Consider the following 72,089-nt stretch of genomic DNA (forward strand, 5'->3'; position numbering starts at 1 on the left):
CAAAGGATTTAAAAAATAACTCTATGAGGAAATTAACCAGCCATCCTGTAACTCTGTACTTGCATTCCATTGCTTTAAACATCTTAATTGCCAGGAAAGCTTAACCATACAAAGTGGGGAAAAAAAGAGGTTAGGAACTCAGGGAGGGTGGTTCATCATTTTCTACAGCTTACTTTTTTCATTATAATACATTTTCCATTTTTAATTAAATGAATAAAATAGCTGTATTGCCTTTGAGATTATATACAATTGCCAAATAAAGCTGCAGACATCGCTCTCCTTAATGTTTTTAGAGAAGACTGCTCTGCTGTGTTTTAGATAGGCACATTTTCTTCACTTAGCTTGTTTTGAATTTGTACAGGCTTATAAAATCACAACAGATGTTTCCTGCAGGTATCGGGTACTGAATAAATTATACATCAGTTTCCCATAGGTTTTCTTTCTTTGCAGTCATCAGATTCTTTTGAACTCAAAATTGGGTAAGGCAGAAATCAACTCTATTTTCAATCGTCTCTACTCCTGCATGGAGAATGAAGGCCAAGACAATGACAGTAACCTGGGCATTCAGAATTAAAAAAAAAAAAAAAAACCAACACCTGTTTAAAGGGAAAACTTGACTACCTGTCCATTTCCCATTGCATCAAAGCTTAAATATTAATACAATAATACCAAAAGGTATTTATTGTGTCCTGAGCACTATGAAGGATCGTAATGATGAGACATAGTCCCTAAATTCACGGGGCTATCATCAAAAGCAACCAAGTAAAGCATAAGAGTTATACATTGATGGGAATAGTAGAGTTGTTCTCACTGGAGTTTGGAAAGCATTTTCTGTAGGTAGGTGTCAGGGGACATTAAACTTTAAGGAATCCAGTATGCTGCACTTTTCTTCCTTTGTGTGCCATTTCTCAAGGATTCTCTGTTCCTTATCAGTTCCTATTCTGGGAACGAGTAGAGCTGCATGCAGTTCTCAAGACTGAGATCATGGGAAAGGGTACCTGCTTGGATTCCTTTCAGTAACTCCCTTCAGTGACTCTTTTCAGCATCAGCGACCTTGTATGTATTAGACTATCCATTTTGTTGGAATTGATGGAATTTCATCCTGTGTAATAGATGAGTAATCATTTTACTAAAGATATATAAGCCTGCATTTCCCCTAATAAAATACTCTTGTTCCACTAGAGACTTGGGTCCCCCGCATCCTTCTTTCTGTCTTCATTCTCTTCGGAACATGGAAACCTGCTGAGCTCACTTTCTCACCCAGGCTTTCAAGACCTTCTTGAGAGGACGCCCTGTGCCTTCGTGAGCGGTACAAGTCCTGTGCATGGGCTTTATTGGTTTTCCACATAACCCGAGAGATACTGCTCTCTCTCTCTCTCTCTCTTTTTCCCTCTTTCTTTTCATTGACTCAGGTCCACCAGGCACTGGTCTGTAAAGAAGACCACAAGTGGCACCCAAACAGGGACCTGGAATTCACGGTATTCAGGGCAGAGTGACTGGGACCTACTGAGGTCAGGTAAGTGCGGGGTTATGGGACAAACAGCTGGAAAGCCCCACCATTTTTCTACTTTACTTCATCATTTATTTAAAGTTCAAACTCTTTGGGTTTCATGTCAGTAAATAGAGGCTTATCTCCAAATGGTGGAAAACTATCTTGACTGTAATAGTTGTAGTCATCTTATTCTTGCTGTTTGCTTTTTACATCTGTAACTATATAATGAATTTTATATCTAAGAGGTTTGAGACATTTGTTACAAATGATTATTCAAGCTCCTATGATTGTCACAGGCTCTTCCAACTATTACTTGGGGCCCCTAGATCAAAGATCCTCATTATGAGAATAAAGAAAATATATTGCCTCAACAAGTTAGGGTCTACACCCCTTTCCAACAGGAAAAAGTTACAGAATGATTTCTCCACCCCTTTCCCTGACAACCATATTCTCCTAAAAATAGGAAAAAATGAAAGAGCTAAAGCTTAAGCAGACAGTCCAAGGCCCTATAAAGAGGAAGCAAACATTCTCACTCATGCTTTCCTTAAGCCTTGTGCAACAATGTATCTTGCTGGAAAACTGATCTTTGTTTAGGTCCAGAACTAATGATTACACAGCACAATGTCTCACTCATGGAAATGCTTTTCTTAGGCTCTATGTTAATGATTATACTTGTAACAATCTTGCCTGGAAACCTGTATCTCAAGATTTGTACCCCTGATTACACAACAACAGTATATCTTGCCCACAGATATTGTCTGAAACCTGTTCTCCCTAGCTAATCTTGTGCCAAAGTTATCTCAAAATATATGTCTTGGGAAAGGGCCTAATAAAGGCTATGCTAATTTTTTAGCTAGACTAGAAACTGCTATTTCCCAAAATGTTATCAAAAAAAGAGGCCAAAATGCAAAAAAATGCTTACTTATAAAAATTCAAATAAAAAATGTCAAAGAGCTATCGCTTCAATTCATAAGACTGGGACTATTATTGATTATTTGAAGGCTTATCACCATTTAAGATCACACACACAAAAAAAAACCCTCAAAAAATACAAACAGGTAGGGAATGTTATTAACAATATGGCCACCCAAGTTTCCTTAAGTCTTATGGGTCAGACTTTATCCAGTTTTAAGTTGTGGGGATTTGAAATATTGGGCAGAAAATATCAGATTTCAGCAGTGATACAAGAGCTACAAGAGATGAGTATAAAACAGGCTCTGCCATGCCCAGTTTAGTTCAGTTCAGTCGCTCAGTCGTGTCCGACTCTTTGCGACCCCATGAATTGCAGCACACCAGGCCTCCCTGTCCATCACCATCTCCCAGAGTTCACTCAAACTCACGTCCATCGAGTCGGTGATGCCATCCAGCCATCTCATCCTCTGTCATCCCCTTCTCCTCCTGCCCCCAGTCCCTCCCAGCATCAGAGTCTTTTCCAATGAGTCAACTCTTTGCATGAGGTGGCCAAAGTACTGGAGTTTCAGCTTTAGCATCATTCCTTCCAAAGAAATCCCAGGGCTGATCTCCTTTAGAATGGACTGGTTGGATCTCCTTGCAGTCCAAGGGACTCTCAAGAGTCTTCTCCAACACCACAGTTCAAAAGCATCAATTCTTCAACACTCAGCTTTCTTCACAGTCCAACTCTCACATCCATACATGACCACAGGAAAAACCATAGCCTTGACTAGACAGACCTTTGTAGGCAATATAACATCTCTGCTTTTCAATATGCTATCTAGGTTGGTCATAACTTTTCTTCCAAGGAGTAAGCGTCTTTTAATTTCATGGCTGCAGTCACCATCTGCAGTGATTTTGGAGCCCCAAAAAATGAAGTCTGACACTGTTTCCACTGTTTCCCCATCTATTTCCCATGGAGTGATGGGACCAGATGCCATGATCTTTGTTTTCTGAATGTTGAGCTTTAAGCCAACTTTTTCACTCTCCTCTTTCACTTTCATCAAGAGGCTTTTTCATTCCTCTTCACTTTCTGCCATAAGGGAGGTGTCATCTGCATATCTGAGGTTATTGATATTTCTCCGGGCAATCTTGATTCCAGCTTGTGTTTCTTCCCCCCAGCATTTCTCATGATGTACTCTGCATATAAGTTAAATAAGCAGGGTGACAATATACAGCCTTGATGTACTCCTTTTCATACCAGGCATCATTAAAATCATCACTCATAAGGACCACACTTAGAGAAGAAAGTGAAAAGGAGCCAAGGTTGAAGTCCTCAATGACTCTCCAAGCAGTCTGCAAATGACCGTGCAAAGACTGGGTTATCAGCAACAACTGATTGGGATGAGCCTTATAGAAAGAGTGGTTTCTAATAAATCCTGGAGAGCATGTGGAGAAAAGGGAAACCTCCTACACTCTTGGTGGAAATGAAAGTTGGTGCAGCCACTATGGAGAACACTGTAGAGGTTCCTCAAAAAGCTAAAAATAGAACTAACATACAATCCAGCAGTCTCACTCATGGGCATACACCTGGACAAATCTATAATTCAAAAAGATACATGTGGAGGCCTACACCAAGGCCATGGGTGCAAGGCCTTGTACCAAGGATACAGATGTGGAGCCCTACACCAAGGTCATCTCTGGAACTGAGTCCCATTGCCACAAGCCGTGAGCTCTTTGCCATGAGTCCCCTTGAACTAAACTAGCCAGCTCCCTGACCCCATATTAGGTAAATATACCCATCCTATTACCCACCAAATAGCACCCTAACCAATCACATAATATCATCCTTCCAGCAGGAATTCTGTCTTGAGGCTACTAGCCCACCAAAGGGTCAGCTCTCCCTTCAGCTGTCCTGCTGTTCTAATAGCATCTCCCACTCTAACAAACTCTATTATGAAATACTCATGTCTGGAAATCCTTTTTCCAACCCCTCGTGAGCCACGACAATACATGCATCTCCATGTTCACAGCAGCACCATTCACAATAGCCAAGTCATGGAAACAACCTAAATGTTCATTGACGGATGAATGGATAAAGAAGATATGGTACATACAGACAATGGAATACTACTCGGCCGTTAAAAAGAATGAAATAATATCATTTGCAGCAAACGTTGATGCAACTAGAGATTATCAGATTAAGTGAAGTAAATCAGAAAGAGAAAGACACATACTATATGATACCACTTATACATGGAATCTAAAATACAGCACAAATGAACATATCTACAAAACAGAAATACACTCACAGACATAGAGATCAGATTTATGGCTGCCAAAGAGGAGAGGGAGAGGGATGGACTGGGAGTCTGGGGTTGGCACATGCAAACTATTACATTTAAAACAGATAACAAGGTCCTACAGTATAGCACAGGAACTATATCCAATCTCCTCAGATAAATCATAATGGAAAAGAATATACAAAAGAATGCCTATATGTGTATGGCTTCCCTGGCGACTCAGATGGTAAAGAATCTGCCTGCAATGCAGGAGACCTGGGTTCGAACCCCGGGTCAGGAAGATGCCCTGGAGAAGGAAAATAGCAACCCACTCCAGTATTCTTGCCTGGGAAATCCCATGGACAGTGGAGCCTGGTGGGCTACAGTCCACGGGGTCACAAAGAGTTGGACATGACTGAAAACACACACACACATATATATGTGTATAACTGAGTCACTTTGCCATACAGCAGAGATCGGCCCAACATTGTAATTCAACTACACTTTAATGGAAAAAATAAATTAATTTAAAAAACAATGAGTGGTTTCCCAGTAAGAACAAAAATGCACTGGCCAAATCATCTCCAGATCCTGGGTCCCGAAGGAGTAGTTATAATTCAGAGAGGCTGCATGACTGCAGTTTCAAGAAGGAGTGATTGTATAACTAGATTAAGGACATCCATTTACAATGAAACAGAGGACAAGAGAGAAGACACAACTATTAAACAGTGAACTAGCAGGGCAATGGTAAACTGAAGTCCAGTACAGTCCAAGCCTGGATAAAAAGGATGGAGAAATAGGGTTGTACCTTTGGTGAGTGAGAGGCAGTCTCTGGAGCTGTAACCAAGAAGCTCTCCTATGGCCCCCTCCTCTGCTCTCATTAACTACCCAAGCCTGGAATGTCTTGGTTCCTGATTTAGAAAGAGAAGAGGATATTCCACGAAGACTGACAAGCTAAGAACTGAAAGCTTGTCTCCAGTATGTCTTTATTATCCTAGAGGCTTCACAGTGTTTTACAGTGCAGACAGTCTCTTCAGCTGTTCACATCTTAGCCCCAGGAACACACACCCTTATTACTTCACTGTCTGGGCAACTCCCCTCCCCAAATCTAAAGAGCCACTCTTGTTATCATTTATTACTAAAATGAAAGTGATGATGTGATAGTTTAGGAATTCACCCTGTTGGTCTGACCCAGCTTTTGCAAAGCTGGATATGGCCTGTCCCTGTCACTTCTAAAACTGCTTATCACTACTCAATGCAACATTAAAACTCAACATTCAAAAAACTAAGATCATGGCATCTGGTCCCATCACTTCATAGAAAACAGATGGGGAAACACTGAAAACAGTGACAGACCTTATTTTCTTGGGCTCCAAAATCACTGCAGACGGTGACTACAGCCATGAAATTCAAAGACGCTTGCTCCTTGGAAGAAAAAGCTATGACAAACCTAGACAGTATATTAAAAAGCAGAGACATTACATTACCAACAAAGGTCCATCTAGTCAAAGCTATGGTTTTCCAGTAGTCATGTATGGATGTGAGAGTTGGACCATAAAGAAAGTTGAGGACCAAAAAACTGATGCTTTTGAACTGTGGTGTTGGAGAAGACTCTTGAGAGTCCCTTGGACTGCAAGATCAAACCAGTCCATCCTAAAGGAAATCAACCCTGCATATTCATTGGAAAGACTGATGCTGAAGCTGAAATTCCAATACTTTGGCTACCTGATGCAAAGAGCTGACTCATTAGAAAAGACTGTGATGTTCTGAAAGATTGAAGGCAGGAGGGAAAGGGGACGACAGAGGACAAGATGGTTGGATGGCATCACTGACTCAATGGTCATGAGTTTGAGCAAGCTCCAGGAGATGGTGAAGGACAGGGAAGCCTGGCATGCTGTAGTGCATGGGGTTGCAAAGAGTTGGACACAACTGGGTGACTGAACAACAACTCAATGCAATCTGTAAATTGCAGCAGTTGCAACTGTAGCAAAGAATCTTACTGCTTATCATGAAAATCATTTGTTCTGAAGTGTGTTCTGCAAGGCGGTTCTTTTCTAAAAGTGGCCCATTATTTCTTAAATTTTAGACATTATGTTCTACCAAGTCAAAGGAGCAAGAGGCCAAGGAGTGGAGTGTGCACACAGCTGATGACAGCCTGGCCTCCTCGCCATGTCCTTTCTCAAGTTTCATGGCTTAGGAACTAAGCTCACAGCCCAGACCACAGCCCCTCCTCATTTCTGACATACACCCAGGTTTGGGATCTACTGGCCCAGACACAGAGATGGGCTTCTGTGATGAAACTGGGATCTCCTTGACCACCAACCATACCTGGTAACATCTATGTTCCTCAGCAACACAAAGCCAAGAAGAGCTCTGAGCCTGTGTGTACCCTGACCCACCACTTCCCTGCCATCACTCTTGTTTTCCCAGTGATTCAGTCTGTGTTAATGGCCTTCCTTAGCTCTTACTCTCAACACTTCCCACTCATGAACAGAAGACCCAGCCTAGGAAAAATACAGGGCCTGCAACTAAGAGTGAATGCCACCTTAAATTTTGCACCTAGGCACTTCCCTTGCTTAACCTTAGTCCTGGTCCTGAGAAAACCCATCCTGATCTACAGTCCATTCAGCAGAACCTCTATGCCCTGTGTATTATTAGTTGTTGCTGTGTAATAAACCATCTCCAAATTCAGTGGCTTAAAGTAACAATCACTTATTTATAACAAGATTCTGGAGACTGATGACTTTCGCTAGGCTCAGTTGGATAAGTCCTCTGGTCTCCACTGCACTCGCTCATGGAGCCTTGCTCAGCTGTGGGTGGGCTAGGGGGTTGATTAGTTATTGACTAGGTTGCCTCCCACTGCCTCCATGAGGTCTCTCATCCTCCCATCAGGGCTCATTCTCATGGAAAGTAGGGTAAGGCTCCCAGACAGAGAGAAGTGCACAAGACATATTGATGCCTCAGCTCAGAGATGACACATAGTCATGTCTGTTATTGGAGAAGGCAATGGCACCCCACTCCAGTACTCTTGCCTGGAAAATCCCACGGATGGAGGAGCCTGGTAGGCTGCAGTCCATGGGGTCACTAAGAGTCAGACAGGACTGAGCGACTTCACTTTCCCTTTTCACTTTCATGCATTGGAGAAGGAAATGGGCAACCCACTCCAGTGTTCTTGCCTGGAGAATCCCAGGGATGGGGGAGCCTGGTGGGCTGCCGTCTATGGGGTCGCACAGAGTCGGATACGACTGATGCAATTTAGCAGCAGCAGTAGCAGCAGCATGTCTGTTATATGCTATTGGCCAAAAAGAATCATGAGGCCAGCCCAGATTAAAGTGGGGGCAAATTACCTCTACCTGTTGATGAAATGAGCCATGGAGTCACAATGCAACAAGACTAGACACAAGGAGGGGTGAAAAACTGCAGCGATTTTAATCATCAGTCTACCACATCTTGCTTAGTTTCACCCTACATGGGCCTCTTCTCCAGTATTGGCCCCCATTTTCAAAACCTTGGCCCACAGAGTACAGTCCCACTGCATACCTATAGACATCTAATAAATAGGGTAATACATAACTGTTTGCCAAGTTTTCAACAGCCATCCAGATTCCAGACTACTAGGTATATGCCTGTCTATAAATTCATTAATATCAAAACCTTCTAAAGGTTGAGTTGAGATTATAGCATTCCTTTGGCTGTGTTCCAAGACTGATACACCATCTCCAAAAGGCCAGCCTCCATGTCAGTTTCAGTTCTACCCTCCCCACCACAACTCTGACCATGCCTTCTCTTCACCATGGTACCAAGCAAACCACAAAGCCTTACACCCGAGTCTGCCTGAATGACAACACCTATGAACATTTCTATCTGGATCTGTGGTTCTCAAAGAATACTCTCTTCAACAAACAATGCTGGCATTACTGGGTATCCACATACAAAATAATGAAGTTGGGCCCAAATTTCACACCATACATAAAAGCCAACTCAAAATGGACCAAAGACCTCAATGTAAAAGCCAAAACTACAAAACTCTTAGAAAAAAACTTAGGGATGAATCTTCATGACCTTGGACTCAACAAAGGATTCTTAGATATAACACGAAATGCACAAGCAACAGAAGAAAAAGTAGATAAATTGGACTTCAACATCTTAAATGTTAGTGCAAAAGAAACCATGGAGAAAGTGAAAAGACAACCCAGAAAATGGTACAAAATATTTGCACACCATGTTTCTGTTAACAGTACTCTTTAGAATAGAATATATAAAGAAGTTTTACAGATCAAAAGCAAAAAGACAAACAACCCAAGATGAAGCAGCAATGGATTTAAGTGAATGGCTAACAGCCCCTGCCGCAGAAGAGTCAAGACCTTGTACCTTGTGTGGGCTGAGCACCACCCCCCCAACCCTTTCCCCCCACCACCCCCAGCTAGAGTTTTCCTGGGAAACCTAGATTAAACAAAAGATCGAGGTAGGGCTAGTTTCTCCCTGTGGTATGTTGCCTATTTGGGGCCCATTTCATCACAATTTTCTGCATCCACAAGGCTACTATGGTCTCATGATGGGCAGATTCTACTTTTCTGTGCCTTTCCTGTGATTGTGGGCATGTGACTTGCTTTGGCCAATAAAATGAGGGAGAAGAGATCATGTGCCAGTTCCAAGCCCAAGCCTTAATATAACTTGTATGTTTATACTTTTGCATTTTTAACATCACAATGAGAACAATGCGCTTAGACTGGCTCACTGAACCCAGGAGGAAGATGAGAGACACAGAGCAAAATCAAATTGCCCCAGCACAACCCAATCTGGACTGCCAATCTCCAATCAATCCCTAGACGTATGAACCAAATACCCACTTTTGGTTTGCTCAGATTTTGTGGCTGGTTGTTGTGAAGCATTACTATGGCCATAATCAACTGAAACACCACCCCCAGCCCCATATCATTGAAGTTCACTGTCACATGGCCAATAATACCCTTGGGTACAGCTTCCCAGGTGGCTCAGTGGTAAAGAATTTGCCTGTCAATGCAAGAGATGCAGGTGTGGTCCCTCAGTTGGGTAGATCCCCTGGAGGAGGAAATGGCAACCCACTCCAGTATTCTTGCCTGGAAAATCCCTTGGACAGAGGAGCCTGGCGGGCTACAGTCCACGGGGCCACAAAGAGTCGGACACAACTGAGCAACTAAACAATAACCCTCAGATACGCTGGATCGGGGACAGCAATTTCAGTATGCATCTTCAAACTCAGTGTCCTGCTGATTTTCAGGTAAAGCCAAATGTGAGCTGCATTCTAGAATCCACAGATGCCCGAAAAAGAAGACAAACGGTCCTCCTTGCCAGCTGATGAAGTACACGATGCTGCTAACTGCATCATATTCAAAACCTCGTAACTCCTAACACGTTCCACAGAAGAAGCAGATGTCATCTTGACAGGATTCCTTTGTTTTCTCAATAGACACTACAGAGCTACCCATGCTCTCCAGAGCAGGCAATTTATCAAGAAATCAAGATTATGCACTGTGTTTTATTAATACATTTCATCATGCTGATTTCAAACAAAGGTATCTTCTAATTGTTTTTGCCTCTGATCTGACAGGAGCATTATTTTAGAATAATTGTATCAATACAAAAGTTATCTGGGTTATAACATGTAATGAGACTACACAAAGTGCTTCTACCTATATTGAAGTGTCAAGAACTTCCTGAGTCTGACAGCTTTACCCAGAAATTGAAATCAACATTTTACCTCTTCCCCCCTCTGTAGTATCATTTTTCTTTTTCAGCATGAAGGCATTAGATGCCATGGAATTCGCAGAAGGATAGAGTATATGGTAAAACCAGCTGCAAACCCTTCTCATCTTTTACAGCAGGCAGGTGGCATGTTCAGATGTAACCAACATGACCATCTCTGACCTGCCATCATCTTCCCATTTCTATCAACAAGAGGCCCTCCCTGCCCCCCCCCACACACACTTTTTGTGAAGATTTGGAGAATCCCAAGGAGAAATTTGAATCATGTACATTACTGCAGCCAACAGAATATACCCATCCCCCAGACTTCCTGAGGGCCTGGGCCCCGCTGCTGTGCTCTGAAAGCCACTGGTGCATTTGGGTGGGGTTACATCTCGCACAGGCTACTCCAAGCCAATGACTGAGAGCCACAGGGGTACTAAGGAAGGGAGGCCCACTGACAGGGGACAGGGGAAACCTCTGATGGCCAATGTTGGCTGGAGGACACCTTGACTGCCTTGCCAAAGCTGTCTGTGACCACACCACACTCTAGGATGCTTCCACCCACCCTCCCTCCTCCCCACTCCCTCCGGGTCACCCAAGCCTTGTGGTCTGATGGCTCTCTGAGCCTGGCTTAGCTCCCTCTCGTAGGCATTACTTTTAATAAAAGCCTTGAAGCTTTTTGTTGTTGCCGCTTCTGTTGTTTCTGGTTTGGGGCCATGCCATGCAGCTAGTGGGATCTTAGTTCCCCAACCAGGGACTGAACCTGGGCCCCAGCAGTGAGAGTGCAGAGCTCCTACCATCGGACCACCAGGGAATTTCCAGCCAGACGTTCAGAGAAGAATGGTGCCTGCTCTTAAGAAAATCTACTCACATAAACCCAGTGAACTTTTCTGGATGGCCTACTATGAAATTCTCTGCATTTGCTTATTATAATTATTCTTTATAGTTGATTACAAGAATAAAAACCTATCTCTTGGTTGCTATTTTCGTAATAATCAAAGAAGATGCATATTGCTGTTGCTGTTGTTTAGTCGCTCAGTCCTGTCTGACTCTCTGTGACCCCATGGACTGTAGCCCACCAGGCTCCTCTGTCCATGTGATTCTCCAGGGCAAGAATACTGGAGTGGGTTGGTATTTCTTTCCCCAGGGGATCTTCCTGACCCAGGGATTGAACCTGCATCTTCTGCGTTGGCAGGTGGATTCTTTACCACTGAGTCACCTGGGAAGTCCTGAGACACATACAGTCATCCCATTTACTTACCCTGTGTCAACATGACCTAAGATGCACTAAACATGATCACATATGTCCTTGACTTCAATGTCTCTGTAGTGGAGACTGTTTCCCAGAAGAGACAGTCCTTCAATGGGTGACAATGAGAGGGTGGGGGCAATACAGGGGCTGGTCAACACCTGAGCAGGTGGGTAACATTCAATCACGCCACAAGCCAACTTCAAAACTCTGCATTCTCTGCATTTCCAGACAACAGGGTTCAAACTCCTTCACTTGGTGAATGAGTCATGACATTTTGACTTATGACAGCCAAAGTCCTTTATAACTGGTCCCAGTTTACCTTCCTAGGTCCCCCTAACTCCTGTCACATTTCAATGCTGTCCTCCAGGAACCACATTCAAATTAAAATGACATTTGAGGAGTGAGATGGGGAAACAATGGAAACAGTGACAGACTTTATTTTCTTGGGCTCAAAAATCACTGCAGATGGTGACTGCAGCCATGAAATTAAAAGACACTTGCTCCTTGGAAGAAAAGTTATGACCAACCTAGACAGCATATTAAAAAGCAGAGATGTTACTTTGCCAACAAAGGTCCACCTAGTCAAAACCATGGTTTTTCCATTACTAATGTATGGATTTGAGAGTGGGACTATAAAGAAATCTGAACGCCAAAGAATTGACGCTTTTGAACTGTGGTGTTGGGACTCTTGAGAGTCCCTTGGACTTCAAGGAGATCCAACCAGTCCATCCTAAAGGAAATCAGTCCTGAATATTCATTGGAAGAACTGATGCTGAAGCTGAAGCTCCAATACTTTGGCCATCTGATTCGAAGAACTGACTCATTTGAAGAGATCCTGATGCTGAGAAAGACTGAAGGTGGGAGAAGGAGACGACAGAGGATGAGATGGTTGGATAGCAAAACTGACTCAATGGACATGAGTTTGAGCTAGGTCTGGGAGTTGGTGATGGACAGGGAAGCATGGCATGCTGCAGTCCATGGGGTTGTGAAGAGTTGGACACAACTGAGCGATTGAAATGAACTGAACTGAACTAAACTGAACTTGAGGAGTGAGAGCTCCTGCCCTGTTTAATCACAATAGTGACAACATGTCTGTGGGGGCAGGGAGGACAGCACTGGTTGGAAGAATAAGAGAAAGAGAATTAACAACCCAATATGCTCCTAAAACTGGGCATTCTCACCTGGTCTTTCTTTCTTTTTTTAAAGCAACTAATCATCTTGACATAGTTTTTGTTTTTGTTGTTTCTGCCTTACCAAAATACTGTATCCACAGGCTATCAGTCTCCATATTGACAAATATCCATTTTCCAAATGAATGTTAGTTGACAGGGCAACACGGTTATCACATCCTGCAGGAGAGTAGCTAACATGCTAATACTGGGGCTTCCCTGGTAGTCCAGTGGCTAAGATTCCACCCTCCCAATGCAGGGGCCCAGGTTCGATCCCTGGTCAGGGAACTAGATCTCACATGCCACAACTAAAGATCCTGTATGCTTCAACTAACACCTAGTGCAGGCAAATAAAGAAAGAAAAAATACTTTAAAAAAAAAAGAAAAAAAATTAATTAAAAATATAAAATATGCTAATTCAGATTTGCCTAAGCAATATACAAGAGCTACTGGAAAGACAACTCTTGGCTGCGCCTCATCTTGGACCCTGCCCTAGCCCAGAAACCCTTTCTGAGATGCCACGTGCCTAACTTGTCAAGATGCTAGAACGTGAGATTCCATGTCTCCCCATTTCCTGCCATCAGCGCTCTCTCTACTACATCCACTCTGAGAAGCCACGTTCTTTTCTGTGCCCCAATGATACACTCCTCCTAGTTTGTGTCCAATTGGTTCTTGATTCCTCCTTGGTCAGCACTATATTTGCTACTTGATCTGTGACTGTCCATCCCCTCAGTGCCCAGCACACAGGGCACTTTAGCACTTTAACTGAGCAAGACCCTATGGGCCTTCCAAGGACAGCCCCTTCCTCCACATCCTCTGTTTCAGCTCCTCTCTGAAGTACCTAGATGACAGTATTTGGTGCAAATTTTCTGAGTTGTTTTGCAGATGTAGAAGATGTTACCTACTTGATGACCATCAGCACATAGCCCTAGGCCTCCTGGAGTCTAAGAACTGATAAAGTTAACCCCTGTGACACAAACCTCGTCCCTCATCATCAGCCAGAGAACTGTGCATAACCCAATCACGTACCCTAAAACCCTTCCCTCACCTGGCTTTTAAAAATGTTTTGTGGAAACCATTTGGGGAGCTTGAGGCTTTTTAGGGCATGGGCCACCTCGTCTCCTCACATAGCCTTGCAATAAACCTTTCTCTGCTCCAAACTCTGTTTCAATTTGTTTGTCTTCACCATGCACTGGGCACAAGAACTTGTGCTAACAGCACCATTCCAGGCAAATGGCTCCAGATCAGGGTGTGGAATAGATAGAACAAGGCAGGAACTGGAAGGAGACTGGCGCAAAAGCTATGGTATAGTTCTTGGATTTTTCAGCACCATCTCATTCCTTCCATGGACCCTCATCTAGCAACACTGAAAAATATCTCCTGCATCTCTAAGGCTCCAACACTACCCAGGTCATCTGTGAATGAGGCCTCCACATAGAGTGTGGACCTGGAAAGATGAGAGAATAAAAGATTTTTGAGAAGCATCTCTTCAGCAGAGCCTTTATTTAAGAAACGTCCTTCCTCAAAATGCAGTCCATTAAGTCTTTAAGAGGTGCTCTTATAAAAGAAACTTTATGTCCGTGGTCAAATAAATCTGGAAAACTGTAACTTAAAGTTAGTAATTTCTTCACTACAGGACTTGTCAGAGCTTTTACTGCACTAATAGGAATCATGAATCAGCAAAACAAAAATACAAGAAAAGCAGTTCTCAAACTTATTTGGCCATGGAAGCCATGTTTTGTTTTTTTCAATGAAGACCTCCTAATGTCTTGCATAGTCTAGTGTTCAGAGGACCACGGTTTGGGAAACATTAACCATTATAGAGATAATATCCCTCAGTCACAGATTACACAGGGGAGTAAGAATGATCAAAGGTAGTTTCTGAAAAGCCATGTTCCTCCCATACCCCAAGTGACCATACAGCCATTTCCCCACACGGGAAATTGATATTACTCTGCGTTTCCAAACTTCTGGCAATTCAGTTTGGCTAGAGTGACCTTGAAAAAGTTACAAACCTATCTCTGGCATGGTTCTTTCATTTATGACAACTGGCCAAAAACATATATCTTCCCACTCTAGTTCCCAAAGCTTTAAGAATTAATGGAGCCATTCCTAAGGAGTGATGTGAATTCCTTAGAGAAAGTCTCTATGTAAATACAAGGTCTTGTCATCTTAAATGGTATGGATTTATGCCCTGGACTACACAGTGACAGCCATGCAGAGGGAGTGCTCCATTATTTTTCAAAGCCATAGAAGTCTGATCAACACATTAGCCTTCCAGCCCCTGTCATTTATAAATACCATCCTCCCAAATACTGCCTTTTCACATGAAATTCATAGTTCTTCCTCTGTGAACTGATAAAATGTGGCAGCAATGTACCCATGAAAGCCAAGTCTCTTTAGTATTTCAGTATTAATATTTCTAAGGGATAGAAATGGTAAATGGCTTGCAATGTGGGATGCATGTATATTACAGCATTTACTTCCACAATAGAAGGAGAGGCCAACATAGATAGGGTGAATCGGGTTCCTCATTATTTATGTAAATTGACCTTTGAGACTTAATGCTTAAGTATTTAATCACATGAAAGGAAAACTGAAGCAAGATTTAAAATGAACTTGGCATAAAGAAATGCTAATTACACCAATGGCTAGAAGATGCTTTGGTAGTGTGGGTGTATGGTATTTGAAACATTGGTTCACATTGACTCAGGTAATTTTTACTGCATATCAGTGGTTTTTTAAAATATGTATTTATTGATTTGGCTGTGCCAGGACTTAGTTGTGACACTTGGGATCTTTAGCTGCAGCATGTGGGATCTAGTTCCCTGACCAGGGATTGAACCCAGGCTCCCAGCACTGGGAGCACAGAGTCTTAGCCACTGGACCACCAGGGAAGTCTCAGACCAGTGTTTTTATATGTTAAAAAGTAAGCCACACAAAAGAAGTACAGATAGCAGGGTAATGATAAACATGAACAAGATGCCTTTTTTACTTAAGTAACAGCAACAGAGATGGAAAACACATGATGCTGAAACTTGGCCAGTGTTGTATTGGTCGTAGGTAACCGTGAGCTAAGTGAATATAGGATGTCTGACTCAGAGGAAAACGACTGGTTACATTCATATTACAATTTTTCAGGGATTCTTGTGCTTTGTACCTAATTTATTCTCGTGTCTTACCTACCCCAGGGAATTTTTGTTAGAGCTGAGTTCTTTCTTCTGTATAAATGTATGTATCCTTCCCACCCTGAGATCTGCCATCTCCATTATGACAATCTTTCCTCTGCCCAAAAGGCATTTTATCTCCTAACCTATAATTTTCCTTGTGCACCTACTCTACCCCAAGAAAAAGTTCTTCAATCCTTTGGAGACAAAATGACAACTGAGAAGTACAAACAAAACAAAACAAAAAGAAGTTTCTCTGTCCCTTCAGTTTGTCTTAAAAACACTCAATTTAGACTCCAGGGCAATTCTTAGTCTCTGTCTTGTCAACTTCACATTTACCTCAAAGTACTGATCTTAATCTAAAATCCCACATTGCCCCACTGGAATGAATGGAAGATAAAAACATTTATTTTATTGCTTTTAATTCTCTGAAATATCCCCATTAAATAGTTGTACAGCCTAAAACAGTTGTGAGATGATACTGGTGGAGATGAATGGTGCTTACGGAATTTTTTATCTTAAATTTCTTGCTGCCATTCACTAACCCAAACTAGCTATTTTACATGGCAAAAAGCAATAAATCGATCCTTCAATGTTATCACTTAATTCAGTAACTGATAGAGAAATATCCCATGTGTTGCTATAGAAAAGTAGTCCTTTCATTATTTTAATTTTAGTTCCTTATGACATATAGACATAGAGATCTTGACAAAAGCTGTGATGGGGCAAGAAGTTCCATAAGATCTATAAAAAAACATTGTGTTCTCAAAACACAAGGAAAGAAATATCTATTTCAAAATGTAATCAATAATGCCTTGGATTTCTTGCCATCTTTTGTGACCAGTCATTCATTCATTCAATATCTGTTGAACACTTACTAACTAGTGCTACCGGCACCACGCTGACCACTCCCTGCAGAACTGACAGCTAAACCATACAGAATGAACCAGGGAACAAAAGCCGGTGCCTTGAACACTTTTACTTGTTAGGAGATAAAGACACACACATACACACACAGGCACATACAAATTTTCACTTGAATTACCTTAAAGCAGAGTACACATTTCCAAACTAGTTTAGCCCCTGACCTACTCTTACTACTGTATCATATCCAGCAAGATTTATGCAATCCAGTCTATTTATGTAATCTCTCTGATTCCATAAGCATTTCAATATACAATCTGTGATTAATTAATATTGGCAAAGTCATGTGACACCAGCAGAGATGGCTTGGCATGAAAGATGTGAAGGAGGCAACTCAAAAAAAAAACAAAAAAACTATGTTTATCCCCATTACCTCCCAGTACATCATATTTCTATTCAGTGAAGCTCTAGTCATTCCAAAATAATAAAAGTATATTATTCTGACCTTAATTTCCCAGTTAAACTTATGTTATCTCTTTAAACTTTAAAATCAAAGCTTTTATAATTCTGATTCCCACTTGTGATGTAGAAAGTGAAAAGGAGCATTGCTCTTATGCTGATGATGAAAAAAATAACCAAAATAATTCTAAATATCTAAATTCCAAACCTATCAGAGATCTGAAGTCACAGAACCACCAAAGGGCAGTGGCAGGAATGCAGAGCATTCCTTTTTTTATAGCTGAGTAATATTCCATTGTGTATAATAAGTACCACATCTAGGTTACTTCTATGCCCTAGCTATTGTAAATAGTGCTGCAATGAACATTGGGGTACATGTGTCTTTTTCAATTCTGGTTTCCTCAGGATATATGCCCAGTAGTGGGACTGCTGGGGTGTATGGTAGTTTATATTACTCAGCTGTAAAAAGTAGCATATTTAAGTCAGTTCTAATGAGGTGGATGAACCGAGAGCCTATTATACACAGTGCAGTAAGTCAGAAAGAGAAGGACAAATATCGCATATTAATGCATATATATGGAATCTAGAAAGGTGGTACCAACGAACTTACATGCAGGGCAGCAAAGGAGACACAGATGTAAAGAACAGTCTTTTGGACTCAGTGGGAGAAGGAGAGGGTGGGATAACTTGAGAAAACAGCATTGAAACATACACATTACCATATGTAAAATAGATAGCCAGTGAGAGTTTGCCATATGACGCAAGAAAACCAAAGGCAGTGCTCTATATAAGCTTGATGGATGGGATGGGGAGAGAGGTGGGAAGGGGGTTCAGGAGGGAGGGGACACATGTATGCCTACGGCCAATTCATGTTGATGTATGGCAAAAAACCATCATAATATTATAAAGTAATTATCCTCCAATCAAAATTTTTTAAAAAGAAAATGGCTTTAAAGAAATTTTAATGACATTATGAAGTGAAAATGTCCCCTAAATATCTCTGTATTTGTACTTAAGTTCATAAGAAAAATATATGCATTGAATACATTCATTAAAAATAATAGACTCAAAAGAACAATAACTCTCATGTGATCAGCACATTGAACAGTCTTAAAGTGGTAATAAAAAGTATATTCTTATGACTATCTTCAATAAAAATATTTGCATTCTTAAAAAAAATATAAGAGCAACCAGAACTCTCATACGTTGCTGTTAGGAATGCAAAACTATAGAGCCAGTTTGGGAGATACTATGACAGTTTCTGATAAAGTTAAACATATACCAAGCCTATGTACCTGCACTCACAGTCCTAGATATCTACCTGAAAGAAATGAAAACTTTTGTTCACACAAAAACCTATACATGTGAATGTTTATAGCAGCTTTATGCGAAATCACCAAAGCCTAAAAAGCCAGATGTCCTTCACCTGCTAAATGGATAAACAAACTGTGGTACATTCATACAATGGAATACCACCCAACAATGAAAAGGAAAGAACTGCTGATCTACACAAGTACATGGATTAACCTTAAATGCATTCTGCTCAATGAAAGAAGCCAGAAATGAATGGCTACATATTTCATGATTCCATTTATGTGATAGCCTAGAAAAAAACTATAGGAATGGAAAACAGAGCCACGGTTGCCAAGGGTAGATGCGTTAGGCAGGGGTGACTGACTATGACGGGACAGCAAAAGGAAATTTCTGGAGTAATGGAATGGTTTTATAAGGGACTTTAGTGGTGGTCACATGACTGAGTCTGTCACAATCCATGGAACTTTATGCTACAGAGTGAATTTTACCGCAGGTAAATTAAAACAAAAACTAAGATGTGAGGGAGAAGACATAATGCAGACTATGACAAATTGAACTGTATTACAAGTGAATCACCTAACCACCTGGAAGATAGTGAGGGGGAAAAAAGATATGACTGACATCACTATGAAAAACAGCAAATACTCCAAGTCTAAAGGCAAAAAGGAGTAGTGTACAAGCAATACACTCTAGTTGCTAAATTTGTTTCTCACAGGGTTAAGGGTTAACAACTGAAATAATTTGTATTCTAGGAGTGAAATAAATAAATATATTGCAGATAATGAGAGTCAGGTTACCACTTTCAGAGTAAGAAATTACAAATAAAGAAAGGGGGAAGGTTAGAATAAATTCTATAGTGTTGAACTTGAGACAGAAATATCAACGTGGACAAATGCAATAATGTTAGGGTCAGGTTTATAACCCTAAAAGACAGAAATAGATATAGAAATAAATATGGATGTGGGTATACATATGACAACTCAGTTGCAATGTTTACATCTAAGCCCCATGATCTTGGTTTCTAAATACCATTCCCAATAAAAGGAACTAGAGTTCTTTGTTATTCCAGGGCTTTGGCAAGGAAAATACAAGATAAACCTAGAGCATGTTTTGGTATCAGAAAGTAAAGAAGTGCCTCAAAAAATTAGGAAAAAAAAGGATGAAGTCATGTTGAAATGGCATAGGCACCGACCTGAAAGAGCTCCCAATGGCCAAAGCTGGAACAATTTAAACAAGAAAACAAACATAGTATTGGAATGCTATGCTATCTAAGTCGCTTCCGTTGTGTCCGACTCTGTGCGACCCCAGAGACAGCAGCCCACCAGGCTCCCCTGTCCCTGGGATTCTCCAGGCGAGAACACTGGAGTGGGTTGCCATTTCCTTCTCCAATGCAGGAAAGTGAAAAGTGAAAGTGAAGTTGCTCAGTGGTGTCCGACTCTTAGCAACCCCATGCATTGCAGCCTACCAGGCCCCTCCATCCATGGGATTTTCCAGGCAAGAGTACTGGAGTGCTATAAACCTAAAAATAAATATCCATGAGTCCATGCTGATATAAATATACAACTGAATAAAAAATAAATAGGGGAGAAAGGACAGCTCTCCCATAGAGAAAAATTTTAATTAAATAATACAGAAGGAATGAAGAAAATAGAAAAATAAATATTAGAACACCATATCAGCAATTGCTGAGGGCTAGATCCATGAATGGATGCTAAAATTAGTCTGCAAAAGTTTTAAGTAAAAACAAGATGTTTGTTTAGTTTCAAAGTATCTCTCCAAAATATTTAGTAATTACAAAGAGAAGAACAGTAAGTTCACAGTAAAGAATACTGACAGATGCCACTGGGCAGATCAAGATTAACATCACCAGTAACACATGTGAACATCATGTATCCTCCAACATGACTGAGAACACATCACTTTGTGTCATCCTTCCCAAGAATGCCTAAGTTCAATCTAAACATGAGAAAACATCAAACAAACCCAAGTTGAGGGACCTTCTGCAAAATGACTGAGCAGTATTCTTCAAAAGTGTGAAATCATAAAAGACAAAAAAACACTGTACAAGTGTCAGATTGAAGGAGACCAAGGAGACACAACTATTAATAAATGCAATATGGAACCATCTATCATATCCCAGAACAGAAAAAGGGTGTTAGGAGAAAACACTGAAATCCAAATACATTATTAAGTTTAGCTAATAGTATTGTAACAAGTTTAATTTCTCAGTTTTCACTGTTGTTTTTTCTACAGTTTGGTAAGACGTATGTAACATGAGGGGATATTGGATGAAGGGTATATGGGAATTCGGCACTATTTTTGCAACCTGTCTGTAAGCTTGAAATTATTTCAAAATAAAAAGTTAAAAAATAACAATGAAAAAAATCAGAGGTGTAATTCTTAACCTCTTGTAATTGTCTTTTCCAACAGTGGCCCCACTTGCTCTTCCAGAACCTTACCATTCCCTTATCAAGAGGTGCCATCTACTTACCCTTCCCTTCAACCTGGGCAGGACTCTATTACAACTATGATGACTAGAAGAGACACTGCATGACTTCTGAATCTAGGTCACAAAAGGTGTTGCCAATTCTAAATGACCCTTTTTCTAGATATTCACCCCAGGAACCCTGTCACTATTTGGTGAGGAAGCCCGGGCCACACAAAGAAGTCACAAGAATACATTTCAGCAGAAAGCCCCTGCTAACAGCTAAGCCAAGAGCCAGACCTGTGAGAAAGCCTTCAGATTATTCTAGCCCAGTGCCTTCAAGCCGTCCCATCAGTCACTGAGTGGAATAGGGAGGTGTTGTCCCCACTAAGCCCTGTCCAAATTGCAGATTTGTGTGTGTAATTATTGTCGTTATTGTGTTTAAGCTACTAAGGCTTGGAGTGATTTGTTATGCAGCAAGAGATAACTGGAACAGCTGCCCTAAATTGATATGATTAATTGCTAGTGGAAGATACCAGATTATACTCATTTCATCCCATAAAAGAAAACTTTACTCACAATGGTAAAAAGAGAACTCATAAGTGGTGTGATTTTGGTAGCATTTTTTGCCATTTTGTTTTTGCAGTGGTTTAGTTTGCCATACAGTATCCATTTCTGAAGGAGATCAATATGACATTGAGTTATTAAAACAGTCCTAAGGGCATATTAGTCTTGTGTTTTGCCAGGTCTCAGTCTAAGCACAGCCATATTAATGTCCATCTCTTCACTTTCAGAAGTAAGTCATCCCATTTATCTGTGAATAAGGTGAAAAGTGATCAATGTCCTCAATTTCTCCCTTTCCTCTGTACTGTAAACCTGCCCTTTAAGTTCAAATCTATTGCCTTCTAAGTTGAGCTGGGAGCACACAAATAACCATCATTTACTTGCAAAGGGGATGTTTTAATAGTTTCCAACTGGACTTTTTCTTAAGTGTGTCAACTTGCACACTAAGAAATATGTTGAAAGTAGAAAAGCAAGATGCATCATCTTACCAGTAAAACTTGCTTACATCAAAGATACCAAATAATTGGTCAATAACCATCTTAAGAACATTTGAGAATGTCTTTTCTTAACAAAGTTCTTAACTCTTAATTTTCACAAGTAAGCTAAATTACTACCTTGATCTTAAAGAAATTGCAAAATATACCATCTTTGAGATATTACCATGGAGAAAATAAAACAGGGAATTATCAATGCTTATTTTTCTTCTTGATAAAATTAAAGAACAGACTAATATTCTACAGAAGTACATTACAAAATTATTTTGCTTTTATCTATTAGATTAAAGCAAAGCATGTTTCAATGTAACTTCTTTGAAGTCATTGTTACTATATGAGCTCTCAACCATCTCTTGCTTCTTTCTACCTTGAGAGCAGGAAACTAGTATCTAAAAAAAAGGGGGGGGTGTCTTAAATTAGAAACACCTGAGTTTGAATTCAGGTTCTCTCTCATGAACGTGCTACATCAGCAGCTCTCAGAATTTTAACATGCATCAGAATTAGCTGGAGGCCTTGTCTAAACACAAATTACCTGCGGCCCAACCCTAAGGTTTTTGATTCAGTGGGTGGAGGATGGGCTGTGAAATCTGTATCTCTTCCAAGTTTCCAGATGATGCTGAGTTGTACACACCTTTGAACAAATTACACCTTGGTTGAACCTCAGATTCTATGGCTGAAAAATATCAGAGTTTCTACCAATATCATAAATATTCATTTCCTCTCCCTGTATTAGGAGAAGGCAATGGCAACCCACTCCAGTACTCTTGCCTGGAAAATCCCATGGACGGAGGAGCCTGGTAGGCTGCAGTCCATGGGGCTGCACAGAGTTGGACACGACCGAAGCAACTTAGCAGTAGCAGCTCCCTATATTAGTCAATACCCAGGACGCAGAACTTCTCTAATGGCTCAGTGGGTAAAAAAAAATCCACCTGTCAATGCAGGAGACACAAGAGATGCAGGTTCAATCCCTGGGTGGGAAAGATCCCCTGGAGGGGGAAATGGCAACCCACTCCAGTATCCTTGCCTAGAGAATCCCATGGACAGAGGAGCCTGGTGGGCTACAGGCCATAGGGTCACGAAAGTGTCCGACGTGACTAAAAGACTAAAGAGCAAGGTTCAGGGTCCCCTCCCACAATTCTGAAACCCAAACATTTCAGAAAGCAGAACTTTTCTTTTTCTTTTAGGTTTGGTTTAAATTCATTTGGCAACAAAGCTGGCCTACTAACAGTCTTCCTTTATTACATATTGTTTTTAATTTTATATCTATTTACTATATGTTTAGTTTAGTTATTGGGTGCTATGGCCCTACCCCTACTAAAACTGTTATGTATTATACAGGCTACAAACCATACTGTCTTTCTAGAATGAGAGAAAATGTATGAATCCTGAAGTCCTGGCTCTAAATGTTTTAGATAAGAACCTGGCGACCTGTCTTTAGCACTTCAACATATTTATATATTTCCTTTGACTTATTTAGCTATTTTCAGCTTTCTCAACTTAATTACAAATCCCTCAAGAGCACAATCATGCTTTGTGTGCCAACCCCCGCATCACCTACTACCTACTGACCATGAAGTATATGTTAAATAAATAACCACTGCTTTGAATTTATTGACCCTAATGAGATGTGAGTAAAAAACTGACATGATTCCATAGTATGAGATTCAAAAAGGAAAGATGAATCAAAAAGCTTGCAGGGTTCTCAAAACTGCAACTGACTATAATCCCAAATGATTTTGACAAGAAGAAAATGTGACAGTGACACTGCTGCTCTTCTTTGCACTTGTCACACATCGTACCTAAAGTACTGAAACTGGACTCCGCTCATCTTCTTAAGGATCTGTGCCCTATTCACTCCCATACTTCTACGTGACCTCATTTCTGATGCCTCCATTCCACGAGCCTTTGCATTTGCTCAAAACTGTTGCATCCTTAAAAATGAAAGAAAAAGAAGGCATATTAGGTGCAGAGGAACAAAGGTGTCGTGACTTGCAGTGCATTAGCCACGAGAAGGTGACAGACTCCATTTGTGATCCAGGAAACAAAACTGAGGTTGGCAAGTGGGGTAAGGACAGTCAACAGGATCCACTTAGAAGGAGCTTGCAAAGATGCTGCAAGGGCCAGAGTGCTCATCCAGAAGGCCAACTTGGATGGGAAACTAGATACCAAACACCTGGACCATCAGTGAGATGGTTTGACGAAGCCTGTCCAGCCAGATTTGCTTTATTGGTCAGTACGTATTTAGAGATTTTTTATCTGAAGGTCAAGATTCATTAAGCGAGTATAATCCCCCTAATACTACATCCCCACATTCAGAAAAGTCCCCTTGAATGTAAGAGCACAAATAAAGAATAAGAAACCCTGTTAATATGCCAGAATGGTGACACAAATGAATTCACATTCTCACCAGAAGTGGTCCATTCTGCAGGATCAAGAATTTCACATGCCATTGCCTCAGCTGGACGACAGGACCTCCCTTCCAGATATATGAAGTGCATCAGTGGGTTTTCAAATTAACACTTACTGAAATTTGAAACCTGTTCTTTTTCTTAATTTTTTCCCGTTAATGTCTACTGACCTTCACAGCTGGTGTTCTGGATAATACATATGTGCTTGTAAAGGCAAGAAAATAGAGAATGGAGCCCTGAAAAGAGACTGAGCCAGATAGACAGAGAAGGGGGAGGGGGAGGAGAAGATATAGAGATTAGGGTTAGCTACAGGAAATCACCAATACGTTATCATTTTTTTTAATATATGAAAATGTCAATTTCATCGTTTGACTTCCACATAAATAACTACCATCTCATGTTTTTATAAGAAAAGAAAAAAGACAGTGAAAGAAATGAGAGGCCTTATATATAAGCATGAGCCAGATCTCCATGGGTCCTACATCTCCATTCTGATGACTCTCTGATCATGATTCCAGAGATGAAAACCCAGTGGCCTCTATGTGCTGGGTCATGCTTCAGAGACTCACAAGAAAAGAAAGGAGGCTGAAAAAGACCCACATCACAATGTATGGCTAAAGGGTCACAAGTGAGACCCACGTGTTCAGAGTTGCCACTGTCCTTTTAGATTCTTAACTCAGGCTGATTATTACCCACCTCCTCGGAGACCTCACTAAAATCCATCACCGTGACCTAGAGCATTTGTCCTCAGAGCCACCATACTTGCAAAAGGCCTGGGCTTCCCCAGAGTGGCCAGGTGCCCATGGACTGATAAAAGCACACACTACTCTTTCTTATTTCTTCCTTCATTTCCTGAATGAGGCTACATGGCTTTCGACTTTGCCCCTCGAAAATGTGGCTTTTGTTGGAGTCAGTGTCTCTCACCTCAGGGAGAGGGAAACCAGGAAAGGAAAGGGCAGTAACTTCTTTTCTTCTATTTTCCTTCCCAAAGTATCTTTTGCTGACCGCCAACATTCAGTTAGTTGGAAATTGGATACTTGCCAGAGCCCAGAATGAGAAATGTGTTGTCAACAGCCAGGAGAATAAACGGGGCAGGACTTCTCAGTTCTGGCAGATTGAGTCACTCACCTGGGGTGGCTGCTTTCATGCACACACTCTCAGGCCCCTGCTCAATCACAATCACCCAGCATCTGAACTGTGGCTTTATCTCAGTGGTTCTCAGCTGAAGGATGGTTCTGGCCCCAGGGGACATGTGGCCACATCTGGAGACAGATGGGTCCTCAGACCTAGGAGAGGGAGGCTATTACTATTGACAACTAGTAGGTAGAGGCCAGGGAGGCTGCTCAACCTCCTACAGTGCACAGGACAGTCCTCCAACAGAGAACTTCAGTTATTAGGAGTGCAGAGACGGAGAGATAAGAAAGCCTTCCTCGTGATCAGTGCAAAGAAATAGAGGACAACAATAGACTGGAAAAGACTAGAGATCTCTTCAATAAAATGAGCGATACCAAGGGAATATTTCATGCAAACATGGGCACAATAAAGGACAGAAATGGTATGGACCTAACAGAAACAGAAGATATTAAGAAGAGGTGGCAAGAATACACAGAAGAACTACACAAAAAAGATCTTCACGACCCAGATAATCATGATGGTGTAATCACTCACCTAGAGCCAGACATCCTGGAATGCAAACTCAAGGGGACCTTAGGAAGCATCACTACGAACAAAGCTAGTGGAGGTGATGGAATTCCAGTTGAGCTATTTCAAATCCTGAAAGATGATGCTGTGAAAGTGCTGCACTCAGTATGCCAGCAAATTTGGAAAACTCAGCAGTGGTCAAAGGACTGAAAAAGGTCAATTTTCATTCCAATCCCAAAGAAAGGCAATGCCAAAGAATGCTCACACTACCACACAGTTCCACTCATCTCACATGCTAGCAAAGTAATGCTCAAAATTCTCCAAGCCAGGCTTCAACAGTACATGAACCGTGAACTTCCAGATGTTCAAGCTGGATTTACGAAAGGCAGAGGAGCCAGAGATCAAATTGCCAACATCCGTTGGATCATTGAAAAAGCAAGAGAATTCCAGAAAAACACCTATTTCTTCTTTTTTGATTATGCCAAAGCCTTTACTGAGTAGATCACCACAAACTGTGGAAAATTCTTTAAGAGGTGGGAATACCAGACCACCTGACCTGCCTTCTGAGAAATCTGTATGCAGGTCAAAAAGCAACAGTTAGAACTAGACATGGAACAACAGACTGGTTCCAAACTGGGGAAGGGATACATCAAGGCTGTATATTGTCATTTTGCATATTAACTTATATGCAGAGTACATCATGAGAAATGCTGGGCTGGATGAAGCACAAGCTGGAATCAAGGTTGCCAGGAGAAATATCAATAACCTCAAATATGCAGTCCATGGGGTCGCTAGGAGTTGGACACAACTGAGCGACTTCACTTTCATTTTTCACTTTCATGCATTGGAGAAGGAAATGGCAACCCACTCCAGTATTCTTGCCTGGAGAATCCCAGGGATGGGGGAGCCTGGTGGGCTGCTGTCTACGGGGTCACACAGAGTGGGACATTACTGAAGCGACTTAGCAGCAGTAGCAGTAGCAGCAGCAGATATGCAGATGACACCACCCTTATGGTAGAAGGTGAAGAAGAAATAAAGAGGTTCTTGATGAAAGTGAAAGAGGAGAGTGAAAAAGTTGGCTTAAAACTCAACATTCAAAAAACTAAGATCATGGCATACAGTCCCATCACTTCATGGCAAATAGGTGGGGAAACAATGGAAATGGTGACAGACTTTATTTTCTTGGGCTCCAAAATCACTGCAGATGGTGACTGCAGCTATGAAATTAAAAATGCTTGCCCTTTAGAAGAAAAGCTATGACCAAACTAGATAGCATATTAAAAAGCAGAGACATTACTTTGCCAACAAAGGTCCATCTAGTCAAAGCTATGGTTTGTCTAGTAGTCATGTATGGATGTGAGAGTTGGACTATAAAGAAAGCTGAGTGCTGAAGAACTGATGCTTTTGAACTGTGGTGTTGGAGAAGACTCTTGAGGGTCCTTTGGACTGCAAGGAGATCAAACCAGTCAATCCTAGAGGAAATCAGTCCTGAATATTCATTGGAAGGACTGATGTTGAAGCTGAGGCTCCAATAATTATGGCTACCTGATGTGAAGAACTGACTCACTGGAAAAGACCCTGATGCTGGAAAAGATTGAAGGCAGGAGGAGAAGGGGAAGACAGAGGATGAAATGGTTGGATGGCATCAACAACTCGATGGACATGCATTTGAGCAAGCTCTGGGAGTTGGTGATGGACAGAGAAGCCTGGTGTGCTGCAGTCTATGGGGTCACAAAGAGTCGGACACAACTGAGCAACTAAACTGAACTGAACTGAACTAAGGTGGAGAAATTCAGGCTTAATTCCTCAGGCAGCTCTGATGACTTGCAGGTTTCAGAACTACTAGCTTTGGACAGTCCAAGAAGATCGTAAAACTTTAAACAATTATACATGGGTGATCACAACCTATTGGCAAGAATAGTTACTAATTACTGAAACTAGCTTACGTTTCAATTATCCAAAGTCTTGAGAAAGAGAATGGATTGACCATACCAAAAAATATATACAAATGTTGTCCCTCCTGTTTCTTACATGAATGTGAGCTAGGGATGGTGGGAATATAGATATAGATGGGGCTTCTCTGGTGGCCAAGTGGTAAAGAATCTGCCTCCAATGCAGGAGACACAAGTTCAATCCCTGGGTCAAGAAGATCCCCTGGAGTAGGAAATAGCAATCCACTCCAGTATTCTTGTCTGGAGAATCCCATAGATGGAGGAGCCTGATGGGCTACAGTTCACGGGGTCACAAAGAGTCAGAGATGACTGAGAACACAGACATGCATAGAAATAAACATAGACATGAAAAGCATATATATATATTCATCCTTTATAAATGTGAAAAATGGTATTACTGAAAACAAGACATATACATGTATCAATACAACATTGCAAATCAACTATAATTGAATTTAAAAAAAGAAGTGTACACATGGCTCACACCATACTGAGGGGGAAGCAACATGAATAATGGAGTCAAAGAATGCTTGGAGTTAGTTCCGTGCCTTGTCCAATCTTCTCTGCAAAAGTCTGGATTTTCCCAGAAAATACTGACATTCAAATATTGATTTAGTAGGCAGAAACAGAGAGCTCTGGCTCTCCCTACTTTATACAAAGGTTTCCACTAATGAAAGTGAAAAGATTCTAATTAGCTTTCTTATTTTTCCCCCAAACATTTCCTATGGTTTCTAGGAATGGCAGTTGCCAGTGAAGAGAAACCATCCCACAGGCTTAGAGCCAGGTCAGAAGTCCATTTTTTTTTTTCAGACTCCTATAACTCATGACTTCTCTCCTTACATGCCTGTCCATTCTGGAGAAAATTTATATAAAGAGAAGATAGTATTTGAGGCCTTGTTTCTATACCCATTCACTTATTCAGACATCTAGTGTTGCTTGACATTCTACTATGCCAGGCACTGTTGTAGGTGCTGAGATGACAGCAGTGAACACAAAAACAAGACCCCACCCTCATGGAATTTCCTTTTTCCTGTGGCAGATGTACATACAAAAACCAAAACAGCTACTGTGTACAGAATTTGTCAGGCCTCCATGAAGAGGAGACATTTTGGGCAGCGAGCAGAAGGAAGCAAGGGCACTGGGTGAGCCAGGTGGTTTTCCGGATGAAGAGCACACAAAGCAGTGGGAACAGTAAGTGCAAAGGTCCTGGGGTATATAAGAAGCAGAGAGCAAGTGAGTATCTGATGGGTCAGACCGATTTCAAGACTTTGTTGTTTCAGGGGCTGCTGGGGAGTATGTAAAACTAACTTGGGTACTGTTACTCCTTTTCATCCCACTTAAAATAAAAAATAAAGTAACAATCAACTAAGGTCAGATAATCATGCAGGGTTTTTTTTTTGTTTTTTTGTTTTTTTGTTTTTTTTTTTTTAGCACAAAACAGGGATTTGTGCTCTTCATCTCTTTCCAAAAAAAAGGGTAGGGTATAACCTCAGGGAACCACTGGGCTTTGAGGACAGTGAAGCAGCCAGAGAGCACAGCAGTAGCTCCTTTGCAAAAGACTAAGGGTTTTGGAGAGAAAGGAGTTCAAAGTTTGGTCCTACAAAATGAAGAGAGACATGAACCCAGGACCTGTGCTGATGGCAGAGTCAGAGTTGTCACCACCCCTGAAAAATCATTCATGCTTGGGCAGGAGCCAAAAAACCAAAAACAACAGTGAGCATCACTATGAAAATGAGGACTGTACCCACAGTCTGTGCACTCTCTCAATTAAAACATATCAGTACCTGTTCAAGGTGGATCAATAAGCAGGTACCTTGAGCGCCCTTGGAGAGCTGGGTAAAAAACAGCCCTCAAAGAAAGAGCTCTTGAACAGGCCTCCTAAGAGGGGACCCAAGAGGCGCCAGGAGAGCAGAAGCAGGCACTGCCAGCCCTTTCAAAACTGGAAACAGGAGCGAAGTCTGACTCCTCCTGGGCAGGTCATGTGTATTCCCAGATGTGGCCCTTACATCTTCAAAGCCCCACACAAACCTTATGGTCATGAGATGTCACCAAGAAGGGACGTGGCTTTGTTTTTGTCTTTTTTAGCAACATATTTTCTCTCTGGCATTCAGACACTGTCTACAAGCTTCTGACCTCCTGAGATTCTTTGTGGGGGGTGGGGAGAATCTAATCATGTAAATGCCTAGGCCGGTGGTTCTTAACTTCTGACTGCAGGATACCCTGTGCACCGGCTAAACATTAAGAGTAAGGCCCCATCTCCCAGAGATGGGAAATGTGGGTCTAGGAATACACATTTTTACATCCCCTAAAGCCATCCTGAGGCTGGTAGGTCAAAGGACCTTATGTGGAAAAACATTGGCCCATCCCCTCTCCCTCCCACAAAAAAGCCCTCTTCCTCACTGATAAAATGGGGAGAGGTGAGAGAGAAAAGATACAGAAGTTGCCCAAATTGCCCTGTACACGCCTCAAACTGTGGCTCCTGATTATAGAAAGTTTGTGTTTACGTGCCTCTCTGTTCCTGATTCAGGGACTCCTTGACTTAGTACACAGTTGGCTGCATCAGTGCAGCATGAACAGAGCCTGCCCAAGGCTGTTGTCCCTGATGTCCTGCCCAGCATGGCCCTGCACATCAGGGCATCCTCCCTAGGAGGACAGGGAGGTGCCTAAGCCATGCCCTGTGGCTGGCAGGGACCTGTGACAGAGCACTAGAGCACGCAACCCCAAAAAACAAACTGGGAGGTGCCTTAGTGAATTCCTATTTCAATAAGCCCCATCCAGCTGACTCTCGTCCTGTAGAAGAAATGCAAGCAGGCAGCTTGGATTTCTTCTATTTGACCCAAAGAAGTGAGTAAGTATGCAGAGTACACCATGAGAAACACTGGGCTAGAAGAAGCACAAGCTGGAATCAAGACTGCCAGGAGAAATATCAATAACCTCAGATATGCAGATGACACCACCCTTATGGCAGAAAGTGAAGAAGAACTAAAGAGCCTCTTGATGAAAGTGAAAGAGGAGAGTGAAAAAGTTGGCTTAAAGCTCAACATTCAGAAAACAAAGATCATGGCATCCAGTTCCCATCACTTCATGGCAAATAGATGGGGAAACAGTGTCAGACTTTATGTTTTTGGGCTTCAAAATCACTGCAGATGGTGATTGCAGCCATGAGATTAAAAGATGCTTAATCCTTGGAAGGAAAGTTATGACCAACCTAGACAGCATATTCAAAAGCAAAGACACTACTTTGCCAACAAAGATCCGTCTAGTCAAGGCTATGGTTTGTTCAGTGGTCCTGTATGGATGTGAGAGTTGGACTATAAAGAAAGCTGAGCACCGAAGAATTGATGATTTTGAACTGTGGTGTTGGAGAAGACTCTTGAGAGTCCCTTGGACTGCAAGGAGATCCAACCTGTCCATCCTAAAGGAGATCTGTCCTGGGTGTTCATTGGAAGGACTGATGTTGGGGCTGAAACTCCAATACTTTGGCCACCTTATGCGAAGAGCTGACTCATTTGAAAAGACCCTGATGCTGGGAGGGATTGGGGGCAGGAGGAGAAGGGGACGACAGAGGATGAGGTAGTTGGATGGCATCATTGACTCGATGGACATGGGTTTGGGTGGACTCCGGGAGTTGGTGATGGACAGGGAGGCCTGGCGTGCTGCGATTCATGGGGTCACAAAGAGTCGGACACGACTGAGCAACTGAACTGAACTGAACTGAGTGAGTGAGTAAGAAGGAAAAGGTGCTGGGACTGGGGACTCTTTGCTGCAACCTCCAGAGTAGACCATGAGTAGCTATGTGACCTCAGCAAAGTCAATTTTGGAAGGCCCTTCCTGCTCCCAACAGCCAAGATTCCATGAGCAAAGGCGTCTTCACAGGGAGCTTGCATGGTGAAGATTCAAACCAAGCATGGTATGCTCTCTAGGCAGTGGGAAAACCCAGCGGTTGGGGCCATGGGACACAAGTGACAAGATTAGGTTGTGAGAACCCTAATTAGGGTATCAGGAGACGGGGCAGAGGAGGGTCTGGGGAAGAAGAGAGAAGAAGGTAAGCTGGGGTTTCTCAACCTCGGCACTCAGGGTATTCTGGCCCCAGTGATGCTTTGTCGTGGGCACTATCCTGTGCATGGCAGGTTATTTGGCAGCATCCCAGTCTGTGCCCACTAGTTACCAGGAGCATCCCCCCTCCCCCACCTCCAGTTGTGACAGGTAAAACATCTCCAAACATTGCCAAATGGCCCCTTGGCAGCAAAATTGCCTCTGGTTGAGAATCACTGGTTTAAATGAGACAAAACATTATGGCTTTATCCTCTTAATAATATCCCTCCACACTCAAAAGGAACATACATAATTTCTACTACCATACCCTAAAACTATCACTGCTTGACTATTTTACTTGTCCACAATGTCAGTCTGAAAGGTAAAGACCACCCCAGCAGGAATGGCTGCCCCTGTGGCATCACTGGGACTCAGGCACCTCCTTGAGGGGACAGCAGCCATGATGGCTCAGGGAATGGAAGTGTGGGGCTACCGCGAGCCTGGCCACCGGTCACTAAACACCCACCAAGTAGACAGAGCCACCAAGTACCAGGCGCCATGTTAGCTCCTAAAGGTCTAAAGAGAAAATGCCTGGGTCCTGCCACCAGGGAAGCAAGTCTAGGCGGCTGAGCTCAGGAGGAGGGGAGCCATGCGTGACTGCATCCCTGGAGGATGCACTCTGAGCCTCTGGGTTCCTGTGGCTCAGAGGATGAACCAGCATCACCAGGAAACAAAAGCTGCTTCCAGCACGCTCCCTACCCTCCTCATTGCGGGCCTGAAAACCACAATGGGGATAAAAAAAGACTTAGATAAGGTTCCAGAAAACCTCTGGCCACCCCTCCCCTTGAAGAACAAAGCTCTGATTTACAGCTCTGATTTTTCAGGGAGACCCTCGAACTGTCATGTCAGCCAAATTTCTCTGAATTTTAGACGCCCCCGGGTTGGGTTGCTGTTTTGAATTAGTTCCTCTTGCCAAGGGATATAAGAAAAGGCTCCCAAAGGAAGCCTGCAAAAACAGCTCATTACTGTGCGATCCACTCCCCTGCCACCTCGCAGAAGATGCAAGCGAAGAGCTCTGTTGCCACCGTCTGATAACAGAGGTGGTGGCCTGAATACTAACCAGAAAGCCGAAGAGAAGGAAATGTTTTCTGAGAAAATATGTCTTTTCTGGAGGTAGAAAAACAACAAGACACACACACACACACAAACCCACTGCTCTTGGTTTGCAAATTCCAAGTGGGGAATGCTGCCAGTATCTTGTGAAGGACTAGGAAGGTGAGGTCTGGGGGCCTGGTTTCTAGAAGCTGTTTTCAATGCCTTCCTTCTGCTGCTCACACACAGGGCATTCAGTTTGTTCAAATGAGTGCAAACAAAGGAATACATTTGTTTGGGCAGGCTTCATTATACGCTAATTAATGTAAATCTCACCCACAGAGAGGAACCTAAATAAATAGCTAGAGTAATTAAAGTTAAGGGGGGTTGTTCTGTTTTGTTTGAAAGGGGGTTAGTTAGGGGTGTGTCTGAAAAAGGTTCAGATTTGAGGGAGTTTTAGGAATGGATTTTTGTATAATAATCTTTCAGAAGAACGGACTACCTATATTAGCCAGGTGGCGGTCCCTAATCCAGGTCAGTAGCATCCATTGCAAACAAAAACACTATGTTCCCACAAGGAGTTTGGGAAACAAAGAGACCAACGTTAAGTACCGGAGCTGCAAAAATGTTAGAGAAGAAAGGCCTAAAACAATGCAGGGGAAGATAATTAAATCATTAAAGCACTGTCACATTGAAATAACCGGACCAGCAGAGCTGAAAGATCAAAGCTGAGTTTATTACTCACCAAGCGAGCTCAGTCAGTCTCTCCACATCTCCCCAAGCAGAAAGAGGAATTTTTCTCAAATAACGCAGGATTCTGAAAAGCATTATTTGATTGGCTAAGACTGCGATTATCAATTCTCTTTAGGGATCGATCATTGCTTGATTTAGGTCACAAAAGCACAGGCAAAATTCTCAAAGTGGTCCAAGATCTGTCGCATTTGGGTTTGGTCTGATTCAGGAATAGGCAGCAGTCACCTGAATAATAAAATTCCCCCCTAAATAAAAATCAAATCCTGAGCAATGGCTAGCCATTTCCAAGTTGTATTTTTCAAGTTACCCTAATGATACAGGAAGGCATATCTAATGAACATAAACATTTCTTTGACTTGCATGGCAATTAATGCCATGCTTCCCTCCATCCGTGACATATCCAAACTTCCTCGTGAGGGACCCAAACATACAAAGATCTCAGATGAAGAGGGATTAGCAAGTGAAAAGGCCTAGGAGCTGAAATGAGCCTGGTGTTTTTGATAAACAGCAAGAAGGCCAGTGTGGCTAGATCAAAGTCAGGGAGAGAGGAGAGTGATAAGAAATAGGTAGGATCCAGATCTGCCCAGGACATGGTAGGACATGGATGTGACGTTCATTCCAAATGTGATGGAAATCCACTGAAGAATTGTGAGCAGGGAAGTGTCATCATTTGATTTACAACTTGTAACAGGTTACCATGTCTGATGTGTGAAGAAGATTCTCTAGGCAAGTAAAAAGTAGAAGTAGAGCCATTCAGAGGCCAACTGTGCTAGTCCAGGACTTGATGGCAGCCTGGGTGGGGGATAATGGGAAATGATGGATAAAAAGTCAGATTTGTGATCTATTTTGAAAGTAGAGCTGACAACAATGGAATGAGGAAGTGAGGGTAGGAGGAAAGCAGGGAATTAACATGATTTCTGGATTTTCAGCCAGAGCACCTTTAAGAACGGTGAACACTGGAAAAGTAAAGGCTTTACAGGACCACTGGACGTTCAGATGTGAACACAGTTAAGTTGGAGATGCAGGTGACACATCCAAGTTAAAGGCATATCAGCAGCTGGATGTGTCGATTAGAAGCTCAAATGAAAGGCAGAGACATAAACTGGAATCCTTAGTATATAGGGCTCATATAAAGTCATGGGACTGGTTGAGGCCATTTAGAGAGCAAATATTGATAAAGAAAACAAAGAGAGGAAGCAAGGGGGGAGGAGGAGGAGAGAGAAAGGGAGGAAAGGAGAAGAAGAAATAGCAGAGGACTGAGCCATGACAAGATGGAGAGGTCATGTTGTGGTCGTCTGTTTAGATGGCAAATATCACAGCAGTTCCTGTACTGGTGGAGAGAGGAGAGAATTTATGGTGCACAAGTAAGGAAAATAAGTAAAGGAATCAAGTCCTCAGGTAGTTGAAAAGGGATGGTGGCAGATGCAGAGGGGACAGGTTGACCCAGAGAGGGGCAGTAACAGACTAGTTGTGAAAGGAGGGAAGGAAAATATAAGCGTATAGATGCCTACAAGCAGCCAAGTCTGCTTTGTGTTGGCAGGAAAGAGGCGGTTCTTTTCTGAGCACTTCCATTCGATCAGCAAACTAAAAAATAAGTGAAGGAGTCTCTGGGCCTAGAAAAGAAATCAATGGTCTCAAAGGCCCTTGCTGAATCATCTAACTTTGGGGAAAACAAAACCAAACTTTAAGTTCCGCCCTGATGCTCTGGACCGGTTGCATCTATCTGGGACTTATCACTCCCTGCCCAGAAACCTCCCACTCCCTACCCCTGCCCAGGACTTATCAACCCTCCCCAGGGGACTTATCACCCCCTGCCTAAAACCTCCCACCCCCTGTTCAACTACAAATGCCATCTCAACTAAAGATTACTCAAAACTTCTCGCCTGACTAACGTTTTCCTTATCGCTTCCACAAACCTCCCTTTAAATATGAAGCCTCCCTGATCTCTCTCACTCTCCTCCTTGCCTAAATAAAGGTAACCTACCTCTGTTGAGGTCGTCTCTCCTTCTTTTCTGCCTCGGCCCGAAGTATACCTTACAATAAGATCATTAAGAAGAGGGCGATTTGACAACAGGCAGTGGAAGAAGGAGTTTTTGAGAAGAGGTCTGATGTGGTTGTCTCTGAGGATGGGAGAGAGGATGGAGTGGAGAAATACCCCACAATGCTCAAAAAGCTGAAATTTAGAGTCATGGATCTGAAATGAGGCCAGGAGCGGGGCTGGGTGTTTTTCTCCAATGACATTTGGCTCCTCAGAAGTAAGATGGGCTGAGATTTTGGTTGAACCTGGGTCTGGGGAATCAAGTAACTTAGAGGCCAAAGGTCTGAAGAGGAGATCTCCTGGGATGGCAAAGCTGCAGGAGAGTCAGCCCCGGACTAGTAGTGGAGGGGGTGGGGAGGAAAGAGCCATGGGCTGAAATTGCCATCAAAATGAGGAGGCAACTGGAATGTCAGCAGGTGCAACACAAGGTCAGTTATAGAAGGCGAGCCTAGTAATATGGTGGCATGTGTGTCAAAGGAGCTCAGTGTTTGAGGAGAGAGGCAGGAAGAGCAGGGTCTAGAAAGGAGATCAGTTAGACCAGTGGTTCTCAGCCAGGGGCAATGCCCACCCCACCACCACAGGGATTGTGGCAATGTCTGGAGACATTTTTGGTTGTCACAGCTGCAGGAGAGAGACAGTACCCATGGCTTTTAGTGGAGAAAAGGCAGGGAGGCTGCTAAACCTTCCGGAGGGCGCAGCAAAGAATGATCCCGCCCAAAGTATTGATGGTGCTAAGGTTGAGAAACCCCAGTTAGATCCAGAAGGTAAAGGGAATGTTCCTTGCAGGGGTTTCCCAGCATGGAGTGGAAGGGCTTGATGAGGGAAGAGGCTGTGGGAAGCTGAGCTGGTGGAGGAGACCAAGTCCTATGGGGAAAAGGTGTGGGCAGTCCCAGGGACTTGGAAGATTGGCTACTGGTGGTGACTGAAAGATGTAAGACATCTTCTGTAAGAAAGATGAGAGATGTAAGACATCATGGGCTTGGTCCTGAGAAGGAGAGAGAAGAGTGATTCCAGTCACGGCTTTCTTTGCAAAGTTGTGAATGGACGTGAGGAGGGTGCACCCCTGGGTCCTGCCATTGGCCCTTTGGCAGCCAGAGGGGGAGTCTTAACCAGGGCTTCACTGAACTTTCAAATCTAGCCCATGAAAAGAACAGAGAGTTATACTGCAGAGTATCAAGACAGATGCCTATAAATGGGCAAAATCTCAAAGTCATAAAATTCTATATTAAAATGTCACATTTTGAAAATGATGGAAACCGAATATGTGTGGTGTGATAAAAAAAGAAATTTGTAAAGTATTACTGTGCCAGATGAATGTACCTTAAACGTGTCATTTACATTTTGACAGTTTCAAATGCTCCCTTTCTATTCCCTCCTTTGTGCTAGAACACTGCAAATTCAGGGGAATTTGTGGCTCTTGGTGTTGAAAGACATTCTGTTCTATTTTCATAGAATTATCAACTTGAAGAAAAATCTACAGATTTCTTAGAAATATTTTTCCAGAAGTACATGAATAATTTCACTGAGTTTTTTTAAGTGAAAATAATGTTAATGGATACCCACTTTGCGTCAAAAACTGTGACCCAAAGGAATACAGTATTGATAGTTTAATTATAGCATTTCTAGTTATTTCATTGATACCTATCTTAATTCTCTCATGCCAAACTGAAAGGCTCAAAAGTTTAAAATGATTATTCAATTCAACTGCAATGTTTTAAAATTTAAGAGAATTTAAAAATTTTCCCATGAAGTAAATGCTACTTCAAATTAAAAATATATCTGTGGTCTAATTAAAAACTGGTTACACTTTTTACACTAACAATGAAATATCAGAATGTTAAAAAAAAAAAATACCTTTTAAAATAGCACCAAAAAAAAAACCCCTAGGAATAAATCTGACCAAGTAGGTGAAAGATGTATAACCTAAAAACTATAAAACATTAATAAAGAAAATTAAAGAGGATTCAAAGACATGGAAAGATATCCTGTCCAAAGTGAGGTTGAGAAACCCAAGTTAGATCTGAAAGGTAAAAGGAATGTTCCTTACAGGGGTTTCCCAGCGTGGTGTGGAAGGGCTCAATGAGGGAAGAGGCTAGAACAAATAATTCTAAAATATATATGGAACCATAAAAGACACAGAATTGCCAAAACAATCCTTGGGGTGGGGGAGAGGGATCAAAGCGGGAGGTATAACTCTCCCAGACTTCAGAAAATACTATGAAGCTACCGTAATCAAAACAGTGTAGTGCTGGTATAAAAACAGATATACAGATCAATGGAACAGAATAGAGAGCCCAGAAATAAGCCCACACACCTATGGTCAATTAATCTTCGATAAAGGAGGGAAGAACATACAATGGAGAAAAAGACAGTATCTTCAACAAGTGTTATCGGTAAAGTTGGACAGCTGCATGTAAATCAACGAAGGTAGAACACACCCTCATACCATGCACAAAAATGAACTCGTTTGAGGCTTAAAGACTCAAACATAAGATGACACCATAAAACTCCTAGAAGAGAGCACAGACAAAACATTCTCTGACATAATTGTATCAATGTTTTCTTAGGTCAGTCACCCAAGGCAATAGAAATAAAAACAAAAATAAACAAAAGGGGCTTAATTAAACTTATGAGCTTTTTTGCACAGCAAAGGAAAACATAAGAAAAGACAACCTACAGAATGGGAGAAAATATTGCAAATGATGCAACAGATAAGGGCTTAATTTCTAAAATATACAAATAGCTTGTACAACTCAACAACAACAATAACAACAACAAAAACCCAATTGAAAAATGGGCAGAAGGCCTTAACAGACATTTCTTCAGAGAAGACATACAGATGGCCTTTGGCACACAAAAACATGTTCAACATCACTAATTATTAGAGAAATGTAAATCAAAACTACAATGATATATCACCTCACACCAGTCTGAATGGCCATCATCAAAAATTCTACAAATAACAAATGCTGGAAAGGATGTGGAAAAAAGGGAACAGAGGTGGTGGGAATGTAAGTTGGTACAGCCACTATGAAAAACAGTATGGAGGTTCCTCAGAAAACTAAAAACAGAATTACCATATGGTCCAACAACCCCACTCCTAGGCATATACATAGAGAAAACTGTAATTCAAAAAGATATATGCACCCCTAGTTCATAACAGCACTATTCACAATAGCCAAGACATGGAAACAACCTAACTGTCCACTGACAGATGAACGGATAAAGAAGATGTGCTTCACATATACAATGGAATACTACTCAGCCATAAACAAGAAGAAATACTGCCATTGGCAGCAACATGGATGCAACTAGAGATTATCAGACTAAGTGAAATAAGTCAGAAAGAGAAGGATAAATACCATACAATAGCACTTACATGTGGAATCTAAAATATGGCACAAATGAATCTATCTACAATTCAGAAACAGACTCATGGACACAGATCAGATCTATGGTTGCCAAAGAGGAGGGGGTGAGGGAGGGAAGGACTGGGACTGCAGGATTATCAGATGTAAACTACTTTATATACAGGAGAGATAAACAACAAAGTCCTACTATATAGCACAGGAAAACTATATTCAATATTGTAGTGGAAAAGAATATACAAAAAAAGAATGTGTATAACTGAGTCACTTTGTTGTACAGTAGAGATCTGCAGATCTATTATGAGTCAGACTTCAATTAAAAATAAAATTTTTTTCAAAAAGGAAAAAACATACCTGTGCTTTAAACCAGTGAATAAGATTTCAATACCAAGTATATCAACATTTAGTCAGTAGTCAAAATACTATTTAGAACCATGGATTATTTTATTGAAAGAACCAATTTGTTAAATCATGCATTGTAAATCCAGATTATTCACTAATCTTTTCATGATGAGTAAATGACCAAATGCTATCGATGGAGCTGTTTGAGTGACTGAGTTAAAATTCCACACTAGTGATTTTTAAGCTGTCCTCTTAGCTTACTTCTTCAACACCTTGTCAGGAGGTATCCTTGGTCTCAAGGGGACGTGAGTTGCACAGTGTGGACAGATCAACACAAATTCAGCAATACTACTGGGAAAACATCCTAACATTGATAATGAGTGTAAGGAAAGCAGGTGACATCTCACTTTAAAAGAGTGTTTAAATGCCAGTAAGGTGTTTTGCTCTATGTGAATGACAGTGTATCTGCAAAAAAACAAAAACAAAAACTCTGTTTCTGAGTAACTCTGTCATTGAGGATGTTCATAAATATTGGTGTAGGGAACCTCTCACTGAGACTATCAAGCAAAGTACTTCCTGTAAGTGAAGCTGTATGCAGCTCCATTGCTTCTACCTCACAAGTAAAAATCAGGATGGAAAGGGATTGGGGTGGTTGAGTAAATATGAAAAAAGTCATTTATTCCCTTAGATAGGGAAAAAGGAAAGGGTGTGGGAGGCAAAAGAGAAAATTACTCCATCCATCTAAAACACCTTGTGTAAGGCTTTTTGCCTCTTCTTTGTATTTTTCTGTCTAATGGAAAAGTAAACAAGAAAGAAGAGAGACAGGGAAGAGCGGACGGAGGAAATAGGTAGAAAGAGAAAGGAGGAGGAGAAGTGGGAGGGGAGAGAGAAGGAGGCAGGAGAAAGAGATGCTGGCAAAGGAGAGGAGAGAAGATGCTGTGTCATCCCACCCCACCCCAGCCCCCACCGACTCATCCCCTGGCAGCTGATGGAGACCCAGGCTGAGAGGAAAGCTGTGGTCCTGTTGCGAATGAAGAAGCTATGAGGACTTTAAATCAAAGCCAAGTCACAGAGCAGTAAAGCCAGGAGGAACTCAGGGAGTTCAGCACCACAGCAAGCAGATGAGAAAAAGGAGCCAAAGGTTTCCCTTTCTAAAGATGTACAAGTCAAGAGAGAGGATACCCAGACATTATCCCAGTGATCAAACGGTACACAAAGGAACTGTTTTAACTTAGGCTAGCTAACTATGGTCTTCTCTGGTGGCTCAGTCAGTAAAGATTCTGCCTGCAATGCGGGAGACCTGGGTTCAATCCCTGGGTCAGGAAGATCCCCTTGAGAAGGAAATGGCAACCCACTCCAGTATCTTTGTCTGGAGAATCCCATGGAGAGAGGAGCCTGGTGGGCTACAGTCATGGGGTCACAAAGAGTCAGACACGACAGACTGACTCACACACTTAGAATAACTTTACAATTTGCAATTAAATAGCCTTTTCAGGAGAAGGCAATGGCACCCCATTCCAGTACTCTTGCCTGGAAAGTCCCATGGACGGAGGAGCCTGGTAGGCTGCAGTCCATGGGGTCGCTAAGAGTCGGGTACGACTGAGCAACTTCACTTTCACTTTTCACTTTCATGCATCAGAAAAGGAAATGGCAACCCACTCCAGTATTCTTGCCTGGAGAATCCCAGGGACGGCAGAGCCTGGTGGGCTGCCTCTATGGGGTTGCACAGAGTCAGACACGACTGAAGCGACTTAGCAGCAGCAGTCTTTTTCAATGTTGTGTCTTTTATAATACAAGTTGACTACAGAGATGCACGTTTGATAATTAGACTATAGAAAATGCACAGTTATTCATTTTGGGGAGAGAATTTAAGCAGAAAATACTATCCAAGCTTTAGGAGAACTGTCGTCCCAGCTGCTCTGGGACTCAGTCACATTCAATAGATGTTTGTTAAAAGGATCGATAAAAGAATTGTTAAAAGATAAACTGAGGTGTATTAAAATTTTTAAGAGCTTATCTGAGCAAAAATCAATTCAAATCAGATAGCATCCAATCTAGTGAAACCAAGCAGAAGCCTGTGGGGCCCTTCCTGGTACAAATACTTTCTTTGTCCCCTTTTCTTACTTGAAGGAAAAAAAGGCTCCAGCCTCCTAGACCTTCCCTGAGTTCCAAAGGGCAGATTCAAAGGGTTGCTAATCAGTAAGTGAGACAAAGGCGGAGCCCTCAAGAAATTATATTATAGCAATGAAAGCTGGGTCCTTGGTTCCTCCTCAGCAGATATACGCAGCATCTATCTCTGAGTTCTGCAGGAACTACAGCCCCACCCAGGTGGAGGATGGAAACTTCAGGCTGAGCACAGGATTTCTGGAGTACTGCCCTATTACCTCATCACCAACCAATCAGGAGAAAGTTACATATCCTGAAGCCCTTACCCCAAATTTGCTTTAAAAACTCTTCCCCTAAAACCACTGTAAGCAGTTAGGGTAGGGGTCCCCAGAGAAAGAGAACCAGACGTGGCTTTCTTGACATGAGAGAAGCCATTTTTGGCCTAAGTCATTTTGTGATCTAAGCCTGGCCACAATGCTTGCCCTTGAAAAGGCCTCGTAATTCATGATTGTAAGGGAAGTGAGGGGATGCAGGAACAAAGGAAAATCAGTCAAGAAACAATATTTCAGCAATAAAACAGAGTCCCAGTTCCTCTTTAAGGAATATATACAACAATCTGATACATTATCTTTGAGTTCTGTGGGAACTAAGGCCCCAGCCAGATGGAGGATGGAATGAAGATGTTGACCTTTTCTGATCCTTAAGACTTCAGTCACCTAAAGCTTGAACTCTGTCAACCCTTGCCCCAATGCTATGCTGAATTCTCCTCTGCCCAAAACCCTTCACAAATATGCATTGACCCTTAGCTTAAAATCTCCCCAGTTTTGGTGTCTAGGGAAGCAGCTTTGGAAACAATCCCTGGTGTTCTCCTTATTTGCTGCAAGTAATAAATCCTTCCTTCTCCTGCTCTTTGGCTTGGTTGTATCTTTTGGCTCAATACCCACCAAGAGGTAAACCCAGTTTTTCAGGTAACACCACCAGGGAGTTCACATTTTTTTTTTAAGATATATTTATTTAATTTTTGGCTGCACTGGGTCTTCATCACTGTGTGGACTATTCTCTAGTTGCAGAGAGCACAGGCTTCTCAATGTGGTGGCTTCTCTTGTTGCAAGCTATGGGCTCTAGACTCATGGGCCTCAGGAGTTATGGCTCAAGGGCTCCAGAGTGTGGGCTCAGTAGTTGTGGTGCATCAGCTTAGTTGCTCTGCAGCACATGGGACCTTCCCTGACCAGGGACTGAACTGATACCCTCTGCACTGAAAGGTAGATTCTTAACCACTAGCCCACCAGGGATGGAGAAGGAAATGGCAACCCACTCCAGTATTCTTGCCTGGAGAATCCCATGGACAGAGAAGCCTGGCAGGCTGTAGTCCACAGGGTAACACAGAATCAGACAAGACTTAGTGAATAAACAACAGACCACCAGGGAAGCCCCAGAGTTTTTAAAACATGAGCTTCCCATTCTCTTGGCCTTGCAATAAATGTTTCTCTGCTTCAAACTCCAACATTTTGGTTTGACCTCATTTTGTGTAGGGTACACAAAGTTGCACTTGGCAACAGTTTCATTTCTGGGAGAGCGGAAGCTGTAAATAAAGTCTCAAATTAGGGATGGGGGTTTTATCATAAGCCACTCCATTTTGTGCCTGTTGTCTTGTTTTGGGAACAATCCCCGGTGTTCTCCTTACTTGCTGCAAGTAACAAATCCTTGATGCATGGGTAAATGAATGAACCGATATGAGCAGGCTGGTCTCAGACACCTGAAAGTTTCAGAAAATGTGTGTTAAGATTGAAAAAGTAAACTCTGAAAAGAGAAAAACGAAGGTTACAAACTAAGAGAAAATGCGTCTTCCTGCGGCTGAGAGTCATTCAGCTTTTAATGGAAGATTATATGCATATTTATATAGAACTAAACTCATGGACTTGACAGCTTAATTTACAGAGTTTTCTTCTCACCACTATGTTTCTTTGGAAATTTGCTAAACAAGAACTAAATGCCCAAATGTATGCACTGTGGCATTTCTGATGTTGAATGACAATGAGTAACCTCTGTGGCATAGTGTGATAGGCATTTCCTCCTAGGAAATCTTTCTAGGATGTAAAACTTGCATCCCATTTGTGGTGCTTGAGACAGAGTGATTTGCCCTCCATTAAACATGCTTTGCAGTTAATCCTCTCAAAAGTGCATTCATAAGCCAACTGAAGAGCTCTGTGCATTAAGAGATTTGGTCAACGACCATGTTTTAATGACCATCAGCTCACCAAGTAGTGGAGTTCTTTTACCTGCAAATTTCCCCTGATAGGTCTTGCTTTAAATATGCAGGCACAGGGAGATGAGCTGGGGAGCCAAGCCAAGAGGAAAGAGTGTGAATTATCAGCACATCAGAGCCTTGGAAATTGGCAAGCTCGCTTCATAAGTAGAAATATCCCTTAGCAGAGGCCATCTGTCTCATACTCCATGTTGAGTCTTTTACCTGTCCTTTTTAAGTAACAAAATATGGCACAGCAGGAACTTAGCCCCCAAAGGACAAGTCTTCTAGAATAAATTAATGACTCCATCTAAAAGGACTCCAAGTACTGGGTATTAGTTGGGAACAAGAAAGACTGTCCCTACCATACCCTTCAAACCTGATTCAGCATTTTCTCACCACACATGCCTCCACCACTACGAAATACCCAAGCTCAACTTGGTCTTCTCTGGCATTATTTTTGTAATCTTTCTTTGCTGTTGTTTAGTCACTAAGTCATGTCTGACTCTGGGCTTCCCTGTCCTTCACTACCTCCCAGAGTTTGCTCAAACTCATGTCCATCGAGTCAGTGATGCTATCTAACCATCTCATCTTCTGCCACTCCCTTCTTTTTATATTTCTTTAGTGTTGGTCAAATAGTTCCATATCTTGTGGAAAAACCTGAATGAATATTTCAGCCAACCCAGTACACACTCAATTATGCCAATAATAACAACAGCTGTCTATTACTATAATTATATAACTATAATTATCCTATGGGATTGTCAAACCTCAAAGACAGAGGTTTTAAGAGCATGAAAAAGAATGACTCCCCATTAAAATGCCACTGTTATTATTGTTTTATTGTGTTTTTAGCACTGATGCTCCAGATCCCATTACTAGAAATGGTGACTGAACTGATCTAGGTGGAATCTGGGTACTGGGATGTTTTTAATCTCTCCCAGTGATCCCAGGGTTGAAAACTACTGACATACCACAACCTCCCTCATTTTACAGATGAGGAGCCTGAATCCAGAAAAGCTTAACTGAGCTCCTCGGGGTCACATGGCTATTTGGTACTGTCAAAGAAGAAACACAGCTGGACGGTAGTTAAATCAGTAAAAGCAGAATTTGTTCAGGACTGTTGCAAGAGGGGGAAAAGAGACCTCAATATAGAACTAGGCTTGATTCTGAATACAGCATGGGCAAAGGGAATTTGTAGCCAAGGAACAGGGAGGGAGTCAGTGGATGGAAAATTACTAAGAGAAACATCAGGGTAAGGAGAGGAAGGGCTAGTTCTAGCTAAACCCATCTGACAGGATACTTGCTGAAGACAGGGCAGAGTGGTCATACATCACGGGGAGGATGATTAAGGATGATGAACCTGATCATATATGGAGCGTGATCTCTGATCAGGAACTGAAGGTGGGAAGGGATGGCTCTGGCTAAAATGACTTGGCAGGGTTCTTCCCCAAAACTGGAAGTACAAGGTGGGTCTATAAGAAGGGAGAGGAGACTGACTACAGTTTGGTCAAGCAAAGACTCTTCCTCAGCATGCCACAGCTTCAAGTCCAGTACTGGTATCCTACATTGCTTATGACCCTAACGTGTCTTCTCAGTAAGGTTCTATCTGACAACACATTACTTATCTTCTAAACTAGGTATTTTTCACCTACAGGAAGGCCTTGGAAAGTAAGAAAGGTGGCCAGTCCTTGGGTGGTAGGTAACCCCTGAAGGGCAACAGAGTCCTCAGTCTAGGGAACCTAAGAAGGGTCTAGGACCCAAAGATGATTTTTTGGTCATGGCCAGTAAAACACTAGTGGCTTGAATGTTAACACCAGAAGCACGTGTGTCCCAGGGCTGTCCTGGTGCAGGCTTCCCTGCCTGGCAAACAACACAATGGCAGTTAGGAAATGGACAAGAAAAGCAACGCTTACTAGAGCCTGTTCAGTATCTAGGCCTTGTCTTTGTTCATTTCCATTTCTCTTCATTCTGGATTATGGATGTTAAAGTATGAAAGGTGAAATCTTAAACTCAAATCTGGTGATGTGGCAGCCTCACCCCAGTGCAGGCCTATTCCCGCCTCCAGGCTTTGATCATACTCCCTCCCTTTCCAATAGCACACTCCCACCTCCTCCTGCTTCCTCCCTATGCAAAATTCTAACCATTCATCAAGGTCCTCTTTTGTCTTAACAAGCTCTACCTTGAAAATTTTCTTTTGCCTGTGAACTATCACACTGAGTCAATATCACACAGTTCAATATTTAATCCAATTTAGAAACTCAATTATGAGCTCCTAAGGGTAGGGAACTGCAGGAACATTTTTCTGTTTCTAATACAACACTAGAATAGGCTGAGCACATATCAGAGTCTTGAAAACAGCTCTGGTTTAGTTTATTTGGGGATTACTACTTCTCAAGGGGGATGTAAAGGGTGGGATAGTGAAGGACAGAGTATTATGGTGAAGCTAGGAATAAAAAACTTAATAGGTAGATAAGCATTATAAGAATAGATTGAGGAGGAACCAATATAATGAGGAGGAAATAAGCATGTAAAGAGACAAAACCTCTACTCCAGGGAGCAAAAGTGGGCCTCCTGGAGATGAGCATGGAATGGAAAAAGAGTCCTTAAAACCCTCATTCTCAATTCACACAGAAAATATACAAGGAGAGCAGAGAAAGTGCTTTCTTCCCTTTGAATTCCAGAGGGAAAATTCATTTACTGTCTGTAATAGTTACTTCCCTGGTGGCTCAGACGGTAAAGCATCTGTCTACAATGTGGGAGACCCAGGTTCGATCCCTGGGTGGGGAAGATCCCCTGGAGAAGGAAATGGCAATCCACTCCAGTACTATTGCCTGGAAAATCCCATGGACAGAGGAGCCTGACAGGCTACAGTCCATGGGGTCGCAAAGAGTCGGACACGAATAGTTTGGATTATTGCTCAACAAATAATCCTTCCCCTCCTTGTCTCCCAGCCAACTGTGGACTCCCTATACTTCCTTGCCTCCTTGATGTTAGACTTCACCATGTGACTTGCCTTGAACAATGGCATGTCAGAAGACGTGATGCAACCAAGGCCTTGCATGTTGGGCAAATGTGCCTGTGTCATTGGGCTTGGCTTTTTCATTCCAATATTCATCAATGGAAAGACCATGCCACAACAGCCACCACAACTTTAGCCTGGGCCCCATAAAGACATACCTGGAGCACACCTAAACCCAACCCTCAACTTGGAGCCCAGTCCAGCCAACTCACAGCTTGAAGAACAGCCACCTGGCCTTAATCAGCCAAACCATAATGAACTTACAGACCTCTGCTGCTGCTGCTGCTGCTGCTGAGGCTAAGTCGCTTCAGTCGTGTCCGACTGTGCAACCCCATAGACGGCAGCCCACGTCCCTGAAATTCTCCAGGCAAGAACACTGGAGTGGGGTGCCATTTCCTTCTCCAGTGTATGAAAGTGAAAGGTGAAAGAAAGTGAAGTCGCTCAGTCGTGTCTGACTCTCAGCAACCCCGTGGACTGCAGCCCACCAGGCTCCTCCGTCCATGGGATTTTCCAGGCAAGAGGACTGGAGTGGGGTGCCATTGCCTTCTCCGGCAGACCTCTGAACAGGAGAATAGGTGCTTGTTGTTATTAGGCACTGAGTTTAGGGGGTGTCTGTTGTACAACATTGTTGTGGTAGCAGTTGGGTAATACACCTTACATAGTCTGAAGGGGAACACTGGGTTCAATGCACTGAAAAGGAATAACACAGATAAATTCATTATCTGAGTCTCACACACCTGGTTTTATAGCTTACATGACTCATGGTCCTCTAAGTTAGAGCCAGCTACAAACAAAGGTCTATGAGGGAGAAAATATCTTCCTGTTCTTATGAGCATTTTCTTCAGTATTAGCTCCAAAACTTCTACAGAAAGGAGCTTTAGAGAGATAATAAGTGGGGGTGGGAGTGGGCTGCAGAGAGCATAAATCTCTATTTGCAAAACATTTTAACTGAAAAACGCAACTCTCCTCCACATCAAAGATGGGAGGTGGACAACGGCAATGAGGAGGGAGGTTGGGAAAAGTCCAGATGCTACCCTTTGGGTCATGTGTTTCTTCCTCCATAAGCACACACAGGTTTCAACAAGATTCGTCTGATCCTAGAACAAAGTACCACACTCACAATGTTCTATTTTAGGGTTTGAAGAAGCTAAAAGTCATAGGGAAAACAAGAAGGGAGGAAAAATTGAAGGTAAAGATTAAAAAAACTAAAGCATTTAGAACTTTGACTCATTGGAAAAGACCCTGATGCTGGGAAAGATTGAGGGCAGGAGGAGAAGGGGATGACAGAGGATGAGATGATTGGATGGCATCACCGACTCAATGGACATGGGTTTGAGCAAGCTCTGGGAGTTGGTGATGGACAGGGAAGCCTGGAATGCTGCAGTCCATGAGGTCACAGAGAGTTGAACATAGCTGAGCGACTGAATTGAACTGAACTGAACTGAACTGAATTGAATTGATTCTGAATTGATTCAGAACCTTAATATCCCTGCTCAGTAATATACCAAAGCACCTTTAAATATATATATGTATATATATGTATACACACACACACAGACATACACAAACGCATATATAATGTTTCAAAATATAATGTTCATGATTGAACATCTCTTATGTATATATGCATTTATATGTTTGTGCATTTACATGTATATATAAAGAGAAAACTCTTCCTCCCACCCTGTCCCATATTAGTCTAGTTGCCCATCTCCTAAAGCCCACAGGTAATCATTTTTATTAATTTCTAAAATATATTTCCAGAATTTCTTTAGGCAAATAGAAATATTATACTCTAATTTTCTCATTTTTAACATAGAAGATAGCATAGTATACCCACCATTCTGTACCTTTTTTTTTCACTTCATAATATGTCCTAGAGATCTATCCATTTCAGGACACAGAGAACTTTCTCATCATTTTTAATAGCCACATAATATTCCATTCCTTGATTGTTACTGTGGACTTCTGAACTTCCAATAACACTGTGTTATTGCTTGAGTGATTACAAGTTTTATATTTCTTAGAGATAAATGGTTTATCACTACATTTATTATAAATGGGATAATAATGATTCAAACTGAAAATGTGGTAATTACAGGATGAGTTTTATGGTGTCTGAAAACAATTACGAGATGCTGGGAACCTCAATAAAAAAAATTCAAGAATCCCAAAGACTTCTTGGCAGAAAATGTGAATTTAGGAGTAAGAAACTCCTCTGGGAGGACCAGCATTACAAAACAGAAGAAGAGTGGACCCATAGTAATGAAATGCCCACAAGATGTGAGCTAAAACATCTTGACCTTAGGTTTTAAATCTTTGCCTAGGGAGCAAAGTACATTGAGCAAAGCAAAGTCCTGCCTTCTGTTTCTATTAGAGTTCTGTGGATTTGACTGTTTTCACAAGTCTTTGGGGGCCATGTTTTCTCTTGTTCTATCATCTCCAGGGCTGGGATCCAGGTCTGGATTTGTCTGTTTAAACTTGAACTTTCATGATACAAGTGAATTTATTTACAGAACAGAAACAGATTTAGAGAACGAACTTATGGTTACCAGAGGGGAAGGATGAGGTGGAGGGATAATTAGGGAGTTTGGGATGGACATGTACACACTGTTATATTTACAATAGATAACCAACAAGGACCTACTGTATAGCACAGAGAATTCCATTCAATACTCTGTAACAACCTAATTGGGAAAAGAACTTGAAAAAGAACAGATATTTGTATATGTGTAACTCAATTGTTCTGCTGTACACCTGAAATAAAACAACACTGTTAATCAACTACACTCCAATATAAAATAATTTTTTTAAACTCTTTTATAAGATCAGATTCCTTGCTTTTCAGAAATTGTGAGGCTTTTAAAATTATATATAATTTTATTTATTTATTGACTGTGGTGTGTCTTTGCTGCTGCACGTGGGCTTTTTCTAGTTGGGGGGGCTACCCTTCATTGTGGTGCATGGACTTCTCATTACAGTGGCTTCTCCTGTTGCAGAACACGGGCTCTAGGGCATTGGGCTCAGCAGTTGCCACTCAGGGGCTCAGTAGTTGCAGTTCCTGGGCTCCAGAGCACATGCTCAATAGTTGTGGTGCCTGGGCCTGGCTGCTTGGCAGCACATGGGATCTTCTCAGACCAGGGATCAAACCCATGCCTTCTGCATTGGCAGGCAGATTCTTCTCCACTGAGCCACCGCAGAAACCCTGTGAGGTTTTTGAACTCTTTTATAAAGTTGTTCTTCATTTTGGTGATTCATTTGAGCAAGTGAAACAGACTATTTCTGTGATCTAAATTTGCTGTTTATCATGTCTCCCTAGGACTTGTGGATCCTAGAGCGTCCACGGATGGTCTATTCCCTAAACTAATATGCAAATGTGTATATGTGTATATATGCATGTATATACACACACCTCCCTTCATGGTCATCACCTTTCATACAAGTTACTTAAACCACTTTCTGAACCACTGTCAGTCATGGGCTAGAGTTCAGCATGAATTCCACCATGTCACATGGGATGAGTTGAGGAATAGGCTTTACTGTGGTAGATAAAGGGAAATGTACAAACCAGGGTCAGGAAAAAGGAATCCACAAGCCCCCTATCCTCCTATTATTCCATAGAGAGATATGCAGAGTCTTGGACAGTCTGCCAAATCTGCAGCACGGGTTTATATTTCACTAGAGCAGGGATTCTAAACCAGGAATGAATTGTGCCTTGGGATCATTTGGTAGTGTCTGGAGACAGTTTTGATTGTTACAACTGTAAGGGGTGCTTTTAGCACCTAGTGGCTAAATGCCAGAGTTACTGTTAATCATCCTACAATAGACAGGTATGTTCTGTTGGTGTCAATAGTACTGATGCTAACAAACCCTACACTAAAGGGACTTTCCCAATATGGAGGTCTTTCTCCAAGTAGATTCAGAATTCCAAGAGATCTGCTCTGCTAATCTTGCATCCTACAGTAAGACAAGCACATTCCTACCTTCTGATATTGCTGCTGTTGTTGTTTAGTCACTAAGTCATGTCCAACTCTTTGCAACCCCATGGACTGTAGCCCCCCAGGCTCCTCTGTCCATGGGATTTCCCAGGCAAGAATACCAGAGTGGGTTGCCATTTCCTCCTCCAAGGGATCCTCCCAACCCAGGGATCTAACCTGCATCTCCTGCATCGCAGCTGGATTCTTTACCACTGAACCACCAGGGAAGCCCCCCTCTGATTTTAGTTCTCCCAAAAGCAGAACCTGAGACAAGGCTCTCATGACATGGCTTGCATATAGTTTACTTTAGAAAGTGATCCCAAGGAAGAGAAAGAAATGAGGACATTGGGAGACTGAACCAGGGAGGATAGAAAGCCAGTCTAAGGGCACATTATTAAGGCACCATCACTGTCAGCAACTGGAGCTCAGTCTTCCTGGAGATTCCCTGAGGGGCCGTGTAGAATGCACCTCAGGATCATCGGCCCTAGGGACTAACATTTATCTACTGACTGCCATTCCATCCAGCGGCCAAGGATTGTCCTATGGGAGCTAACGCCCTTAAGGTCTGTGCATACCGTCAGAACACAGGCTGCAGGGAAGCTTTGGGTCAGCTCACTGAGGCAAAATGTTGTTAGGTTCCATCTGCATAGAGCAGCTTGCCACCACAGGCAGATATGTGAGCCAAGAGGATACAGGGCTGGGCACAAGATACGTCAATACCCTCAGTGTAGCAATTTATTTTGCAGTAGGGGCCCTGCGTTAAGCTCTCCCTACTGCCCACCATTCAACCTTACAGATAGAAACAAGCAATCAAGCTGTTAGCAATTTTTCTAGCCAAGGGTAAGGCGCTAGCCTGGAGAGAGCCGAATTCTCTTTCCTGGTAATGTTCCATTTCTATCTATACTAGATTTTTTTCCCCAACGCCTCCTCAGGGGCAAGTTCAGGATGCCCCAGCTGCTCAGAGAGCATCCTGGTGGGGCTCTCTTCTCCATCCTTCATCCCTAGGGCTCCTCTTAAGGGAAGAGGGGTGGCTGTTTCAGCCACCGATGTCACCCTGCAACACCCAGGCTTCCACTCTCACAGTGAGTCCACCACTCCAGGATATCCAAGTGTCCAACTTCTCCAAGTCCTTGTTGACTTAAGATAGACAGGGAAGCTACTGAAGCCCCAGCTGTTCCTGGGCTGAGCCCATGGGCTTGTGCTGTCAGGGCCTGTGGTGATTCAGGATGAGGCTGGTCAGCCAGTCCTTCCGTCCTCCCAAAGGATCCTGCTCTCCAGCCCTCCAGATACCTGGTCTGCACCCTCAGGAGGGTTATCTACTACTTCCAGGGTGGTCCAATGGACCTTTCTCTGCTGGACAAGAGAAATTCTCTTCATCTGCTGTGCTATGTGGATCTCTTTCTGGTTATCACCCATCATGCTAAAAGTCTCAGAACAAACTCCACACTGTCACACCTGAGAGAGAAAGAGGAGGCTCACTAGGCCAGGATCATTAAGAAAAGGCAGGGCAGAAGTGCCCTCCCTCCCATAACCTGCCTGGAGAGGCAGCCCAGGGACAGGGCAGGGGTGTACATTCCAGGAAAAAGACTCTCACCCCTTCACTCTCAATCTTAGAGCAAATATGAGAGCAAGTGGTCCTGACAGAGAGTACAAACGCACTCCTGGGCACCAAGTTGTCTAGACTTGGGTCCCAGTTATTTGCAGGAGTTGCCTGGAGCCACCAGCTGGCAGGTATATGGAGCCTCAGGGGGCCCATGGGAAGCTAAGGTCGCCTTTGTCCAGGTTTGGGAACCTCTAGTTCCATGGGAAGCTGAGCTTGGGAGCAGCAATCCCACTGGGAGAAATGGCACTGACTAAGGCTAAATCGACTATTATATATAGAAATGTAATATTGTCAGAATGTTCCCTCGCTCTCTCTCCATTTCTGAGAAATATAATGACTCATTTCACAAATTATACAGCATGTTTCCATATTTATGTAACTTCTATTAAGAAGAAACTGGTAAGTTGCTTTTTATTTAGTTGTGCTTAGTTGTCTTTATTTAGGGACTATTATAGCCATTTGCTTTTTAACAAATGAGATGACAGGATCAGACTTATCTTTTAGAAAATAATTTTATGAACAAGGTTAGAAAAAGTATTATCGGTAAATATTAGGTACCCAGACACTCCTGCTGGGAGAAAAAGGACCCCAGTCCAGTTAGCTCACTGTAGGACACCCAGAGTCAGCCACCTGGGTCACTGTTGTACCGTCCAGCTTCCAGCAAAATACTTTGCAGAAACCACTGCAAAATACTCATGCCTTAGCAATGTCTTGGTGAACTACTTCAGCTAGCAGTTCTAATTTCATTGCTAGAAACGCCCTCACATTCATGTGCACCATTCACTTCTTTTTCTTACAACATTTTCCTTACTCTGCACATAGACACCAGCTAAAAACCTCAGCTACCTACACAGATTACAGAAAAGAATGTGACTCTTAAGTAGACAGATTTCCTAGGAAACTAGTCATATGAGCATCCAATCCCTTCAGAAACAACAAACACAAATAAATAAATAAGAGAAATTAACTATCCTTGCACAAAAATTCCACAGTAGAGGTACTGCATTGTGAAAACACAACCTAGGAGAATCAGAATGGGCTAATGCTGACTTTCAATATCAGCTGGGAAACAATGGGGATAAACTGACAAGCAAAACTGCTGCCTCTGTCCACAGTCTCTCTCCAGCCACTACTGCATCCATTCATTTTCTGCCACGATGACAGCGTGCCTCCTAATGTTTGCTTTGCCACCTTTATTTTTCCCAATCAGCTGGAGCAATCCTCTTTCAAAGAAAGTAAGAACAAATGCCTGATTAGGAAAACACAAAGAATGCTTCCTTGGTCTAGATAGACATGTGCCGTCATCAGCTCTGACAGCAGCCTTAGAAAAGGAGGCTCTAGAATGATTTCTTTCCATTCTCAGAGAGAGAGAAAGAACGAGGGTGTGGAGGAGAAGGGGAAGGTACAATTATAATTATAATGCATATTGGGGAGGCTTCCTCAAATAAATGAGGTAGCAAAAAAGATCACCATTGTGCTTGAACACAGTGGATTTCCAGTGTGTTTATAGCACAGAAGAAATAAACATGAGGAACCGCAAGTAAACAAAACTGCAAATGTCATTCGGTCCTGAGGGGTGCCGCACCCCGCCCGCACGTGGAGAGAATCGGTAATCACGTTTTCCCGCAGCCTGTGGTTAACAAATCAGATGGCAGCCCAGGGCTCCCTAGGTATCACGGTGTGCTAAAAATAACCGCCTCGCCTCCTTATGTAACCCGGAGGCAATCTCATTCCGTTTCTAAATTTAGAGCCCTCAGCAAAGGCCAGTCTGGTGGGGAAGTGGTTGGTGGTGCCAGTTAGCAGAATGACTCATAGAGCTCAGCTAATAAAAATTAAATTTATCTCTCTCCGGAATAATATATGAAGTGATACAGGTATGGGAAGCATTTCTAAGAGCCCCAAATAAGATAAAATAAGCTCCCTTATTGCAATCAGGGAGGGAGAGGATGGCTGAAATTATCTTGTATTAGAACCAAAAATCATATTATGTTTATCTGGTAATCTTATGAAGAGGAATTCTGAAAGCATCAGCTTGCAGCCACTGCTGCGGACTGTTTATACATCTGGGTCAGCAACTGGGTTCGCATGACAATTTCTGAAGCAAAAACAAGATTTACAGACTTTGAAGTTTTCCATTAAACAGACACCCACTCTCCTTCTCTGACCCTTTCCTGCTGTTCATCTGCTGTATCAGTTCTAAAAGCAAGTTCACAACAGAACCACACACAGGGACAGCACATTACAAAAACATTTCTCCCTCATAATATACTAGGCTGGTTAAGTAATAAAATCAGCTTTGTTTCTAGTCTCTCACCACAAATTATTATTTAGCCTGGTCAAGCTTCCATTTATTCAGCCTGCACATCACCAGGAAATTCTAGTGGCCAGAACTGTTCTGCACAGTAATGTTCCACAATAACAAAAGCTCACAGTGGTGGCTGAAGTGTTACATATTCCCAAGCAGTTTCAGAATTATGACAGGACAGTTTTCTGGTTGCAAAGAAATATATTAAGGAACTTTGAAAACTGCTTGTCTGTAGATGAATGAGAGGGATTTTCCATGGGCATCAGGGTTTGAAAACCTGGGTTCAAGACCAGACTCACTCGCAGTTCACTTTGGGATAATTTATTTAAACTTTCTGAGCTTCAAAAGTCCTCACCAGTAAAATGGAGCTAGTAATACTAGCAAAGTATCATAAATCAAATGAGATAATATATGCAAGAGTACTTTGGAAATGCTAAACTCTATAAAATTGTTCAGTTTTGGTTTTTTATGCACTAAAGCCTACATAGAATATAAAATTTTATCAGCATAACCCTTTCAATAACCATTCCAGAGAAATACAGATTCATTGTACTTTATGCATTTGTTCATAACAAACTTGGAGATGTGTCCAGAATAGAAGAAGACATTTGTCAAATTCATAACTTGTACTTTTGTTTAAACATCTATTCCCAAAGCTAATGATTTATTTAAATATAAGCATCTTCCCCAAGTACAGCCTATAGGGAAATGAGAAAAGAAGAAAACACAATAGTAACAACTAACACTTAATATTGTCCTTACATTATTCCAAGCTACTGCTCTGCACTGTTCTAAGTACGTTATGAAGAGCAATGCACTTAATCCTCCTAACAACCCTCTGAATTGTTGTTGTTTAGTCGCTCAGTCATGTCTGACTCTTTGTGACCCCATGGACTGTAGCACACCAGGATTCCCTGTCCTTCACCATCTCCCTGAGCTTGCTCAAACTCATATCCATTGAGTCAGTGATGCCATCCAAACATCTTGTTCTCTGTCATCCCCTTCTCCTCCTGCCTTCAATCTTTCCCAGCATCAGGGTCTTTTCTAATGAGCCAGCTCTTCACATCAGGTGGCCAAAGTATTGGAACTTCAGCTTCAGCATCAGTCCTTCCAATGAACACCCAGGACTGATCTCCTTTAGGATGAACTGGTTGGATCTCCTTGCAGTCCAAGGGACTCTCAAGAGTCTTCTCCAACACCACAGTTCAAAAGCATCAATTCTTTGGCACTCAGCCTTCTTTATGGTCCAACTCTCACATCCATACATGACTACTGGAAAAACCATAGCTTTGACTAGATTTGGCAAAGCAATGTCTCTGCTTTTAATATGCTTTCTAGGTTTGTCAAAGTTTTTCTTCCAAGGAGTAAGTGTCTTTTAATTTCATGGCTGCAGTCACCATCTGCGGTGATTTTGGAGTCCAAAAATAAAGTCTGTCACTGTTTCCATTGTTCCTACCCTCTAAGTAGGTACTATTATTGGTTTAATTTTATAGGTGGGGAAACTGAGGTGCTGAGAGGTTAAAAATAACTTTTAACTTTTCTGAGGTTGCTCAGCATCTGAATGACAACTAAGAGTCCAAAAATCAGAGTTAAGACCTTGAGTGTGGGTGTTTAACCACTTGGCACATTGCCTGGACCTGGAATCCTCTTTTTCTCACAGTGAGGATGCAGCTTGCTGACCCTGAGTTTGATTCAAGATTCAAGAGGGTCCCAGATACTTGTCAGTATTTCCTGTTAATGGTATAGAGACACTGCCTGTGGAACTTCTTCCTCAAGGTTCACTTTAGCCAATGATAATATATGTAGTCATAACACAAAATGAAGCTCTCCCAGGCCAGCAAGACCAAACCTTTTCTTAGGATCAAAAGTAGGATGCTCTGCTGGAGTCTCCTTTCTATACATCCAGTCCTCTCTCTTCTGTGAAGTTTCCCATCCTTGATGAAATAAATCAGGAATTTACAGTGTAGTGAGTGCAAGGCTTTCCACCATTCCAGAGCTGATAAGGAACTCATCACAATAAAGCCATCCTGCACTTTCCAAGTGTGTTTCTGACTCCAGAACATCTAAAGTTCACAATGAAGAGCCAGTGTGACTAAAGTACTGAAAACACTAGATAACAAAACTAACCTGGGGACTGAGTTCTGTCAAATCTCCATCACTAGTAAGGAGGGGTGAGAATTTTGTTGGATCATTAATCTCAGAGCTCCTCTGTCACCATGTGCAAAATGCCCATTGGAGAACTCTGAAGCTTTTTATATAAAATTCCACTGCTCTAAAGACACAGACTTGACTTAAGCCAACAAAGAAGCTGAAAAATAGAAATGTACACATAAGAACAAATGTGAGTGACTATAATGGACTCTCTGGTTGGGTTTTAGAGCTATGTTTGCCTCCAGGGCTCAAACTTTTCCAGGGAGTTTCTTTCCCAAGCGAAATTCCTCAAATTACTTGGACCCTAAAGACAAATAGGACTCTAAAATCCAACCAGAAAGCCCATTACATTCATCTCCTACCCTCAGGGGAGTCTGCCAATGTGATAATGAACATTTGCAAAATGTTAGCCTAACTATTTCCAATAGCCAAGACATGGAAGCAACCTAACTGTCCATCGACAGATGAATGCATAAAGAAGATGTGATATATACAGACAATGGAATATTACTCAGCCATCAAAAAGAATGAAATAATGGCATTTGCATTGACATAAATGGACCCAGGGATGATCATAATAAGTGGAGTCAGACTGTCAGACTCAGAAAGACAAACATCATATGGCATCACTTATATGTGGAATCTAATATATGACAGAAATGAACTTATTTACAAAACAGAAATAGACTCACAGACAGAGAAAACAGGCTTATGGTTACCAAAGAGGAAAGGAGGTGGGGGGCATAAATTAGGAGTTTGGGGTTAACAGATACAAACTATTATATACAAAATAGATAAATGACTAGATTCTATTATATAGCATAGAAGCTATATTCAATATCCTTTAATAAGCAATAAAGGAAAAGAATATGAAAAAGACCATGGATATATGTGCATAACTGAATCACTTTGCTTTATACCAGAAGCTAACACAACGTTGCAAATCAACTATACATCAATTTTTTAAAATGTGAGCCAATCCTAGCATACAATACTCTATCAGCTACATCCTTTAAAATTTCAGTCAAGCCAAAGCAATCTTGAGAAAGAAAAACAGCTGGAGAAATCAGGCTCCCTGACTTGAGATTATACTACAAAACTACAGTAATCAAGACAGTATGGTATTGGAACAAAACAAAAATATAAATCAACAGAACAGGACAGAAAGCCCAGAGGTAAAGCCACCTGCCTATGGTCACCTAATCTATGACAAAGGAAGCAAGAATATACAATGAAGAAAAGATAGTCACTTCAATAAGTGGTGCTGGGAAAACTGGACAGTTACATATAAAAGAATGAAATTAAAACATTACTTAATACCATACACAAAATAAAATCAAAATAGACTAAAGACCTAAATGCAATGCCAGATACTATAAAATTCTTAGAGGAAAACATAGGCAGAACACTCTTTGACATAAATCGCAGCAGGATCTTTTTTGACCCACCTCATAAGGTAATGAAAATAAAAATAAGCAAATGGGACTTAATTAACCCTAAAAGCTTTTACACAGCAAAGGAAATCATGAACAAGACGAAAAGACAACCCTCAGAATGGGAGAATATATTTGCAAACAAACCAGCTGACAAAGGATTAATCTCCAAAATAAACAGCTCATGCAGCTTAATATTAAAAAGAAAAAATCCAATCAAAAAATGGGCTGCTGATGCTGCTAATTCGCATCAGTCGTGTCCGACTCCATGCGACCCCACAGATGGCAGCCCACCAGGCTCCCCATCCCTGGGATTCTCCAGGCAAGAACACTGGAGTGGGTTGCCATTTCCTTCTCCAATGCATGAAAGTGAAAAGTGAAAGTGAAGTTGCTCAGTTGTGTCCAGCTCCTAGCGACCCCATGGACTGCAGCCCACCAGGCTCCTCCATCCATGGGATTCTCCAGGCAAGAGTACTGGAGTGGGGTGCCATTGCAGAAGACTTAAATAGACATTTCTTCAAAGACATACAGATGACCAACAAACATATGCAAAAGTTCTCAACATCACTAATTATTAGAGAAAGGCAAATCAAAACTACAATGAAGTATCATCTCACACTGGTAAGAATAGCCATCATCAAAAAATCTACAAATAATAAATGCTGGAGTGGGTGTGGAGAAAAGGGAACCCTCTTACACTGGTGGTGGCTAAATTGATGTAGTCACTAGGGAGAACAGTACAGAGATTCCTTAAAAAAACTAAAATCAGAATTACAATATGACCCTGCAATCCCACTCCTAGGCATATTCCCTGAGAAAACCATAATTCAAAAAGATACATGCACCCCAATGTTGACTGCAGCACTATTTACAATAGCCAGGACAAGGAAGTAACCTAAATGTCCATCAACTGAGGAATGGATAAAGAAGATGTGGGACACATATACAATGGAATATTACTTATCCATAAAAAGGAAAGAAATTATGTCACTTGCAGACACGTGGATGGACTGAGAGATTGTCATACAGAGTGAAGCAAATCAGAAAGAGAAAAACAAATATTGTATATTAATGTAGATATGTAGAATACAAAAAAAAAAAAAAGGTATAGATGGTCTCATTTGCAAAACAGAAATAGAGGTACAGATGTAGAGAACAAACACATGGACACCAAGTGGGGATAAGGAGGATGGGATGAACTGGAAGATCGGCATTAATATATATACACCACTATGTTTAAAACAAGTAACTATTGAGAACCTACTGTGTAACACAGGAAACTCTATTCAGTATTCTGTGGTGACCTGAATGGGAAAGAAATCCCAAAAAGAAGAGAGATATATCTATTCATATATAAATATATATGGCTGATTCACTTTGCTGTATAGCAACAACACTGTAAAGCAACTATACTCCAATAAAAAATTAAAAAATAAAATTTCAGCCAGAAGCATAGAAGCTACCCACCTAGTAAGCTAGACATGGAGGGCTTGGCAAGCATTAATGCTTGAGAGAAAGGGAAATGTAATGGAGAGCCAATGACTGAAGCACCAGAAAGAAATAGTGCTGTGGTCACTAAATTCAGAGTAAACAATTTTAAAGGAGGTACACATACACACACACACACACACACACACACACAGAATATTCTCTTATCTCTTGTAATTAGCATATAGCTAATTCAACTACACCAAAAACAGGAAATTACAAAGAAAAAAAAAAAAAGACCCTGAGCAACCAAAATAGATTCTGCCAAATACATGCATAAAGCTCATACATTTTACTCATAGAAAAGAGCCTCATTCAGGTCCTCATTCAGAAACTATGTATTCTAACTTGACACTGCTGTTCCAACAAACTTAGTTACCTGGTTGTCACATTAAAAAAAGAGAGAGAGAGAAGAACAGCTGTAAGTTTGAAGGGGAGACTGGTCGAAAGAGACATACTGACTGGGATAATAAGGAGAGAAAAGACTTAAAAAGGGAAATCCAAGGTAGTAATCAAAAGATACAGTAATGGCAGGCCATTTAAGGGATGGAAGCCCCTTGATTCCATCAGTAGGGCCTGAAGACTCAGCACTACCATGGCTAGTCACGATGATCCTAACTCATCCAAAACATTTGAACCTTGTTCAGAATTCTTGAGTAAAGAAATAAAAAAGGATAGAAATGCTTTATTAAAAATTTCCATTGAACAATTAACATAAAATGTTGACATGCATACAATCTTCCTCTAAATGGAAAATTTCTTTCACTGGACCATATCATTTCCTTAAAATGTCAGTACATTTTTTGCAATGCACCACAGGAAGAACTTGCAGCAACAGCATGCAAATTAAGACAGCCAGAAAAGATACAGAAATAGGTTTTAGGGTATGCTCTCTAGGCAAGGTTAATGGAGAGGCTGAATGTGATTAGGAAGGTCATAAATGATGAGACAGGAGAAGGGAGAACATTTGCAGTTGGAAAGACATTATCATTTTAGATACAAAAGCCCTGAAGTGATGAGAACATTATCAAAGCTCTGAGATCATAATCAAAATCCTTATCAAATCTAAAGAGATGCTATCTGTGAAATTTAAATCCCTGCACCTATTTGCTTGTGAATTCTTGAGACTGCAGCACCAACACCTAGGTTCTCAAAGGATGCTTAAAAGTCTCTGGAAGATAGCAATCTTCTACAAAATTCCCAGTTCCATGCTGTTTCTGTGTGAAGAATTCCCAAGTGGGATGCTTGCTGTTATACCAGCACCTTTAAAGGTAGGTGAGCAAATGAAACAGCCAGCAGAGTTTTGGGGTGTGGAACTTGGCTGAACGAATCTCCTTACTTCACACTTCAAGCTGGCTGAGAAGCACTAGGCAATGTGGTGCTTATTTTGTGCCACCAGGGCTGGGAAACTCAACAAATCCTAATATATACAAACATTTAGCTGAGTCCACAGTATAAATGCTCTTTATTTCCTCCTAGAGGTGCAGAATATTGATTCAACTGCTATCCTTGGGCAGAGTGACAGAATTAAGATTTCATCTATTTGCCTTTGTACAGAAATCCTTTCCATCCAATGGGGCATGAAGGAATGACCTACACAAGCGGGACCTGGTATATTTATCTTTCTTTCTCAGATATTTGTATTTTCCCTATATATGTGTATAGATACACTATAGCTTCCCTCATGACTACACTGAACTGAAAGAAGTTGGAAAGGTGATGGAAAATCCCCTTACAGAAATCCCTACTGTCACACAGCATCTCTTACTGAGTTGTTCACTCCTCTAACTGCCTAGAAAATGGCCTCTTCCAGTGAACAAAATGGCATCTCAAGTTGCTTGAGATGTCTAATGCACCTCCTTCTATCAGGCAATCTGTTCTCTTTTCATATGTAGCATTGGCCTATTATCCTTAATTCCATGCTCACATGGTTTGTTATCTAGGCAACAATATTCCTGGATCACAGATTGGTCAAGTCAAAATTTCCATCCATCTCTGTGAATCAAATGGAGGGCTTAATATGATCAAATATACCAAAAGTGACTTTCAAATAGTTATAAAAGGAAATTGGTAAAAATAGCTAGAATCTCAGTGCTCAAAAGGAAGGTTGACATGTGCGATGAGGTGCTTATGCAGTTGTCAAGGCTTACTGAGAAGATTTCCACAGGCCAGCTGACTCTCTCCAATTCAAGTGCAACCAAGAAGGTGCTAGTAGTTGTCTGGGGACTTTGTTCGGTTCCTTATAGGAAAATGTATGAGGTTCTATCCATTTGGGATCTCCCCAAAACAGATCCTGAGTCAAGGATTTGGGTATGAGTAGTTTATTTGGGAGAGGATCCCAGGCAGGCAGAAAAGGGAAAGAAGCCAGCAAGAGACAAATGGACTAGTCAATGCTATGGGAAATTGGGGCACAATCCCACTGGAAACCTTCTAGAAATAGTATGGAACACAATTCAGAATCTTGTGAATGACAGCAAGGTTATCCCCCTAACCCTATGCTATCATGGTTGAGGGTCACTCCCATGCATGAACTCCTAGGCACTTTCAGCCATTTTCCTAACTTCTCCATGCTTCAGTTTCCTCTTCTATAAAATAATTCCTATACGGGGATGGCTGTGAGAGTTAAATGAGATGATCTTTATAACATGCTTATAATGCCTAGCACACCCTAAGCCATCACTGAATGAGGAGTTCGGGGAAGAGGAGGGCTTGAGTGGGTTTGTAGACTAAAGGTATGGAGATGATGAAAAGTGAGATATTTTAAAAAGTTGGAAAATGACAACAAGAGGGAGAGAAAGGGGATGAAGTCAGAAATCAATAGCATTACACTCACCAGGTAGTTCTGTTTAAAACTCTCTAATAACAATTATTCTATTGTTTTATAATTAGCTGTTTATGGGAATTCCCTAGTGGTTCAGTAATTTGGTCTCGGCACTTTCACTGCTGGGGTCCAGGTTCAATTCCTGGTTGGGGAACTAAGATCCAACATGCTGTGCCATACAGAAAAAAAAATGTTTATGGGTCTATATTCCTTCATCAGACTCAAGTCCTCCATGAACCTATACTTCTTGAGTGCAACCTATGTGTTAGACACTGTTCTAAGTGCTGAAGCAGTGAACCAAGTGTCCTCACAGAGCTTACGATGGAGTAGGGGGAAGACAGGCATACGTAAAGACATACGTAAGAGGAAAGGCAGCCATGAGAGCAGGAAAAAAAGAGGATTATGGCAGCAGAGTGGAGGGGAAGGATGATCAGGGAAGGCTTTGCTGATAATCTGACATTTGAGCAGAAACCTGATGAAAATGGAGGAAGGGGTGATGTAGATATCCTGGAAGGAGCATTTTAGATAGAGGGAAAAGCAAAAATAAAAGCCAGGAAGCAGCACTGAAGAGTCTGAGGACAAGAGTGGAGGCCACTAGGGTGGCCAGGGGGCTGGACTGCAGAGAGCAAGGGGGAGCTGTCTGAGCTGAGGTCCAAGAGGGAGCAGGAGGGTGAGGTCACTTAATGCGGGGCTGGGGGTTGGGGAGGAAGTAGGGTGGGAGGGGATCTTAAAGTCCAGCGCACAAAACAACTGCAAGGGGTGCTTTGAAAACTCATGGATTCCAGGCTGCATTGCAAACAAGTTTAATCTGAACCTGAGTGCAGAACCCAGACACCAGATCCCCAGGTGACTGATGTATAGCAAAAGAAAACCACGGACCTAGGTCTTTGAAGGCCATTTTACAAACCCTGGATTTTACTCTGAGAAGGAAAGCCACTGGAGGGTTTTGAGCAGACAAAGAACATGATTTATATTTTCAAAGGCTCAGTCTGGCTGCCTTATGGAGAACAGACCAGAGGGGAACAAGAAGTGACACAGCTAGACTGGTCCAGAGGCAAAACACTGTCTTAATGATTGTTTTGGATTTCCAGCACCCAAGACGTCAAATTACAGACGTCAAATTAATATCCCAAAGGCATTCTCTCTGCCTGAAACCTCTTCCTCCAGATATGTGCATGGTTTATCACCATAGTTCCTTCATAGGGTTGCCACATAAAAGTTCAGGATGACCAGTAACATTTTTAATTATGGATAAACAATGAATAATTTGAAGTACTGCATAAGACACACTATACTAAAAAATTATTGTTTATCTGGAATTCAAATTTAACTGGACACTCTGTTATTTTGTTATATCTGGCAACCCTACCTTTAGCACTTATTTAGCCAAGGCTCTCCCTGAGTATTCAATATAAAAACTGAAGCACTCTCCCTCTGTAGTATGGATGACACTACAGGTAAGTTTTCTGGAGGAGGAAAAGAAGTTTAGAAAGCTCAGTTCTGATTTTTTCCCCCTCAGGGCATAGAAGCTGAGGTTATCTGCTAAGGTTGTGAGTGGTAGAGTTGGGCAGAAGATTCAAGGAGAGAAACAAATGTTTAGAAACACAGCAGTGAGATGGGAAAGTGAGTGCACAGTAGAAAGCAAAGAAAGCAAAGAGTAAGAAGGACCTAGCTGAGACTGACAAGCATAATGTGTCATAATGTTACAACTAGGTAGACTTGCAGTTATCTCCAATGGGGCTTAGAGGCCTAGGATTATGAAAAAAAACACACATAAAGGAGTGTGAGCAAAGGACTGAGCTTTGAGAGAGCAAGGATTTTGTTTTTCATCTTTGTCTCTGCTGTGTATTGTACTAATGTCTCATCAAATATTTGTTGGAAAAATGAATACATAAGTTTTTTTTTAAGAGAAAGAAATGAAAGGAAGGAAGGAAAGAAAAAGGAATAGAGGGAGGAAGGAAGGGGAAGTTCTATTTGAAAGCATCAGAGATGCTAAGGTAAACAAAATTCTAAAAAGGGGAAGCTGCAGAGAACTGAGCTGGTATTCTACATGTGCTGATTTGAGGGCAACTGGCAATTCTAGCCAAGGGACAATAGTCTGAGAATATAGGCTTTTCCCAGAGAAACAACTTCTACTAAAAGGCAGAGAAACAATCAGAGTTTTGATGGCCTAGGATCCCAACGAGAAGGAAGGGACAGAGATCTAAGTCACACACTTCCCCAATTTTCCCCTCAAAATATCTGCTGAATTTTGAAGAAGTACAAGACAGGAGTCAAGAAGCCAAGCAAAAACCCTCTAAAAAGCAACTGTACTTCACAGCTTTTTTTTTTTATGAGGAGAAAACTAAGAGCCTGGTATCAAAGACAGAAGAGGTGCCGTAAAGGATACTTCTGGTTCTCAGTTAGAACCCTTGGGGGGACTATACTGGAGGGGCACGAAGCAAACAACTGGTAGACATGAGAAAAGGCAACCCAATCTGGGATCTTTTTATCTGATTAAATTAAGATAATCAGTTCCCACTCCAGCCCACTCCCATCTGCCTAGAAGAGAAAAAGATAAAACCTCTCTGGGGGGAAAATGACATCATCTAATCCCTTTACAACTTGTCATACAATATCTGACATTTAATCAAACACTATCAGAAGACACCCCAAATCAAGAGGGAAATGGATAATATTCATTGACACCCACAGATTATCCAGATTTTAGAATTCTCAAGCAAGAACTTTGACACATCTAAGATTAGTATCTTTCAGAGAAAAAGCAGAAAAGAGACAGAACAGATGAAAAGATGCAAAATATCATCAGAGAAATGGCACCTCTAAAAAGGAATCAAATGGAAATCCTAAAACTTAAAAATACAGTATTTGAAATTAAGAACTAAATAATTGCATTTAGCAAGAGTTAAGACATAGCAAAAAAGAGGATTCATAAATTGGAGGACAAGTCAATAGAAAATATATAAACTGAAACACAGAAAGAAGAAAAGAACAGAAAACACTAAAGGAATATAAGACACGTATGGAAAAAGTAAAATAGCTAACATATAGTTGCAGAGAAAAGGAAAGACAGAATGGGGCAGAAACAATATTTGAAAAGGTAATGTCTCAGAATTTTCCCAATTGCTGAAAAGCACCAACCCACAGATTCAAGAAACTTCATATACCCCAGAGAAGAGAAACACTAAGAAAAAAACAAAGCCAGGCACATAATAGAAAAACTTGTAAAAATCAAAGATAAAGAGAAAACCTTAAAATCAGAGGTTAAGGTAAAACATTAAGATCTATAGCTAGCTTCTTTAAAGAAGTGATGGAACCCAGAAGGCAATGGAAGTGACATTTTTAAAGTAGTGAAAGGAAATAACTGCCAACCCAGAACTCTATATGCAGTAAAATATTCCTCAAAAAATATAAGTGAAATAAAGATGTCTTAGAGCAAACACTGAGAGAATTCATCACCAGCAGGCCTGCAATATGAGAATACTAAAAATACTTTTTCTGAAAGGAAGAAAATAACCTCAGAGAGAAACATGGAAACACAGAAAGGAATGAAGAACAACAAAGAGGTAAATATGAAGGCAAATAAATCATTACTAAATATATAAAATGACAGAAAGATTTTCTTGTGGAGTTTAAAATGTATAATTAAATTACATGACAGTAATATCTCAAAAGGCAGAAAAGGGAGAGATAAAGTTCAATTCCTCTAAGATCTAGCATTGTCAGAGAAGTAGAAGTAAAAACTTATGTTAAACTAATAAATCAAAGCATGCCATAGTCTCTAGAGAAACCATTACAAGAATAGCAAAAAGATATGTAACTAACAAGATAATCAAGGGGAGAAACTGAGTGATAGAAAAATACTGATTGCCTGAAGGAAGTTAAGAAAGGAGAGAAAAAGGATCATAGAATAGGTAGATCAATTAGAAACCATATAATAATATGGGAGAATATAAATTCAAACATTTCAGCAATTGTATTCAATGTAATTGGTCTTAGAGGATGAAAAAATCAAATATCAAGTATATGCCTGTAAGAGGAACATACTGAATATAAGGACATATAAAGTTTGAAATTATAATTATTTTTAAAAGATACACTATGCATAAAAAAAGAAAGTTAGTTCTGCCTTACTAATATCAGAAAGATAGATTTTAAAGCAAAAAGCAATATTTGAGATTAAGAAAGATATTTTTTACAATAAAGGAAGAAAGGGTTTAATGAACCAGGAACATATTAAAAGTTTATAGACATATGAACCCAAAACACAGCTTCAAAATATGTCAACTAAAAATTGACAGAACTAAAAGCAGAAGTAGATAGATCTATTATCATATTATGAGAATTAAATGTATTAGCCCATTTAAGTAATATTTTACTTTAAAGTATTTTCTCAAACTATTCTTTTTCTTTCACTCTAATATACATATGCTACTGGAGATTAGTGGAGAATAACTCCAGAAAGAATGAAGGGATGGAGCCAAAGCAAAAGCAATACCCAGTTGTGGATGTGACTGGTGATAAAAGCAAGGTCCGATGCTGTAAAGAGCAATATTGCAATGTTAGGTCCATGAATCAAGGCAAATTGGAAGTGGTCAAACAGGAGATGGCAAGAGTGAACGTTGACATTCTAGGAATCAGCGAACTAAAATGGACTGGAATGGGTGAATTTAACTCAGATGACCATTATATCTACTACTGTGGGCAAGAATCCCTTAGAAGAAATGGAGTAGCCATCACAGTCAACAAAAGAATCCGAAATGCAGTACTTGGATGCAATATCAAAAATGACAGAATGATCTCTCTTCATTTCCAAGGCAAACCATTCAATATCATCATAATCCAAGCTTATGCCCCAACCAGTAACGCTGAAAAAGTTGAAGTTGAACGGTTGTATGAAGACCTACAAGACCTTTTAGAACTAACACCCAAAAAAGATGTCCTTTTCCTTATAGGGGACTGGAATGCAAAAGTAGAAAGTCAAGAAATACCTGGAGTAACAGGCAAATTTGGCCTTGGAGTACGGAATGAAGCAGGGCAAAGGCTAACAGAGTTTTGCCAAGAGAACACACTGGTCATAGCAAACACCCTCTTCCAACAACACAAGAGAAGACTCTACACATGGACATCACCAGATGGTCAACACTGAAATCAGATTGATTATATTCTTTGCAGCCAAAGATGGAGAAGCTCTATACAGTCAGCAAAAACAAGACCGGGAGCTGTCTGTGGCTCAGATCATGAACTCCTTATTGCCAAATTCAGACGTAAATTGAAGAAAGTAGGGAAAACCACTAGACCATTCAGGTATGACCTAAATCAAATCCTTTATGATTATACAGTGGAAGGGAGAAATAGATTTAAGGGACTAGATCTGATAGATAGAGTGCCTGATAAACTATGGACAGAGGTTCGTGACATTGTACAGGAGACAGGGATCAAGACTTTCCCCATGGAAAAGAAATGCAAAAAAGCAAAAGGGGTGTCTGAGGAGGCCTTACAAATAGCTGTGAAAAGAAGAGAAGTGAAAAGCAAAGGAGAAAAGGGAAGATATAAGCATCTGGATGTAGAGTTTCAAAGAATAGCAAGGAGAGATAAAAAGCCTTCCTCAGCGATCAATTGCAAACAAGTAGAGGAAAACAACAGAATGGGAAAGACTAGAGATCTCTTCAAGAAAATTAGAGATATCAAGGGAACATTTCATGCAAAGATGAGCTCGATAAAGGACAGAAATGGTATGGATCTAACAGAAGCAGAAGATATTAAGAAAAGGTGGCAAGAATACACAGAAGAACTGTACAAAAAAGAGTTTCACAACACAGATAATCACGATGGTGTGATCACTGACCTAGAGCCAGACATCCTGGAATGTGAAGTCAAGTGGGCCTTAGGAAGCATCACACAAACAAAACTAGTGGAGGTGATGGAATTCCAGCTGAGCTATTTCAAATCCTGAAAGATGATGCTGTGAAAGTGCTGCACTCAATATGCCAGCAAATTTGGAAAACTCAGCAGTGGCCACAGGACTGGAAAAGGTCAGTTTTCATTCCAATCCCAAAGAAAGGCAATGCCAAAGAATGCTCAAACTACCACACAATTGCACTCATCTCACACGCTAGTAAAGTAATGCTCAAAATTCTCCAAGCCAGACTTCAGCAATACGTGAGCCATGAACTTCCAGATGTTCAAGCTGGTTTTAGAAAAGGCAGAGGAGCCAGAGATCAAATTGCCAACATCTGCTGGATCATCGAAAAACCAAGAAAGTTCCAGAAAAACCTCTATTTCTGCTTTATTGACTATGCCAAAGCCTTTGACTGTGTGGATCACAATAAAGTGTGGAAAATGCTGAAAGATATGGGAATACCAGACCACCTGACCTGCCTCTTGAGAAATCTGTATGCAGGTCAGGAAGCAACAGTTAGAACTGGACATGGAACAACAGACTGGTTCCAAATAGGAAAAGGAGTATGTCAAGGCTGTATATTGTCACCCTGCTTATTTAACTTATATGCAGAGTACATCATGAGAAACGCTGGGCGGGAAGAAGCACAAGCTGGAATCAAGATTGCTGGGAGAAATATCAATAACCTCAGATATGCAGATGACACCACCCTTATGGCAGAAAGTTAAGAAGAACTAAAAAGCCTCTTGATGAAAGTGAAAAAGGAGAGTGAAAAAGTTGGCTTAAAGCTCAACATTCAGAAAACTAAGATCATGGCATCTGGTCCCATCACTTCATGGGAAATAGATGGGGAAACAGTGGAAACAGTGTCAGACTTTATTTTTGGGGGGGCTCCAAAATCACTGCAGATGGTGACTGTAGCCATGAAATTAAAAGGTGCTTACTCCTTGGAAGTAAAGTTATGATCAACCTAGATAGCATATTGAAAAGCAGAGATATTACCTTGCCAACAAAGATCCGTCTAGTCAAGGCCATGGTTTTTCCAGTGGTCATGTATGGATGTGGAGAAGGCAATGGCACCCCACTCCAGTACTCTTGCCTGGAAAATCCCATGGACAGAGGACCCTGGTGGGCCGCAGTCCATGGGGTCGCTAAGAGTCGGACACGACTGAGCGACTTCACTTTCCCTTTTCACTTTCATGCATTGGAGAAGGAAACGGCAACCCACTCCAGTGTTCTTGCCTGGAGAATCCCAGGGACGGGGGAGCCTGGTGGGCTGCCATCTATGGGGTCGCACAGAGTCGGACACGACTGAAGCGACTTAGCAGCAGCAGCAGCAGCAGCATGTATGGATGTGAGAGTTGGACTGTGAGGAAAGCTGAGTCCCGAAGAATTGATGCGTTTGAACTGTGGTGTTGGAGAAGACTCTTGAGAGTCCCTTGGACTGCAAGGAGATCCAACCAGTCCATCCTAAAGGAGATCAGTCCTGGGTATTCATTGGAAGGATGGATGCTGAAGCTGAAACTCCAATACTTTGGCCACCTCATGTGAAGAGTTGACTCATTGGAAAAGACCCTGATGCTGGGAGGGATTGGGGGAAGGAGGAGAAGGGGATGACAGAGGATGAGATGGCTGGATGGCATCACCGACTCGATGGACATGAGTTTGAGTGACCTCTGGGAGTTGGTAATGGACAGGGAGGCCTGGCGTGCTGCGATTCATATGGTCGCAAAGAGTCAGACACAATTGAGCAACTGAACTGAACTGAACTGATGTACATATTACTTATATTCTGCCATCTCCTTTTTCTTTTTTGGCTGTGCTGTGCTGCATTTGACATCTTAGTTTCCCAATCAGGGATCAAACTTGCATCCCTGCAGTGGAGGCACAGAGCCCTAACCACTGGGTCACCAGAGATTTCCCTATTTTGACCTTTTTAATAGCTTTATACCAAATGGTACTGTTTTAAACTGAAAAATTAAATAACAGAAATACATTTAACAGTATGACGATAAATACTAGTAAGTATGATACAATCAACTCAAATCAAGTCATAGAGTGAGGTGAAAAGGAAGTACACTAATTGTATCATTTCTCAAAGATTAATAGATAGTTTAATAGATTATTATTTATACTATTATCTATTATCAATAGATAGTTTAAAAGATTAATAGATAGTTTGTAGAAAAAGAGAGGAATAAAAGCATTAATGACATTATAAAGCTAACCACCAGGGCTTCCCTGTTTGTCCAGTGGTACAGAATCCACTTGCCAATGCAGGAGATACGGGTTGGATCCTTGGTCTGGGAAGATCCCATCTTCCCCACTTGCTGCAGGGCAACTAAGCCATATGCCACAAGTACTGAGCCTGTGCTCTAGAGCCTGGGAGTCACGACTACTGAGCCCTTGTCCTACAACTACTGAAGTCCACACGCTCTAGAGCCCATGCTCCACAACAAAAGAAGCCACTGCAATGAGAAGCCTGAGCACCATAACTAGAGAGTAGCTCCTGCTTGCTGCAACTAGAGAAAGCCTGTGCACAGCAACAAAGACCCAGCATAGCCAAAAATAAAGAAATAAATATATTTTTTTTAAAAAGCTAGACACTGAAACAAATATATAAACATTTCATTTCTAATTATCAGAACAGTCACAAAAAAATAAAATAAAACAAAATAAAATTACCAAAAAGTAAAGGATTTTTTAAAGATAAAAAAATAAGCAAAAATAAGATGGATGGACTTCTGCTTCTGATAATAACAGATCAGGTAATCTGGATACACTCTCCCACTAAGAACCACTAGAAAAATATAACAAAAGATTTTTTCAATCTGCCCAAAGGCCTCATAATGTTAACAAAGTAGAGAAGTATTACCTGGACAGGATCCAGGGGAGAATGGATACCCTGAGAAATGAAACCTGTGGGCAGAGTCTCTCTTCCTGGGACTGTTTGATGGTCCTGGAGGGCACGAGTTGGGGCTGAGAGCTAAGTAAGAATTCAGTCAACCTAGTGGAACTAAAGGAACAGACACTGGTATCTGGGAGCCACCAAGAAAGTCAGGGCAGGCAGGGGGGAATCAGTTATTGGGCCTTACTTAGGGTTGGGTCTTCAAAGGTCTGCACCCTAAAATTCGTGTGACCTGAAAGTACATGGGCTATGTTGGGAACTGCAGGTCATCTTTTAATCCCCTCAAGCCCTGAAATTGGACAGAGGTGATCAAAACTGCTAGTACCTCTGGGCATCTGGCAGAAACAAGTGGGAATCTTCTCTGGAAGAAAACAGCATCATCTTGGGCATCAAATTATT

This window comes from Bos mutus, chromosome X (assembly GCF_027580195.1).
Source record: "Bos mutus isolate GX-2022 chromosome X, NWIPB_WYAK_1.1, whole genome shotgun sequence".
NCBI lineage: Eukaryota > Metazoa > Chordata > Mammalia > Artiodactyla > Bovidae > Bos > Bos mutus.